At 32.8% G+C, this 72,089-nt stretch overlaps 3 protein-coding genes and 1 long non-coding RNA gene across 10 annotated transcripts in view; 3 read left to right on the forward strand and 1 right to left on the reverse strand.

The window, feature by feature from the left end:
• Positions 1-14,445: 14,445 nt before the first annotated feature.
• On the forward strand, positions 14,446-15,268 carry LOC121231824 (uncharacterized). Its single transcript, XR_005929911.1, has 3 exons — positions 14,446-14,638; positions 14,727-14,791; positions 14,941-15,268. It is a non-coding gene; the product is annotated as an uncharacterized lncRNA (long non-coding RNA).
• An 8,355-nt stretch (positions 15,269-23,623) lies between these two features.
• Positions 23,624-26,386, forward strand: LOC107955375 (UDP-glycosyltransferase 74G1). The gene is made up of 2 exons (XM_016891153.2): positions 23,624-24,405; positions 25,535-26,386. Exons 1-2 carry the CDS (start codon positions 23,755-23,757, stop codon positions 26,255-26,257), a joined length of 1,374 nt encoding a protein of 457 aa, XP_016746642.2. The 5' UTR covers positions 23,624-23,754; the 3' UTR covers positions 26,258-26,386.
• Positions 26,358-29,411, reverse strand: LOC107955374 (probably inactive leucine-rich repeat receptor-like protein kinase At5g48380). 3 transcript variants are annotated; one of them, XM_016891149.2, is made up of 3 exons: positions 28,935-29,411; positions 27,714-28,684; positions 26,358-27,628 (listed from the first exon to the last, which is right to left on the reverse strand). In XM_016891149.2, the coding sequence occupies exons 2-3, from the start codon at positions 28,557-28,559 to the stop codon at positions 26,630-26,632; spliced, it is 1,845 nt and encodes a 614-aa protein (XP_016746638.2). In that variant the 5' UTR covers positions 28,560-28,684; positions 28,935-29,411; the 3' UTR covers positions 26,358-26,629. The 3 variants fall into 3 exon arrangements, with proteins under 3 accessions (XP_016746638.2, XP_016746640.2, XP_016746641.2); XM_016891151.2 differs by having other exon boundaries at positions 28,824-29,394; XM_016891152.2 differs by lacking the exon at positions 28,935-29,411 and adding an exon at positions 28,824-28,927 and having other exon boundaries at positions 27,714-28,445.
• Positions 29,412-69,102: 39,691 nt separating this feature from the next.
• Positions 69,103-72,089, forward strand: part of LOC107955376 (FRIGIDA-like protein 3) — a 4,236-nt gene continuing 1,249 nt past the window's right edge. Inside the window, exons 1-3 of one of the 5 annotated variants that reach the window (XM_041116626.1) lie at positions 69,134-69,344; positions 69,599-69,682; positions 70,435-71,492. In XM_041116626.1, coding sequence (XP_040972560.1) covers positions 70,445-71,492 — 1,048 coding nt within the window. In that variant the 5' untranslated portion in view covers positions 69,134-69,344; positions 69,599-69,682; positions 70,435-70,444. Of the gene's footprint in view, positions 69,887-70,434; positions 71,493-72,089 lie in introns of all 5 variants that reach the window. The other 4 variants (XM_016891154.2, XM_016891155.2, XM_041116627.1 and 1 more) reach the window with 4 other exon arrangements.

The raw sequence follows: 72,089 nt of genomic DNA on the forward strand, positions 1-72,089 counted from the left end.
AAAAGAGGAGCTAAATGGAATCATGAAGGTGGCTATAGCCATTACTAGATTGGATGATAGGGTGGTTTGGATAGGACTCATTTACCAAGTGGAGTCTAAATTGGCTCATAACTTGCTGGGCTTGGTTTTGAGCTGCATAGAGTTATGGGATTGGACTCAATTGCCCGGTACAGCACTATATTTCATTGGCGCACTTGATGAAATTTGGGAAGTGAAAAAGGATACATTTTTTATTATTATCAAAGTTAACTACCATAAGATTAGTAGATATTTTGTATTAGAAAATTTCCTTTAAAGGATATTTTTTTTATATTAGGTGATTTAGTTAATTTAAGATTATTTTGTATTATTTTTATAGAAGAGAAGTCAAGATAAATCTTATTGAGGTAATTTTCAGTAATTTTTTTATTGTTTAATAATATTTTCGACATTATCTTAGTTATGAGTAGCTAGTTTTATTTTATTTTCTAACCAAGGGTAAATAGAAACTAGGTTTTATTAGAACTGTGAGATTTAAAGTGTTTCATTGATATTTGATCATTTTATGTTTTATGAAAATGGTAGGACCGTATTTTATTATTGTTTTTTAATACCATTTTAAGAAGGATCTCTTGTTTTTTTTTTAAGATAATAAATAAATAAATAGTATATTTAGATCCACAATTATCTCTTTATTTTAATAAATAGAACAAATTATATTGTAAGAATAAGTGATCTAATTTAAATGAATTGTACATTAAATTTGATTAATTAGAGTCAAGTCTTTATCCATAAGGGTAGTGGTGAATTAAATTTTAGGAGCAGTCACTTAGAGTTATTCGACTGACAAGAGTTAATGGTGGAGCTATTTTTGTAATTAATTTACAAATTAAGAAAAGATTGGTGGTTTGAATCCGTCCTATCATCGCTCTAACCATCTTATTTTTGAGTAAAGAAACATTTAGAATTTGTAATCAATTTTGATACCAAAGCTGACATCATACCTGAGGCTAGAAATCTTAATGTATTGATTTATTCTTTATTATTTCGGATTACTGTTAATTACATTTAATTTTCCCTTTTATTTATATTTATTTTATTATTTTTACAAGATCTAAAACCATTCTTTTATTGTAGATTTTTTTCAAGTTGTGGGCACCACTTAACCCTAATCACAACATATTTGAATTTTATTTATCTATGTATGAATTTATTCTATTTTTAAGCATAGGGATTTGAAATTGATAGATTCAAAAAGGTTTAAATATGTTGTAATCTTTTAAAATTTAAAATTTAGTTTCTATAATTTAATTTTGAAACATTGAGTCTTTTTACTTTTTTATTTAAAATCTTGATTCTTTCATCCCATTTTATAGATATGAAGAAGCTAAATTAACTTTTTTAGCCTTATTGATAGTAAGAATCAACAAGGAGAAGAAGGAAATGTGACAGTTCACCCTGGTAGGGCAGAAAGCCGTTGTACCTTGATGGCTAGAATGGTGGTGAGAATGGCTAGGAGGAAGAAGGAAAAATGAGATGGTTATGGTCCTTTTTTTTGTATTCTCTGTATGTGTGAGGGTTTATATACATGAAAAGGAGGGCGCGCCATGTATTGAGTTCTCAATGGAGGGAAAGTCATATCTTGTCTTTTTGCAGAGAAGACGATGTGATCTTATTGGTCAATGATGTGACACATTAGGATGACTTAGCAATCAATGGGCGCAATGTTCTATGCATTCATAACAATGATAGTCTAGGTTCATTAGACATGGGTCTAATCGAGGTAATTCGATGTTGGAGGTCCACTCAGTGTGAGGTTCGGACAATGGTGACACATGTAGTTGCCAGCGGAGGTGGTATAACAGGTCCTCAACAATTACAATTTTTGTCAACTTAGTCCTTACTTTTAAAAGTATATAAAAACAAAATGTTTTTTTTTTATAATTTTTTTATATTTTTAATAAGAAATCCTAAAAAATATATTTTTTAATTTTAAAAAATAAATTTGAAATTTAAAAAAATATAAAAATATAAAAAAGTTTCAAAATTTTAAAAAATGTTATTTACTTATTGAATGATAATAAGTTCTCTTCAAAATTTGAGTTTTTTGTTCAATTAATATTAAATTGGATTTTAATATAATTGATTGAAATTAAATTAAATTAAATTAAATTAAAAAACTTGTTCAGATCATATTTTAATATAAATTAAATGAATAACTCAAAATTTGGAAACATTATATTGCTATTCAAAAAGTACATAACAATTTTTAAAATTATTTTAGAATTTTTGAATGATTTTAAAAAAAAATATTTTTTTTAAATTTGAACAGTTTTATCTTCCATAATTTTTGAAAATTTATTTTAATTTTAATTTTATTAGGGTATTTTTATTAAAAGATATAAAAAATTTATTTTTTTTTCTATAAATTTCATTCCACTTTTAAAGAATAAAGGTTAAATTGACAAAAAAACAAATGTTGAGGGCTAAAAAATTATTCTACTCTTTTTATAATTACAAAAAATAAAAAGGTAGACCCAATATCTTAAAATTAAAATAAAATGAATAAATTTAAATATAAAAAAAAACAACCTCTAACATATTTAAACCTATCAAAATTAAAAAATAATGGGATAGACCTCTCGATTTTAGAGATATCTATTGTAGAAGCATATGAACATAAAAAGAACAGTTTTCGCAAGAGTATTTTGCTCAAGGTATAGAATAAAGTACTTTATTGTCTAGCGGGTTTCTGTTTTGATTATAATTATTGATATACGAAATATCACACAAATTAAGAAAATGTCATTGCAATAAAATTGATCACTGAAGAATGACACCTTAAAAATTTTTATCCTCATTTAATTATATATTTTTTATTTTTCATTCAACTACTAAAAGTTATAAAATGATTACTTAATTATTAGTAAATTACTTTTTTGATCACCCAAATATAAAAATTTATAAAATGATCACTCAACTATTTAATTTTGTCTTTTTTGGTCACCAGCTGACTAACTTAAAAATCGAAACTCAAAAATTTAAGATATTTAAGTGACCAAAAAAATAATTTACTTATAATTAGATGATCATTTTGTAACTCTTTATAATTGAATAATTAAAAAAAATAACATAATTGAATAAATATTAACATAATTTACTTAAAATTTTATCTCCCAACTTTGAAAAAAAGACCCTGGACCAAACTGACTGCTAAACTAAATATGACGCCACTTAGCTAGCTAGCTCAAATGCTATAGCGTGAATGTGTTGCATGTCCACTTTCATATTGTATCTCTATTAATTTCAGCCAACTACCAACAATTTATTTCATTTCCATAAGGTTGGTGGAACACGATAATATATCATCATAATTGATTGATTAAATCACAAGTGATGCAAATTTTATGTTGAGTCGGCACCAATACAAATTGGGTCCCTAAGTCTGGCTATTTTAAAAATGAAAAAAAAACATAAAAAATTACTAAAACAGGATTCAATACATGTTCCACATGATGTAATCAAGCTTCGTATACATCGATTTGTACCATACAAATTCTGGCCATTATTTATTTACCTTCCACCATCGAAGCTTTTATTATAAATAGAAAAGACATGTCGTAAGACCTTTACTTGGTTGCCCACACAAATTGGGGTGTTGATGATGGGAATGGATTGAGTTTGGACTATGTTTACGTATAATGTTATATATAATTGTTGAAGATTGATTTAGTTTAAAATACAAGTTAAAATTCTATTTAAATTTATTATTATTTGTAAATGATTAACTAAACTCGTTTAATTTAATTCATTAAAATTTTTTAAAATATACCAATCACTATCTAGTAGTTTTTACAAGTTATATGTTGTTAGTGGTTTTTCTTTTTTTTTTTGCTCTACAAATATTAACTTTTGTGTTTAGTCTTTAGTGATTAAGTTTTTATTTTGAATAGTAATTAAGAAGTTTATTGATCAACATTTTATGTTTAAACTTTTTTATTTCATTTATTTGATATTTATATCTATTTTTCATATACATTATTAAATATATTTTTAAAATATTGATAAATTTGGAACAGTAGACTAAAACATATTAATACACTTTTCAAGTTTTTGTTTTTGTCTAATGACGGTGTTAGCCTCTGGGCTAGCTACCGTCCTGTTCATCAACCATTTTTTTTTAAAAAACAAATAAAGTTTTCGTGATACGTCGCAGTTTCAAAATCCATAAACAGTAGTTCAAAATCCCGAATTTAAACCAAATAGTATCAGTTCAGAAATTACATAAATACTACCAATCATAGCAGTTAAAATAATAAAAGCATTAAAACAATAAAAACCAGAGTATATGTAGCAGTGGTCACCGTCGAGCCCTCTGTTGCACCAATCCATCTACTGCTGGATATTACCTGACAGATAAAACAATAAAGGGGTGAGTTTTCGCAAACTCGGTGTGTAACCCTCACAGGCAGCATGCATACAAATAGATAATAGAGTACAGATAATTCGGGCCTGAGCCCTTTTCAGAATCAGTGTAGACCTTAGCCCACTCAGATACAGAATTAGAACAACCGAGCCTTAGCCCATACAGATATCGCATGCATAACAGATCAAATTATCAGAGAAACATGCCCACCAACCCTGCACACCATCTCCGTCCAACCCAACACACCATGTGAGGATAAGATCGACCCACCCAGCCCTACACAAAAAAGTGTGGGGATAAAATCAATCCATCCAACCCTACACACCACATGGTACCGTGAAACAACACATAACAGGAATATACAGCTGAGCTGCCAGATAACAAGCAAAAAGCCTTTCAGATACTTCTTTCACTTCATCAATCATCCCACCCCAATGCAATGCATCATACAATTATGGCATGCTATTAAGCAGATAAATAGATCATACATATATTTCCAGAACAAAACAGCTAGATATTACATGTCAAACATACATCAGTATCATATCATCATATGGGGGTCTAATTAACACTTACCGACCCCACAATAGGTCACAGTCGACTTGGGCGACCCGTGCAACCTTACAGAACATTTCAAACAAATTGGGCTCACAAGCCCATGTGCCTTGCCCATGTGGGCCCACATGCTCGTGTGGCCCACATAGCCCAAATTGGCCCTGGCTGTGTAACTCACACAACCTGGCCTAGAATTCCACACTCCCGTGTGGTGCATCTATGTGGCCCACACGCCGGTGTCTGTCACGCCCGTGTGGCGCGCGCATGGTCTGGCTCGTCGATCACATGGCTGTGTCTCGCCATACGGCCTCCACACGGGCAGTCCATACGCCCGTGTAGCGTCGACAGTTAACTTTTTTACTTTTACCGAATCGCAATTTCTGTGCAATCGAGGTACACACCTGGTATCGATTCGAAGCTAACGCAATCCGGAGCACTTCAAAACCTATTATTGAACAATATTTCACCCTTTTAATCACTTAATCCGAGTTACTAAGAAACAAGTAAATCTCGAAAGTTAATGACAACGTTACATTAAACGAAAAACGGCGATTCCTCGCTGTTTAGAATATTGATTAGAGATCTACAAAACCCTGATTGTCTCCTAAACAGAAAACAATCTCTTAATAACCCAACATTTATCAAAACAAAACAAAACGCATCTCTACACTTACCGAAAGCGCGTCTCTAAAGACGAAAGCAAAACTATCGAAATGAGAGAAAATGGAGAGGAAATAGTGTAATAAAATTTTGGCAGTACAAGAGGGGGATTTTCGGTAAAAAGAAAACAAAGAGAAATGTGGATAGGGGAGTTGTAGAGAATTTCGACAGGAGAGGATTTTTGGAAAGAATCAGAAACTAACCAGACAACTCTGAAATCTACTACTACTCCCCTACTCAGTAGTTTACTAAAACTCAAACTCCTAACCAAAATTTGAAGTAAAATACTTCTCCTATTTCCCACGCAGAGAGTCGAACCCTAGACCCAATCATACCAACACATCACTTAGCCACCAAACCAGTAGGCTTATTCTGTCATATTGTTACAAATAAATTCTTATAAGCCCATTAACCAAAAGCTAGGCTTTATTCATATAAAAACCAAAATTTAGCCCAAGCCTAGACTTGAACTTGGGACCTCCCTAACACACCTCAAAGCACTTAATCACATAAGCAGGCATATATTTATGTCAAAAATAGGGTAGAAATAGAACAAATATTCCAAAAACTGAAATTATGAAATCTGGGGCGTTACAACTCTACCTCCTAAAAGAAAATTCATCATCGAATTTTTACATGATTAGAAAAGGTGAGGATACTGCTGTCGTATCAAATCCTCTAACTTCCAAATAGCCTCCTCAATACTATGATTCCGCCACAGCACCTTCACCAAGGGAATAGACTTCCTACGCAAGACCTTCATGTCGCGGTCTAAAATCTGAACAGGCTCCTCCTCGAACATCAGATCTGTTTTAAACTCAATCTCCTCCACAGGCATAATGAGCGTGGGATCAGAGTGGTAATGTCTCAACATCGAGACCTGGAATACATCATGTATGCGATCTAACTCTGGAGGTTGCTCCGCTTGATATGCAACTGGCCCAACTCGCTTTAGAATCCGGTACAGCCTAATAAACTGACGTCTTAGCTTGCCTTTGCGACCGAACCTCAGTATCTTCTTCCATAGTGAGACTTTAAGAAAAACCAAGTCCCCCATACAATACTCGATATCTTTCCTCTTCAAATTAGCATAGGACTTCTGTCTGTCAGAAGCCGCTTTCAGTCGATCTCGAATTAGACGGACTTTATCCTCAGTCTCTGATACCAACTTCAGACCCAGAACACGTCACTTATCTAACTCAGTCCAGCATAAGGGAGTGCGATACTTATGACCATACAGTGTCTCATACGATGCCATTTGTATACTAGACTGATAGTTGTTATTGTAAGCAAACTCTGCTAACGGCAAGTACTCCTCCCAATTACCTCGAAAATCTATAATGTAACCCTTCAACATGTCTTCCAGTATCTGATCACCCTCTCCGACTGACCATCTGTCTGAGGATGGAAAGCAGTACTAACGTCTAATCTCAAACCCAAAGCCTCGTGAAGCTTTTTCGAGAACCGAGACATAAATCAAGGATCCCTATCAGAAATGATCGAAACAGGAACCTCATGAAGTCTCACTATCTCTGAGATGTAAAGCTTAGCCAACTTCTATAGGGAGAAGTCTGTCCCGACTGGAATGAAATATGTAGTCTTGGTCAGTCGATCCATGATGACCCAAACAGAATTCTTCTTAGTTGGTGTTAGAGGTAACCCACTAACGAAGTCCATCGTTACTCGTTCCCATTTCCACATCAGTATCTTAATTGGCTGCAGCAAACCCAAAGGTAACTGATGCTCGGCCTTAACCTGCTGATAAGTCAAACAACAAGCAATAAAGTCGGTTACCTCACGTTTCAACCCTGACCACCAATACAACTCTCGCAAGTCCCGGTACATTTTGTTTTCACTAGGGTGCATAGCATAAGGGCTACTATGCGCCTCTTTCAGAATCGACTGTCTTAACTCTTCATCATTCAGCACACAGATCCGTCCTCGGAAACACAATACCCCATCATCATTAATCCTTAAATCTGAAGTGATCCCACTCTCCACCTGACAGAACCTCAACTTAAGAGACTTATCTCTCTTCTATTTATCCCTGATCTTAACAATCCATGTCGGTCTTACTTGTAGCTCGGTCAATAAACTCTCATCATCAAATAAACTGAGTCGAGCAAACATCACTCTTAAGTCAGTTATAACCCTACGACTTAACGTATTGGCTACCACATTGGCCTTACCAGGGTGATACTCGATACAGCAGTCATAATCCTTAAGAAGGTGAATAAGGTTTAACTCCTTCTGAGTGAGGAGATACTTAAGGCTCTTGTGGTCAGTGTATATGGTACACTTCTCACCGTACAGATAGTGCCTCCAGATCTTAAGAGCAAAGGCTACTGCTGCCAACTTTAAATCGTGTGTCGGATAATTAACCTCATGATTCTTGAGCTACCGAGATGCATAAGCAACAACTTTACCGTCTTGCATCAAAACACAACCCAAACCCACATGAGACGCATCGCTGAAAACCATGAAATCCTTACCAGATTCAGGCTAAATCAGAATAGGAGCCTGAGTTAACACCATCTTGAGCTTATCAAAGCTTTCTCGCTGTGCATCAGTCCAAACGAAAGGAACTCCCTAAAATATCCTGTCAGCCCTAGAAAACTGCGAAACTCAGACATATTCTTCAGCTATTTCCAATCCAACACAGCCTCAACCTTACAAGGGTCCGCTCTAATCCCCTCTGCAGAAACTATATGTATCAGAAATGTCACTTCTCGAAGCCAGAATTCACACTTACTGAACTTCGCAAATAGCTACTTCTCACGAAGAATCTGCAGTACCATTCACAGATGCATATCGCGCTCATCCTCAGTCTTAGAATATACCAAGATTCATCAATGAAAACTACCACAAACTGATCTAAGTAGGGCTGGAACACTCGATTTATCAAGTTCATAAATGCCGCTGGTGCATTAGTTAACCCAAAGGGAATAACATGGAACTCATAATGTCCATACCGAGTCCTAAATGCCGTCTTATGCACATGGCCTCATTTACTCTCAACTGATGGTAACGTGACCGCAGATCGATCTTAGAGAACACTGAAGCCCCTCTAAACAGATCGAATAAGTCGTCTATCCTCGAAAGTCTGTCTTTTTTCTTTACGAATAGAACAGATACTCCCCACGTAGATACACTAAGCCAAATAAATCCACGATCCAACAACTCCTATATTTAAGCCTTAAGTTCAGCCAGCTCCCTCAGTGCCATACGATAAGGGGTGATAGACACCGGAGCTGTACCAAGAATCAACTCGACACCAAATTCTACCTCCCAACTCAAAGACAATCCTAGTAGTTCCTCTGGAAATACATTTAGAAAGTCTCTCACGGTTTTAATATCCTTAACCGAAGAATCCATAGAATCAGAAACACTGATGTAGGCCAAATATGCCTCACATCCTTTCTTTACTAACTTTTCTGCTGCCAACACAGAAATCACATTAGTTAGATAACCTCATCGCTCTCCAATTACAACTATTTCGTTATCCTCCTCAGTCCTCAGAACCACCCTTTTTGTCGCACAGTCCAGACACACTTGGTATTTAACTAACCAGTCCAAGTCCAGAATTATGTCGAACTCCCCAAACGAAAGCTCCATCAGATCAGCTAGAAATACCGCCCCTTGAACTTCCAATGGAACATCCTTAAACAAATTACTAACTTCAATAGACTACCCCAACAGACTCACCATAGTTATCTCACTCGAAGTGATCTTAAACGGTAACCCCAAAGTCTCAGACACGATACTAGCTACATAAGAGTGTGTAGAACCTATGTCTATCAATGCAAAGTAAGGTACATTAAAAATTAAAAACTACCCGTAATGACGTTCGGAGCATCTCCATCCTCACGGCGACGAGCAACATAAACCAAAGCAGGTTGCCTCACCTCAGTTGACCCAACACCTCTGCCCGGTGCTCTTTGCCCTCGGCCCATGCCATTACCACCCCTGACCTGTCCTCGACCCTTAGGTGGCTACTGAACCACTCCCGGCGGCTGTGCAGTCTTATTTAATCAGAGCTTGCATCTGATTAGCTCTCAATGGATAGACCTTAACTCGATGCTCAGTAGACCCACATCTAAGACAAGCCTTAGTAGTCTTCTAACACTCGCCCCCTATTACAAAACTGGCAGATCTCCACCCTCATCGGTGCACAGTAGGCCCAACTCTCACGAGCTTATCAGACCTGACCTTTTAGGCCTTTATCCCTGAATTTAAAGGCTCAACATCTCTCTTAGCCTCCCCTCTATCTCGTTTTTGGCGCTCAGTGTGCTTAACCTCTTCAGCAATATTAGCTTTCTCCACCAGTGTAGAGAAATCCCGTTCTCTTTGATGAGCTATCAGAACCCGAAAACTGTCTCGAAAACTATCCTCAAACCGGACATAGCACTCATACTCGGTTGCCACCATGCCTCGCGTATAGCAGCTCAACCTCCATAACTCGGCCTCATACTCGGCCACTGAACGATCTCCCTGAGTGGGATTTAGGAACTCACGTCGTCTTGCATCAGTATAATTGGCTACCATATACTTACTCTGAAAAGCCGTCTTAAATAGATCCCATGTCAGTCTATCGGGCTGAGTGCCTTCCTTAACCGTCAACCACCACTGATACACTTCATCGCGAAGTAGAGATACAACCCCCTTAAGCTTTTACTCGGCAGTGAAATCCAAATCATCCATAATATATTTTGTGGCCTCCATCCAGTACTCGGTCACGTTAGGAGCAACTCCAGTAATGCTCCTAAATACCTCAGCCCCATTAGACTGGAGTCATTCTGTAACCGATCCACAGCCCCTAGAACCAGTGTTGGGCCCAGTGACCCTCTCTAAAATCCGTAACATGGCTTGGGACAGTGCGTCGTCCCTAACCGCACGATCATAAGACCCAGTCTCAGACCTAGTCTCAATAACAGGGGACACCAGTGTCTCGCTAGTATCCAGATTTAGAATCGTATCAGATGCGAATGACTCAGCTCAAGCCCCTCTACCGCCTCTACCACGGCCTCTAGCACCCTGTCCACGAGTACCACGTGTATTCATTGTATTTTCAGATTAATCTGATATTAACAATTTTATACAAATCAGTTTACAGTTCTGATAATTATTAACAAATATTTTATGCAGAACAGTATCAGCGTATCAGAGTCAGTTATCGCGAGAAGCAGTCTCACTACAGTTTTAGTCCACATTAACTAAAGTGTTATAGTAAAGTACTACCTACAGTAGTCTCATAACACATATACAGTATTTTCAGACAAATACAGATAGAATTTCAGTATAAGCATGCTTTCAGACAGTACATATCAGAGTTTTAGAGAACTTACAGGATCAGTGCTGAAGGCTCGGTGTACCACATACTCGTTATAAAAAATATTTCAAATCGCTTTACAAATCATTTCTTAAAACCAAATTTTGAAACCCAAATCCGTAGTCAATTTTTGTAAACCTGACTCTGATACCACTAAATGTAACACCCCAAATCCGATCTAGACGTTATGGCCAAATCTGGCGATGTCACATGAGAATGTATTTAAAACTGCATTCACCCTAAACCGTTCCAGTTATTATCTTTTACTTAGTTTAGAAAACGTGTAATGATTGGTTTGCTTGAAAACATTTCTTTATACGCGGAAGCTTAAAAAATAAATAAAGTTATCGTGATACATTTCAGTTTCAAAATCCATAAACAGTAGTTCAAAATCCCGAATTTAAACTAAATAGTCTGAGTCCAGAAATTACATAAATACACCCAACCATAGTAGTTAAAATATTAAAAGCATTAAAACCATAAAAACTAGAGTATATGTTGCAGTTGTCATCGTTGAGCCCTCCACTGCACCAATCCATCTACTGCTGGAGATTACCTGACAGATAAAACAATAAAGGGGGGAGTTTTCGCAAACTCAGTGTGTACACCCTCAAAGGCAGCATGCACACAAACAGATAATAGAGTATAAACAATTCAGGCCTAAGCCCTTTTCAGAATCGGTGTGGACCTTAGCCCACTCAGATACAGAATCAAAATAACTGGACTTTAGCCTATACAGATATCGCATGCATAACAGATCAGATTATCAGAAAAACATGCCCACCAACCCTACACACCATTTCCGTCCAACCCAACACACCATGTGGGGATAAGATCGACCCACCCAGCCCTACACCAAGTATGGGGATAAAATCAACCCATCCAACCCTACACACCACATGGTACTGTGAAACAGCACATAACAGGAATATGCAACTGAGCTGCCAGATAAAAGGCTAAAAGCCTTTCAGATACTTCCTTCACTTCATCAATCATCCTACCCCAATGCAATGCATCATACAATTGTGGCATGCTATTAAGTAGATAAACAGATCATACATATATTTCCAGAACATATATACATGTTAGATATTACATGTCAAACATACATCAGTATTATATCATCATATGGGGTTCTAATTAACACTTACCGACCCTACAATAGGTCACAGTCGACTTGGGCGACCTGCGCAACCTTACAAAACATTTTAAACAAATTGGGTTCACACGCCGGTATGCCCTTCCCGTATGGGCCCACACACCAGTGTGGCTTACACAGTCCAAATTGACCCTGACTGTGTAACTCACACAGCCTGGTCCAGAATTCCACATGCCCGTGTGGTGCACCCGTGTGGCCCACAAATCCGTATGGTGCGCGCATGGTCTAGCTCGTCGATCATATGGCCGTGTCTCGCCACACGGCCTCCACACGAGCAGTCCACATGCCAGTGTAGCGTCGACATTTTACTTTTGGACTTTCATTGAATCGCGATTTCTGTGCAATTGAGGTACACACCTGGTATCGATTCAAAGCTAACGCAACCCCGAGCACTCTAGAACCTATTATTGAACAGTATTTCACCCTTTTAATCACTTAATCTGAGTTACTAAGAAACATGAAAGTCTCAAAAGTTAATTACAATGTTACCTTAAACAAAAAACGGCGATTCATCACTGTTTAGAACGTCGATTAGTGATCCACAGAACCCTGATTGTCTCCTAAACAGAAAACAATCTCTTAATAACCCAACATTTATCAAAATGAAACAGAACGCATCTCCACACTTATCGAAAGCGCGTCTCCAAAGACGAAAGAAAAACTATCTAAAAGAGAGAAAATAGAGAGGAAATAGTGTAATGAAATTTTGGCAGCACAAGAGGGGGATTTTCGGCAAAAAAAAAACAAAGAGAAATGTGGATAGGGGGTTGCAGAGAATTTCAGCATGAGAGGATTTTTGGAAAGAATCAAAAACTAACCAGATAACCCTGAAATCTACTACTACTTCCCTACTCAGCAGTTTACTAAAACTCAAACTCCTAACCGAAATTTGAAGTAAAATACTTATCATTTTTCCCACGCAGAGAATCGAACCCCAGACCCCATCATACCAACACACCACTTAACCACCAGACCAGCAGGCCCATTCTTTCATATTCTTACAAATAAATTCTTATAAGCCCATTAACCAAAAGTCAGACTTTATTCATATAAAAACCAAAATTTAGCCCAAGCCTAGACTTGAACTTGGGACCTCCCTAACACACCCCAAAGCATTTAATCACATAAGCAGGCATACATTTATGTCAAAAATAGGGCAGAAATACAACAAATATTCCAAAAGCTGAAATTATGAAATTTAGGGCATTACAAAATCTGATAAAATTGGTGTCAACCATTAGTGTCCCAAAACCAAAAAAAATATTTTTAAATCTGATAAAATTGGTGCCGGCCATTAGTGTCCCAAAACTAAAAAAAAAAAAACTGGACCCAAAAAAGGTGGTACCGGCCATATATAGGCCAAAACCCAAAAAAATTATTTTTGGTGTTAATGTCGGACATCTATTGGCTAGAACCAAAATTTTTCTTTTACAATGTACTTGGTGTCGGCCATTAGATGGCCAGAACTCAATTTTTTGACCAAATACTGGTATTTGAGTATACCAGAATGATACAGTGTAAAAAAAAATACCCCTGATGCCGGCCATTGATGTCCCAAAATAATAAAAAAATTAAAGCCTGACATAATCATCAAGCAATCATTGGGTCAAAATACAAGGGGGTGTCTACCATTGGGTTCCCATAACCCAAATTTACTGTTCATTTCAAGTCATTTGGGTGAATGTTTTTGAGCCAAGGTAATTTTTGTAAATATTAATTTTTTGGGGGTTAGATAAGTAAAATAGTCGTGTTATACAAACTCCAGCTCACTCTCTCACTTAATCATGCTATGCTAGTTCTAGCTTCATCCTTTGAATAGGACTTTTCTTTTTAACCAGTTCAATGTTTTGCAGTTCTACTGCTTTTGGTGCTGTAACCTTGCTTCGATTTATGTAATAGAATATTTTCACCTTTCAAAAATAGTATATAAGTGGCCTTAGAATAGGATAAAACGGGATTTTCGTAACACCCTGACTTATTACAATTTTGTTTTTATAAATTTTATCATATATTTGCACTTGTTTTGGTGGTTGAGCGGTGTCAATGTGGGTGGAGTTCCTTTGTACGAATCGTAGCCAAGGGTATGAGTGATTTTATTTTGTTTGTTTCAGCTCTGCTGTTAAGATGCTGGAGTTGGTGTGGATTTTAAACCCTTAGAAAGTGGTATGAGTGATTTTATTTTGTTTGTTTCAGCTCTGCTGTTAAGATGGTAGAGTTGGTGTGGATTTTAAACCCTTAGAAAGTGGTTAGTTATGGGATTTTATTTTGTTTTATCCTATTTTATTATTTTTTAATAAATAATTAATTAGTGGTTATTTTGTTATTATTTTTAATTTTACTTTCTTTTCCCTAAAATTTCCTCCGTACATGTCACGTTCTTTTCTTTCTTTTTTTTTTGTTCCCTCTTCTCTCAACTTTCACAGACTTTATTTTCTTTCTTTTTGGTTCAAACGGCAATTCTTGCCATTTTCTTTGTTTTCGATCAACGAGTGAGTTCTTGTGGCTAATTAATGGGCAATTGGACTGAATCGTAAGTAACATATTACCTCTTTTTTGTACGTTTAGTTTTGTTATCAAGCGAGTTCGAATTAATCGTCGAAATTTGTTGATTTGTTTAGGAGAAGAGCAAGAAGTGTTTAACTCTTTGGCGAGTTAGGATTTTGGAAGCGTTGTTTGTTAAAAAGTGAGCACTTCTGTGAATCTGGATACTGTTTTTCTTTTCGAATGTTGTTGGTAGAGGTTCGAGTAGTATTTTTGTTAAGGAAATCGGGGATTTTTTCTATAAATCATTTGATTTTATTTCTGATTTAGTGTTCCAATCGGTGCTTTTAGGTTCTGGTTATCTCGTGGGAGTGCTCGTATCGAATCTAAACCAAATGTGTAATGAGAAACCCAGAAAATAGCGAACGACGAAAGCCAAATGCAACTATGTGCCAGGCTATGTGTGACAAATGGTATATGACATATAGTAACTCTTTTTAGGTTAGTAAATGCATTTGGCAGTTGATTTGCAATATTTTGCAAATGTATTATCTTTTGAATTCTAGTTTACATGGATTTGTTCGAGGATCTAAATGAGGTGATAATGATGCAGCCCATATAATTTCCTTTACAATATGTTTTCTTTCTCCCCAAGTTGGGAATATTGTTTAATCAAAATGACAATTGGCACGCCGTGTCATAAATAGATTTTCTATCACTGGTTAAAAATATTTAATTAAAAAAGGGTATTCATACCCAACATATATCCCAAACCTCCTTTAAGGACCTAACTTTGTGCATTGTGGTAAAGTAATTGGAAGATATATCACACATCCAAAAATTCTAAGATGATAAATATTTGGCTCTTAATCAAAAATTAATTGCAATGAGGAGAATTTATGATAACTTGTTAGTGTAATGTGAGCAAGTGTTGCATAATGTAAAAAAACATATCCCCACGTTTAAAATAGAAAGCTTTATTCTCGTAAGTAATGGTCTAATATTTAACTGGAGACATTTAATAAATAATTTAGCTAGACCATTTTGTGTATGAATATGAGCAACAAGACTTTCGATTGTTATTCCAATAAACATACAATTGTTACTGAAAGCCTGAGAAGTGAACTCACCAGCACTATCAAGGCGAATTGTTTGGATTACATGATCTAGAAATTGTGATCTTGATTAATTATTTGTTCAAGTAATCTCACAAAGGCCAGGTTGTGAGTTGATAATAAACACCTATGTGACCATCTAACAGATGAATCTATGAAAACTATAAAATATCTAAATAGTCGACATGGTAGATGAATGAGAGCACATATACCACCATGAATACATTCCAAAAATGTAGGGGATTCTATCCTAATCTTAACCAGTGATGCTCTAGTAATTAATTTACCTTGAGAACAAGCAGCACACGGGAATTCATTGAATTTAAGAATCTTCTGGCTCTTCAATGGATGATCATGTGAATTCTCAATTATTTTTTGCATCATTGATAATCCGAGATGGCCTAATCGTTAATGTCAAATAATAAATATATTTCACTTAGTAAACTTTTGGTTTACTATAACATGTGTTTCAATTGTGCTAATAGTGGTATAGTACAAGCCTGAAGATAAGGCAAGTAATTTCTCTAAAACGCATTTCTTTCCAGATATAACTATTATAATTTGCAAATAATCAATATTTTTTTACTTGTAGTTTCAATATGATATCCATTTCGGTGTATATATTTGAAACTTAACAAATTTCTCTCGGACTTTGATGAAAATAGTGCAACATTTATGATAAACATTGTCCCTTGATTTTGCAGTATCAAATATAGTGTTGATATTTTCATTGCTTGCAACTAAATAAGAAAATTATTTTCTATCTTTAAGTATAGCATGTGTTGTAATATTATCTGTAAGACATGTGTTTTTATTGCTGATCTTGGTTTCAACCAAAAAATTCATATTCTTCATTAAAATAAAATACATCATAAGAGATATTGTAAACACTTAAAAGTTATAATAAAACATACTAAAACCATACTAAATTCACACAAACATGAATAACAAGAATTTTAAAATCATCATAGAAATATAAAATATTATTTATATATATATATTAAAATTCTTAATTTCTAACCTAAAAAAATCCTTTACATCAATATGGGTAATATTAGCAAAGCTTTTAAAACCATCATCGTTGTAAGCAAAATTAGCCTCTACATTATCATTTTGATAAGTCAAGTTTATTTCAATATTCTTTTCTATCTCTTGTTGAAGGCTTGATAAAACTTTATAAGATGTTCAGGCATACAATTAATACCTACTCAAATTTTCAACGCCTTTTGAAGGAATGCTTAAGCCATTATCTTTCTCTTTTTTTTCTCTTTTATTTTTCTTTTGGTGGTCATAATAATTGTCAACACCTTGATAACGATAACTATAGCATCCTCGACCATGTTTATGGCCATGACCACAATCGTGATCACGAATGCAATGTTTTTCATTTCTACAATTATTGTGTTGTCGAAACCATTTTTTAAAAGGATGTTTGAAAAATGGGGATCGACTTTTGAAAAACGAAAACAGGAGTCGCCACCAACCTTTTTAGGTGTGATTGGATCACCTTATAAAACGTTTTGGTCTACGAAAATTAAGAAAACAGGTTCGGGAGTCGGTTACATACGAGGAAGGATTAGCACCCTCGCAACGCCTAAAATTGGTACCAAATTGAATAGTTTTCTGTCTTAATGTCAAAAATTTGAAGGGATTTAAAAATAGGATCCTTTTTTTAAAACCGGAATTATTTAAGTTGAAAAAATCGAGATTCCTTAACTCCGAAAGAATACAAACATCACATCCAGCATGATAGGACACGATATTCTTAAACTCTCGTAACTGAAATCATCTCGTGATTTACAAAATCTATTTAGAAGGATACTTTAGGCATTTAGACAAGCAAGAAATCGCAACCCAGCATGTTAGAGCATTATTTCACGAATTCCTAAATACGAAAAATATTGCCTCATTTTAGAAAAACTTTTGGATAAAATATGAAAATTAAATGAAATATATTTTTTTAAATAATGATTTGAGTAAAATTTAAAAAATAATTTACTAAGAGTAATACTAAAAAAAATTATTAAAAAAAATGAAAGAGTTTGATATGATACTAAAATTATTAAAAAATTAAAATATATAAAAAAATTAGGGAAACATGGATTAAATCAAAATAAAAAGGGTTGAAAAACGAAGATGAACAAAGAATAAAATAAGAACAAACCGTAGAAAATAAGAACGTAAGAGGGAGAGAATTTTGAGTGAAAGCTCTCAAAATTTTTTTATTGTTTTTCAAAACTCCAGTGTGTTTACAATGAAGGGAGAGGCCTCTATTTATAGTTGAACCTCCTCAAATCCAACGGTACAGATCAATTACATCAACGGTTAAGATTAAAAGGTATCTACAAATTAAATCTCTAAGATTATAAAATCATATCTTCTAAAATTGCATATCATATCTAAGATTGTATCATATCTAAGATTACATATCATATCTAAGATTGCATATCATTGAAGATTATATTTCTATATGAGTCAAGCTTGTAAATGGACCTTAAATTTTTTCAAGTAATGGGCCATTCCAATCGGGCCAAATTATACTTGTAAGTCTGGACTGAACTTGGACTATGTTTTTTTTCTTTTTTCCTTTTTTTTGGGTTTATTATTTTTGTTTTTGGACTTATTTCTGGGCCCGGGCAAAATTGAGTGTCTACATGTGTATTGTTGCATTCACTTCTGGAATGGGGCAAAACTAGTAGGACGACTTCCATGATTTTTTATTGGTAACTCATTATTTTGCTTGGGCACCAAAAGTCATGAGATTAAGTCAGAGTATTTATTAAAACCTTTTTCATGGTATTTCTGCCGCAAGAACACATTAAATGCGTAAAAAGTTGAGAAAGGTTTGTCCAATAAGTCTTCACTAATTATTTTCACTCCACATAATTATAATTAAGAATTTATCTTAAATATTGCAGAATTATACTCACTTGTTTTATAATTTTGCAACCTCAAGTACATCAAACCATAACGAGCTTTTGGTATAATTACCCTTTTTTATGGTCTTATCTTTATTTTAAACTATTCCACAGTTCAAGTGGATCTTTTATAGTCAAATATTTTGCTTTCAATCCTTCATGAAGATGATGACGAAAGAAAATCATAGCTTGGGCTTTATCCTCTTTAGATGCCTTAGTACCTTGGATAGTTGTATTCTTAAGACCTTTAGCGTCTAAGTCAATTTCAGCATCTAACACTCATGACAAATAGTTGTTGTCTGAAATGTCAAGAGTCACAAATTCGAGTTTTGCAATATTTGACATTATACAAACTAGTATAAAACAATGATAATTAGAAAATAAAACACCATATAATCAGTAGAACCTTTATAAAATTAATTGCATGCATATTTAAATAACTATGCAATATTAGGGCTTTGTTTCTCGTTGCTTTTCAAAAATTCTTTTTGGAGCCATAAGCAATTAGAAACATACAACTTTTGAAACTATAAGTGCTTTGAATCGAAAAGCAAGAACAGTTTTTTTAGCTTTTGCTTTTGGAGAAGCACTTGTGGAGCCAAAATGACATTTTTAACCATTATTTATGTAATATATTTTATGTAATATTTATATTTGGTATAAATATTTTCATATTGAAATTTATTTCAAATATATAACATTATATGTTTAAATTTATAATAGTTATATTATATAGACTATATTTTTCAAATAATATTAATTACGTACAAATATTTAAAATTAATATTTTATAAATTAAAATATTAATAATGAGTTTTTTATATTCTTTCTAAAATATTATAATATTGATGAATTTGAACATTATTTGAATGTATATTTTTACTTCTTAACATCGTGTCTAAAATAAATATTTTATTTCTCAAAAACACTTTTTAACAACAATATTAAACACTTAAATTTTAAACCACACTTTTCAAAAGTACATTTTTACAATATTTTTCAAAAGCATTAAAAAGCTAACCCTAAAAATATTAGAGTATATAGAATTTTATTTAGTGAATTTTTATAATTCACAATTAAATATGTATATAAAAACAGTTCATGAATAATGAAATACATATCAAATACACTATATGTATACAAATTTGGCATTTAAAAACATAAACCTAATAGTAATAATTAACGAGATTGCCAAATATAATATAGCAATTTAAAATATTCAATCAATTTATTTATGAAAAAGATTCAATTATTTGTGTTTGTCATATTTTAGAAAATTAATATTTTTACTTATATTATCCTAAAGTACATATTTGAAATAAAAATACGAGACAGATGAAAAGGGGTATTTTACTAAAAACGGCCCATTTCTAACATTATTTATGGAAATGGGCCATTGGAAAGATTATTTATCGGAATAGACTAAAAAACTCAAAACGCACCTACATGGAAGCATTTTAAGGGAAATTTCAAAAAAAGTCTTCTCGTGGGAGCGCTTTTGTCATGTCAGCAAAAACACGCTAACGTAGAAGCGCTTTTGCTGACATGACAAAAGCGCACTTATGTGGGCACGTTTTAGCCCATGTTTTTGCCCCAACGGTTATCTCAAATAGTCATTTAAAAATTTGACTGATGGGGCCAACGGTCATGAAAAAGGAATTATAAACCCCCCTCCCCATTTTTTTCACACAAAATTTCCTCTAAATTACATTTCTTTCAAATTTCTTTCTAAATTTCTCAAAAAAGCTCTTAGAGTTCTCTAAGTTTTTAATTTTGTCTAAATTAGTATTATTTTTTTATAATTTCTAAGAAATTTGATCGTGTTAGCAATGGCCTGACAATTAATTCATCTCGATAATAAACATATCACCGTCGGCCAAGTGAAAACGGTAAGGGTTAATTTTAATTTTTTAATATTATTTAAATTTTTTTCATTTATGTAATTTAATTAACATTTTTTATATTTTTTTATAACAGTCGGTAGATCGAGTGTTGCAATGTTATATTCATAATATAATTGATAGAAAATTACTTGAGGGAAGCGGGTTTTTAGCATGTGGGCAACATAGATCGAGGGTGCAAGTTGGACCCCAAACTCATCAGCGCGTTCATAGAGAGTTGGAGACCCGAGATGCACACATTCTATCTTCCATGCGGAGAGCGTACCGTCACTTTGAAGGATGTGTAGTTACAATTGGGTTTACCAGTGCATTCCATCTTTTGGAACAGTCTTACCAATTAAAAAAAATCTAAACCCTAATTTATTTTTTCAAAAACCGTAATCCTAAACCCTAAAATCCTACCCATAAACCCTAAGCTATAACATACAAATAACCCAAAAAACTTAGAAAAAAACAAGGGTTAAAGCGTGCCCACGTCAACGCACTTTTACCATGTCAGCAAAAGCACACCTACATCAGTGCGTTTTTTATTGACATGGCAAAAGCGCTCATACAAGAAGACATTTTCTGAAATTTCTACTTAAAAAGCTTCCACGTAAGTACATTTTAAAGATTTTAGCTCATTTAGATAAATAATATTTTAAATGGCCGCCCATATTCGTAAATAATATTGAAAATGATTCTTTTTTTTTTTAAATCCACCAATGAGACGTGCACGGCTCTTTCTTCCATTTTTGTTAGAATTATTTACCGACCCAAAAGAGACAAAGACAACCTGGGTCAAGTTTTTTAAATTACAAATAGTAAAATAAATTATTACTCATCACTATCTACTTTATATTTTTTTAAAATTTAATCCTGACTTGTTATATTATTATTATTAATTATTAACGAAATCTATGTTTCGATGATACTTCAAATATTATTTTTTATGAAATAATTAATATTTGTTTATAATTTTTTAACTATTTTTTTATTTCACCTATAATAAAATATAATATTATTATTTATTAACTGGAAATTCATACACTATAATAATGATAATGCCTTAACTTAAATGAAATAATAATTAATATTTTTGTCCCATGAATTTAAATTGTGTTATCGCTTTCCCTTCCCTAAAATAATAATAATGTATTATGTGGGTTTTTTATTAAAATAGGACAAAAAAATAAAAAATATATCAAAATAATACAAAGTAAAAATTATGTACTAAAATGGTACATTTAGGGTGGTGCCGCCTATGGCAGAGGCATGACCACCCCATGTCAAATCAGAAATTACTGTAGCTGCTGGTCAAATCGCGGTGCAGGACCAAAATGTAATAATATAAAGTATTTAGGGACTTGTTATGCAATTGTTCCATTTAAAATGGCTACTGAAAAAAAAAAAGGGGGAAAGGGTGCCGCCTGATAGTGTGGCGGCACCAAACTTTAAATAGGGCTAATTGCCTTGTAAGCCCTCCTTATTTATTATTTTCTTTTTATTCCCCTTCAAATTACTATATTGTTTTTAAACAAGCCCTTAACCTATTTTTGTAGTTAAAAATAAGCCATTAACTTATGGTTTTTACTCATAAAAGCCCTTCATTTTAATATTAAAGTAAATATATTTTACCCAAAGTAAAGCTATTTAAAAAAATATAAACTAATTCACATTTTAGGTTGATGTGAATAGTTTATTAAATAAAAAATAAAATTTTAAAATTTCTTGAGAGTGCTTATATACATGATATTCTTAACTACTCTTTCGAAAATTTTGATTACTTTTTGAGATTTTATGTTGATGTTAAAGTGTATATAATTTTTATTGCATCAACAAAAAATTTAAGATAAAAGCTTGAAATTCAAAATATATTTACTTTAACATTAAAATAAAGAGCTTTTATGAGTAAAAACTATAAGTTAAGGGCTTATTTAACTAAAAAATAGGTTAGGGGATTGTTTAAAAACAATATAGTGAGTTGAAGGGGGAATAAAAAGAAAATAATAAATAAGGAGGGCTTACAAGAAAATTAGCCCTATTTAAAGTTTGGTGCCGCCACTGTCAGGCGGCACCCTTTCCCCTTTTTTTTTTCAGCAGCCATTATAAATGGAACAATTACATAACAGGTCCCTAAATACTTTATATTATTATATTTTAGTCCTACGCCGCAATTTGACCGGCAGCTACAGTAATTTCTGATTTGACATGGGGTGGTCATGCCTCTGCCATAAGCGGCACCACCCCAAATATACCATTTTGGTACATAGTTTTTACTTTGTATTATTTTGATAATTTTTTTATTTTTTTGTCCTATTTTAGTAAAAAACTCGTATTATGTTCTTGCACGAAGAGCTAATTTGGTAATGCTTTTGAAAAGTGCTTTTGGAAAGTGCTATGAAAAAGTGCTTTTGAGAAGTACTTTTGAAAATTTAGTTTAAAATTTGAGTGTTTAACATTACTGTCAAAAAGTACTTTTAAAAAATAAAATGTTCATTTTAAATATATTATTATCAAATAACAAATATGCATTTAAATAATATTTAAATTAGTTAATATTATTATATTTTAGTAAGAATATAAAAATATTATTATAACTTCTTGTTAATATTAAATATATTTAAGTAATAAATATTAATTATTTGTAAAATTTAATTAGAATATATAAACTATATTTTAAATATTTAAATATAATTATTAAATATTTGTAATTAGTATTTTAAAAATATTTTTTAAATATTTGTAATTAGTATTTTAAAAATATTTTTTTATTTTTAATTAATGATTTTAATACATTTGTAATTAAATACTAAGAAAAAAAGGAAAAATATTATATTATTGAAGGAGTAAAAAAGTAATTAAGCACTAAAAGTACTTTTGTAGAAGAAAAACTACAAATTTTAGTTTCTCTTTTTCAAAAGTACTTTTCAAAAGTACTTCTGAAAAGTTAAAAATTTCAACTAAAAATAACTTATTCTACATAATTTTTTTTCCAAAAATACTTTTAGAGTCAAAAATACTTTTAAAAAGCAATACAGAACTGTCCGAAGGCTTCTTATTAGAAAATACAAATAGAAAGTATTTTTATATATATTCACACAGCATCACACAGCGAAGAAGACAAAAGAAGAAAATAATAATAACTGACAAGTGCCGAATACCAAGGCAAATCTTAATATTTTATAGCAGGGCAAGCAGGGAGTGGTGAAGGGATAAGCGAGCAATCTGATACTGAAACATTGAGATCTAATGGGGGACGAAAACAATCCCAAAAAGCCTCATGTTTTAATCTTCCCTTACCCAGCTCAGGGTCACATCAACCCCATACTCCAGTTCGCTAAACGCTTGCTATCCAAAGGCGTCAAAGCCGCCCTTGTTACCACTGTCTTCCTCTCCAACTCCTCATTTTCCGACCCATCTTCCACCTCTATTGATATCCACACCATCTCCGACGGCTTCGACCAAGGAGGTTATGAACAGGCTGGTAGCTCCGACGCCTACCTGGCAACTTTCTGGTCCGTTGGCCCCAACAGTTTAGCAGCATTAATCAAGAAACTTACTGAAATTCACCCTGTTGATGCCCTTGTCTATGATGGGTTCTTGCCTTGGGCACTCGATGTCGCAAAGCAGTTTGGGATACCCTCGGCGGTGTTTTTCACTCAATCTTGTGCCGTCAACAGCGTGTATTACCATGTAAGCAAGGGACTTCTTCAGTTGCCACTCCCAGAGCCTCATCTTTCTCTTCCAGGATTGCCCCCGCTTCAAGTTTCAGAGTTACCATCTTTTGTTGCTCTTTATGGATCGTATCCGGCTTGGTTTGATGTGGTTGTTAATCAGTTTTCCAACGTCGATGGAGCTGATTGGGTGTTTTTCAACATCTTTTACGATTTGGAGAAAGAGGTAAACTTTTACATTCTTTCTTTTTAAACACGGTTTTCGGATTGTATTTTTTCTCAAGCTAAATTAGTTTTATAGAAGAAGAGAGGAATCCTTGAAAATCTTAACTATTCTTATCATCATATCGCAGAATCTCATTGCTAGTACTCAAACAAGCATGAAACGAATGCTCGCATATTTTTCTATAGTTAAATCAAAAAATAATTTAAAAATTTTATTAATTTTTAGGTGATTAGCGAAATAATTAAATAGGTACACGTGATGTACCGTTTGTGTTTGTATCTTATGTTAGCATATATACTTGTTTATGAGTTAAGCCATCTTGCTCAATTAGAAAGTCCGTTAAAAAAGTGAGGGGGTTTTCGCATACATAAATTTAAAAAATGGGCTTGAACAAAAAAACAAGATCTGTTTTCTAAACAATCTAAGCCTTGGGTAAAATCTTTGGGCTTGGGCCCAGCTCGAATTTGTAAAAAAATTGATGCTGTTTTTTTTGCTATTTTACTAACATTTCGCTATTATATTACTATTATTTTATTTTATTGGTTGAATATTGTATAACTTTTATTTTATTATTAATTTTACTACTATTTTAGAGATATTTGTTGGCTAAATTGCACTTATATTAGTGTTATTTAAGTTTTTTTTTCATTTGTTGAGAAGTATTTATTTTAATGTTTTTATTTTATTTAATGTATTATAGTTTTTAAATTTATTTTGTATAAAAATAATATAAAAAATTTTAATACAAGCGAGCCGAGCCAGACTCGAGTTTTAGCACTTTTATCCGGGCTAAGTTTGGACAAAATTTTATGCCCATTTTTCAGCCAGGTCCGAACCTAGAAAATGGGCTTAATGTTCGTACTTGGCCTGACCTGGCCCATAAACAACTCTACTGGCATATAAAGACCAATTTTTAACCGTAAAAATAGTTGGAATTGTAAACATAAGGACCGGTTTCCTTTTTGATCTAATATAAAAAAATTAATTTACTTATTTTTTGAGAAAAATAAGCAAGATGCAATTCTACTCCGAGTACAAATACCTCCATATTTCTTTTACCCACAGTGTTTACTATGATAGCTGTATAAGCAGGTCAATTAACTTTGGCCATATGAATTTGTTCCATCAGGTAGTGGACTGGATGTCAAGATTCTGGAACGTGATGACAGTAGGGCCAACGATTCCATCTATGTACTTAGACAAAAGAATCGAGAATGACAAAGACTACGGTATGAATCTCTTCAAGCCAAATGTTGATGCTTGCATGAGTTGGCTAGGTGGAAAGCCAAAGGACTCAGTGTTGTATATATCATTTGGAAGCTTTGCATCACTAGGAATTGAGCAAACGACAGAGCTGGCATGCGCATTGAAATCGAGCAACGTGTGCTTCTTGTGGGTCGTCAGGGAAACTGAGATGGCCAAACTGCCATACAATTTCATAGAAGAGACCTCAGAGAAGGGTTTGGTGGTGGCATGGTGCCCTCAATTGGAAGTGCTGTCAAATGAGGCAGTTGGTTGCTTTCTCACCCACTGTGGCTTTAATTCGACTCTAGAAGCACTGAGTCTCGGAGTTCCGATGCTGGCAATGCCCCAATGGACCGACCAACCCACTAATGCAAAGCATGTGGAGGATGTGTGGAGAATCGGAATAAGGGCTCACCCCAATGAGAAAGGGGTTGTGAGAAGAGAGACCATTGAGCGGTGCATAAAGGAATTACTAACGGAAGTTGGAGAAAAAGGCAAAGAGATTAGGAAGAATTCAATCAGGTGGAAGGACTTGGCTAAGAAGGGAATTGATGAAGGTGGAAATTCAGATAAAAACATTGACGAATTTATAGCTAAATTACTCTGAGACTAGTACGTAGGTTGCTTTTGTTTTGTATGGAATAAGTTAGGGTCTAAAGGCAGATGCTGAGTAAGAGCAAATTTCTTGAAAATATCACACTTATGAATAATAAGAACAAGAATCCATAATTATAAATTGATCTTACTTTACAATGTAGCATTTCCTTGGTGTAACTAAGGGTGAAAGCCTAATTAAGGAGATAAGAATATCTTAGTAATGAATCTAAAGTGTTTCCTCCATGAAACTAATCAAGTATTCTACTATGAAACAAAAGACACAGACCTAATTAGAAAGTGCATGTAATCTCAACCCTTTATTAAACGTAAACAACAAGAAATACTCACCGTATCCCATATCTTTGCACTTATTCTTGTTGATTTATCGAGCAACTATAAGTTCCTCTAAATAACCGACATCATTGGTATCTGAAGGCATCGAAATTTCATCTTCTGTAGTGAAATTGTATTGTTCACCGATAGCTCTTAAGAGCTGGTATACTTCAAACATGGCAGGCCTCTCCTTGGGAGTTGGCAATACACAATTACAAGCAACTTTAAGAAATTGGAAAAGTTCATTATCAACACCGTTCCCAACCAAGGATGTGTCAATAGCATCATGAAGTTTCCCATCATCTGATAGCTGCGAAATCCATTCCACAAGACTTCCCTTGAAGGTCTCAGGAGCTTTGGTTATATGGGTAGGTCTTTCACCAGTGACCAACTCAAGAAGGACGACTCCAAAGCTGTAGACATCTCCTTTTGGAGTGGCCACAAGAGTTCTTGCATATTCAGGGGCAACATAACCTAAATCCCCAAACTCACCATTGACAAAGGTGCTCAGATGGGTATCAACTGGGTTCATGAGCCTGGCAAGACCAAAATCAGATATTTTGGGCTCAAAATCTGCATCTAGTAAGATACACTTAGAGCTTATATTTCGATGAAGAATACGGGGATTGCAGTTGTGGTGGAGCCATGCAAATCCTCTGGCAGCCCCTATACTAATTTTAAGTCTCAAGGACCACTCCATAGCCTGCTTAGCATCATCTACAGGATGCAAGTTATCATTTAGAGTACCATTTGCCATGTATCTGTAAACTAACAGCCTCTCTGTCTTCGCCACACAGAAACCTAAAAGGGGAACTAAGTTACGATGTTTCACATTTCCCAGGGTAGCCATCTCAGACGAAAATTCTTTGTCAGAGTGTTGAGAATTCTGCAACCTCTTAATCAGTAGTGAGGTGCCATCTTCAAGGACTCCTATGTACATGGTCCCTGTTCTTCCTGAACCGATGATATTATTTTTGTGGAAACTGTTTGTGGCCTTCATAAGATCATTTAATCTCATTCTGGAAACCACCTTTTCAAACATGGAAACCTGAAATAACATTAGCTTATAAGTATATCACATATCAAACCATAATCAAAGAACAATTTTATATGGATGTATTAAATTAGCTTGCCTTAATGCCTTTAGCTCCCTTTAAGCTCTTGGTCCATTTGTTTCCATCTGGATCATCATCCTTCTTCCTCATGACAGATACTTTGCGGTAATAGAAGAAGAGAACAATGGCCGTACCTATTGCAGCAAATGTCACCCCACCAACAGCGGCCCCAGCAATCACTCCAGTCTTCGTGCCCTTGGTAGTCTCCCGACATGGATCCAAAGGCTTCCCACACAGTGCACGATTACTAGTAAAACTGTCAACCGAATACGTGGTCCTAAAAACCGGAATTGGCCCTGTCAAGAGATTATAAGCTACAGTAAACGTTTTCATCCTGTTGAGCAAAGTGAGTTCTGGAGGAATCGGCCCCGTCAAATTGTTATGGTCAAGGTTCAAAATGTTCAAGAAGCTACAATTTGCAAGGTTTTTTGGGATTTCTCCAGAGAAATGATTAGATGAGAGATCAAGGGAAGTGACATATGGGATAAGTGTAGCGATATCAGATGGAATTTTTCCATAAAGCTTATTGCTTGAAAGATCTAAGCCTGTCATACTTTTGCATTTTTTAACGTCTCGAGGGAACACACCCTTGAGTCCCATATCAGAAAGCCTGATATTGAGAACCCTGTTCTCATCCGGGTGCCAGCAATCAATCCCTGTAAACCTACAAATGAATCCTTCAGTATCGTTGTTGAAATTCCATGAAGAATTCAAGTAGCCAAAAGGGTCCTCAAACGAAGCTTTGATGCTCTGCAAACAATCAATATCTTCCTTAGTAGCAGAGCTCAAAGTACAGCCGAGTAATAACAAAACCATAACGCTGACAAGAAGAACAAAAACTCGGCTATGCAACACCATGATCATGAAGAAACCCCTCAAATGGAAACTTAAAATGGTGGATTAAAAGCAACCCACTTGTATAGCTACTAAAAGCTTAACAGATATTAAATGCCAAATCCACTAAACCATACTTCTTTTGACATTTAAACCTGAAACAAGTTAACAGAAGGGAAAAAATGGAACCAAGTTCAAAATTCACACCAAAACAAGATAAAGGAAAGTATAAAGAACAATAATTCAGCCAAATTCAGAAAGACTAACACAAAAAGGAGAAAAAGAAAGTTTTACCACGGAGAAACTTAAGCAAACCAGTTGGAGTTGACTACTTGACTTAGACTTTGATGAATATAAGAGCATATAAACAAAACCCAGAAAAAATATAAATATTAAAAGACGCACCTTAGATTTCTCAAGTTTTAACAGAAGAAGACCAAAGGACAGGCAAAAGGGTAATGGAAACTACAAGGAAACATCCTTCTTTTCCACAGAGAAACTCAGAGGGAAGACCCCAATAGGCAAAGTCTACGTCGTGTTTGAATATTCAAAAGCATAATTGGAATTTTGGTAACACAAAATTAAAAGTTCCAAAGGAAAAAGAAAAAAAAAAAAGGGGACAAATGAAGTGAGATATGTGTTAAAAGAGTGTGAACTAAAGATTGAAAATCTGTCTCCTTTTTTTGTTGGTTTGGGGGGTATTTGATCGGGTCAAACAAGGAATCGGTAATTTAAGTTGTTTGGTTGTTGCTTTTTCCAAGCTATGGAGGGGACGACTGGACTGACCTTAAAAAACGACAAAGACTTTTTAGTATCTGTGCTCGACTCCTGAGGGTGAGTGATAACCGTAGAGCTCGCTATTCGTGATTTTCCGTCGTGCTCACATATTTCATTCAATATTAGTTTATATAAATTTAATATTTTAATAATTAATTTGAGATGCATATAAATTTTTTTACATATGCAAAATATTACGTCAAAAATACATTTATTAAAAATTTATATAAAAATAAATAGATGTTAATAAGGCATATTAATTTATTTAAAGAAATACGTTAATTTGAATTTTAATAATGATATTATTGGAACCATAAACATGAAGAATACAAAAGAAATTGATATAAATGATAAAAGTTAAATGTTTTATCAAAGATAAATATATTTATATTTATAACGGATAAAGTGTTGGGATTGTTTAGAATTTCAACTTGAAGTATTAAATATTAAGACTTACCATGACTTAATTCACATGAAAGTGATATATATCCTTTTAGTTTAAAAATTTATTTAAAATTAATTTCTTAAAAAACTTATTCAATCTCAATTTTTCGTTTTTGTCAATAAATAAATAAACAACTTTCCATTGTCGTCCTTTATAAGTAAAGTAATTTGCATCTCTTTGTACTTGCATAAATTACATTTTGCATCCCTTTGTACTTGTGAGTTTTCCTTTCCGAGATGATCATTTAGACAAGTATAGGTCATCCGTTGTCCAAGTCTCAAAGTCTTTATCAGGAACATGAAGTTGTTAGTCACCAATCACCACGTTGGCTTAATTACCCTATTCCTTTAAGTTAGAATGAATGACAGGATCTGTCCGTCACAGACATCATTGTCCCATCAAAGATATCCCCCCACGCGTTTCGTAATGATGACTGAATGGCAAGTTCGACACGTTAATATCATCTTTGTAACACCCCCAACTCGTATCCCTCGCCAGAACCGGGTTACAGAGCATTACTAGAGTTTACAGATCAAACAGACAGAAATTTCAAACATTTCATATCATCAAAACAATCATCAAAGCATCATTTTAATCCAAATTATAAACATACCAAATCCAAATCAATTTGTCTAGTTCATGAGCACTTAAACATAAAATTAAATTCATATGCACCTATCTAGATTTAGTTCAATTTACCATGCCATAATATGGCTTCAAAAACAAACACATATTTATATGAATGAAACCAACCAAAAATAAACTTATAAACTCATTTTACAATTAAACCACAAAATAACTATTATTTAGACACCCTAGGTACATGTCGACACAAAGGATAAACATCACCACATTTGAGTTCGGGATTGTTGTTGAATGCTGAATCGGCGATCAAATTTAAGTACCTAACCTGCGCACGGAAAACAAAACTGTACACTGAGTATAAAGTCAGTGGTATTTCTATAATTCGAATATTTAAAGATAAGAAATTACAAATATACAATTTAAATATAAACACATATTAATATTTAATTATTACAACAACCATGTCATATTTCATTTGTTTCACAAATATCTCAATTCTCATACTTGCTATATAAATAGCTTTTCACAATTTATTTCAGTTTTCATTATACAATTGCAATATCCATTCCATAGTCATTTCATGAGTATATAACTCATATATTCCATATATTTGCAACATATTTCACATTCTATTTTCAATTCACTATTTCACTTCCATTTCTCATACCGTACCATTTCAATATTAATTATAAAACTTTGTTATTCATTTACCCCTATTAACACGACTTGGACTCAGACGGATACACGGATTCAACCAAAACACACTAGTTTGGCACCCAGTGTCTCATCGGATAATTCGAAGTAATAATTTGACACCCAGTGTCTCATCGGCTAAACCGAAGTAAATTGGCACCCAGTGCCTCATCGAATTAATCTAAAGTAGTAAATTGACACACAGTGTCTCATCGACTCGAAGTCAAAAAAATCCCTGAACTCTTCTAATCCTATGGCATGGCATCTATATACGACTCAGCCCAATACAGTTAATAGGGTTTAATTTCGCATTTCAAATATAATTAATATCCAATACTAATTTTTCATATAATCACATAATTACACATATAATCATTTCAATTCAAAAATAAATCCATTCAATATATATATATATCTACCAATTCAATTCATTCAATAAATATAAATTCAATAAATTTATCACATACTAAATCAATCCATTTCAATTGCAAAACACAATAATTCTCACCTCAACACTTACCATGTATATTAAATTAAATTATAACATTAACAACTAAATTCGGATTATAGAAATACAAACTAGAAATTTCGAGCTATTCGATGTCGACTTTATCTTTCCCCTTTTTAGGATGAGTTTGGATGGTCGATGAGTTTACCTGCGGTTAGTGTAAAAACAGCGGTGACGGTGAGATTAGATACTGTAGCGATATTGTAGCGTGAGACAAAAAGTAAGCTAAACGTACCGCACCACACCGCACCGCACTGCTACACCAAACGAAGCCTTAGTCGAGGATTCCGGTAAGATGTTAGCTACGGAATTAAAACAATTAAAATTCATTATTATAACATAATTTAATTTCATATTAAAAATTTCAATTTCTACTCAATATTTTCTTAATTTCCAATTTAGTCCCTAAACCAAAACTAATTTCATTTCTTCACAATTTAATTCTTTATTTTCATGCAAATTCCAATTTAGACCAAATTCAACTCCCTATTTTCACATAAATTCCTAAATTTTGAATTTTTCACTATTTATTCCCTATTACACAAAATTTACTATTTGTTTTACAATTCAATCCTTTTTCATTTCTAGCTTAAAAATCTATCAATTTAGTCCCTAATACTAAAATTATTCAACATTAACAACATTTAAAAACTCAATAATTTCTAAAATTTTGACATGGGTCGGGTATTACTTAATACCGGAATTCCAAAAACATAAAAATTAAAAGAAAAATGGACTAAATAAACTAACCAATTGAGTTTTGAACAATTGAAAACCCTAAGCCTTGCTTTCTCCTTTCTTTCTTTCTCTTTTTCTTTTCTCGTTTTGCTTCTTTGTTTCTTTCTTTCTATTTCTATTTCTTTTATTTAACTATTATAATATAATATATAATATACAAGGCAACATTTATGACCATTGGCATAATTTCTTCTTTAGTCCCTTTAATTTTTCTTTATTCTAGAATTCAACTTTCACCCTATATGCAATTTAGTCCTTATACCTAATTACTTTTAATTCAAGCAAATTCATTTAATCGAAACCTAATTAACTACACAACTAGCTTCATAAATATTTATTAAAAATATTTACGAGTCTGATTTATGGGAACAGAGTCCCGGGAATACACTTTTTTATTTGATTATTTTTAATTAATTAACCACCGAAACGTTAAAATTTCTCAATGAAATTTTAATACCACCTTAATGACACTCCGTAAATATTTATAAAAATATTTACGGCTCAATTTATAAAAACAAGGTCCCGATACCTTATTTTCTATAATCACTTGAACTTAATAAATCACTTATATAACATAAATTATCAAATCAAAAACCTTTTTAAAAATCACATTTGACTTGTAAATATTAAATAATAATATTTACGAACTTACTCGTCAAATTTGGTGGCCCCGAAACCACCGTTTCATACACCATTGAAAAACGGGCTGTTACAATCTTACACGGGACCTTTGCCTATAAATACATCTAGGAATGATGAAGAAAATACCGGCTCTCCAAGAATATGAAGCCTACGTTCTGTTAACCAAGCTTCAACTCTCAACTTGAATACTATCTTCACCTCCACTCTCCATAACCTTTGGCTCTTCACCCCGACTGGGTGAATCGATATCCATAACAACCACCACTCCATGTTGTATCACTGTATCAACAATTTGTGTTGTGAGCATATTCAATATGGCTTCACAATCTCAAAGTGGCGCCCCTGCTAACCAAACTAACCAAGCCAACGAACTAGCCAATCAGATCAACTCCTTTACTCCATCTAGCACCCCTCATCCCACCTGCCTTAGAAACTTCCCACCTAGCATAGGCAACAACTCTACCCAGACTCATTCTCCATCTACTCCCACAAGAACCCCTGTACAGTACACGAGTATTCTTTTTCCCACCTTAGAATAGTTGATGAAAACTCTAAGGCATCCTCTAGTTTCCAACCATGTCACCCTTGTTGCACCAACAGGAACCATTCCCCTCTACCCTGACTCCATTAGTTATCACCATGCCTCAATTACAACCTGATGTGTCCCCTTATGCACCCTTAGACCAAATAAACTCGTTGTTTGTAAGAGGACATAACTAGCTTCACAACCACGCCTACTCCACCAACTGTGACTTTCATTCCTTTAAACTAGGGTTTTCACCAACAGACGTAACATCTTCAACCTCATCCTTGTTGCACCAATAAGAACCATTCCCCACAGTTACTCTGTAACACCCCTTACCCATATCCGAAGCTGAAACAGGATTCGAGGCATTACCGGACTTACATCATAACATTTAAACACATTCGAATCATACATTTTGCATACAATTTAAAACCTTTATCATTCACAATCATATTGTCCCTTACTATGCTCATCACAGCCTTAAAACATACTCGAAAGAGGTTCGAGACTAAACAGATGACATTTGAAACCTTTTGGAAACTTAGAAAATTTTCATCTCTGCGGGGTCACACGCCCTTGTACCCCGGCCGTGTGGAAACAGGGCATGCATATTGACTTGGGTCATACGACCGGCCACACGCCCATGTACCAGTTCGTGTACCTTACATGGCCATAAGACACTCTCGTGTGTCTAGGCCGTGTCAAGTCTGTAAGGTATATTGACTTAATTCGAGAAGCTACCTAGGGGACACACGGTCGTGTACTAAGGCTATGTATCACACACGGTCAAGCCACACGCCCGTGTGCTTAGCCGTGTTGAGTGAAAATAGGCTTGGTTAAAGCCACATTTCTCACTCCCCCACAAGCATACCTAAATACCACACTTCATGCCATTTTAATACACACATAGGCAATTACAACATGCCAAATTCATATACAAATCAAGACATTATATCACAAACCAAATCACTATTCAAAACTCAATCTTTCATCACCTAAATCATGCCTCTCAAACATATCAATTCATTATCTATACTTCATACTAAAATATGCCAACACAAAAGCATTATAAACATCACATATGTCATTTATCAAACACATACTTTAGGCCAACTTAAATGGCCAATACACACCAACATTTATAAGCCAAATCACTTGGCTAAAATCACAACAAAATACACCATCTTAACACTAGCCTATACATGCCATAAACCAAGCCTCAAAGTGTAAAAATATCTTAAATCAATAACCGGATAGTGTGATACGATCTCCGTTGACTTTCAACCGGAGCAAACATCCGAAACACTACAAAACATAGAAAATAACACAAAGTAAGCTTCACAGCTTAGTAAGTTTGTATATGAGCCTAAAATGATCATAACATTTATATAACAGTTTCAAATTAGATAAATCTTTAACAATTAAAGCATCAATTCATGAACTAATTCCAAATTATTCATGTCCTCATTCATAAGTTCTCAACTTCATATAACTCGACACTCATATACACAAGTTCAAAAATCGTATTATAACATCACGTACATGAAATATCCATATGGCCGAATATACATGGTCTTGTATACACATATTCACAAACCAAATTCTATAATATTCATATCATTTGATCATAAAACCGAATACACATTTCATAATCACATATATACTTCATTTGCATTACACATTATTTGTAATAAATCATCATGTTACTTACTTACCTTATATCAAATAGATAATAAGTTTATTCATACCTAGCCATTTAGCTCGTTTAATGAATTCAAATACCACATTAGCATGAATTCTTCTAAGCATAAACTTTTAATAATTCACCGGCATAAAGCTTGCTGGGCATAAGCCTGTATTACACACCGGCTCAAGGCCTGCTAGACTTAAAGTCTAATTTTATATTCACCGGCAATAAGCCTGCTAGGCATAAAGCCCAATTACATTCACCAGCACAATGCTTGCTAGGCTTAAAGCCTGAATATCACTATTATAAAGTTGTTTCGTACACAATTCATATAACAAAAACTTCATATATTCCATATCGACCATTCAAACTTTCAATGATATAACTTAGTCAAATTAAACTCAAATACAGTATTTCTATTTTTAAACACATTTAGCTAGCTCTTTTATCAGTCTAGAATTTCCAAAACAGCATATTAAACTAAGTTATATTCAAGATAAATGATATTTAATTGCTTAAAAACTTAAACTTTCTTTCTCGACTTAACTTTGCCCGTTGAACCATTCGGAATTGTTAAGGATAAACGATAATCACATATAGCTCGAACAATGCCATATCCTAGATATAGTCTTACATGTTATCACATTTCGATGTCACTGTCCCACACAGGGTCTTACACGAAGTCGATTAACGATGCCGATGTCCTATACAAGGTCTTACACGTAATCGCAATACAATGTCACTGTCCCATACAGGGTCTTACATGTAATCACATCTCGGTAACCTAATATCATGACATTTGGATCCTATACTATTCCTAAGGTTTGTAGGGCTTTCGGATGTCACAACTTTGTCAATTCTTGCTCGTATTAAATCATTCGATATTCACGAAAATTCAATGATAATAAACAAGTATTTATAACACAATTTAAGTACGTTTATTAGCATACGAACTTACCTCGATCGTCAAAATGTTGAAATGGATCGATTAGTTCGAAATTTTGTTTTTCCCTCGATATAAACTCGTAAAAGGCTTGATCTAATCAATCAAATTCAGCTATTTCAATTCATATTTTATTCATTTTCACTCAATTTCATATTTTGATAAAATTATTATTTTACCCCTGAAGTTTCACACTTTTACAATTTAGTCCTTATCACATAAAATCACAATTTCATGAAATTAAACACAAACCCAAGCTAGCCGAATTTTCCATATATTACTATCAGCCCATATTTTCAATTTATTTCACATAATAACCACTAAATTTCCACATTTCACAATTTAATCCAAAATTGACATTTTTACCAAAATTCACTTTACAAAACTTGTACATTTAAGAACAATGATTTATTTTCCAGCATCAACTAACAAAATACTCATGCATTCAACAATGGCAACATTCAAGTACTTTAACAGTTTTGAAATCGGAGATACGGACTCGCTAGAACACAAAGCAACAATCCTAAAAACGTAAAAGTTATTAAAAACCGAGCTCAAAAGAACTTACATGCATGAACATCAATGGCCAAACCATTCCAAGCTTACAAACTCTCTTTTTCTTTCTTACAATCGGTTATGGAGAAATATGATAGCATAAAATAGCTTTTGTTTTATTTAATTTAAATATTATTTAACATTTTACCATTTTGCCATTAAAATAAATTCATATTTACACAAATGCCAAACCATGACAATCCACTATCTCTTTAATGGTTTAATTACCATTCAAGGCCATCATATTAAAAATCCAAAGCAATTTGACACCTTTAACTAATAGAATGTAACTTTTGTATTTTACGCGATTTAGTCCTTTTTGCCGAATTAACCACTTAAACGATAAAATTTCTTTACGAAAATTTCACACAACTCTAATATCATGCTAAAAATATTAAAATAATAATAAAATAAATTTTTTATGTCAGATTTTGGTCCCGAAACCACTGTTTTGATTAACCCTAAAAACGGGTTGTTACATACTCTGACTCCACTAGTTATCGCAGTGCCTCAAATGCAACTTGGTGTGTCCCCTCCTAAACCCTTAGACCAAATTAATCGTTGTTTGTAAGAGGACATAACTTGTCTCACAACCATGCCTGCTCTACCAACTGTGACTTGCACTCCCTTAAACCAAGGTTTTCACCAACAGATGTAATGTATTCAACCTTACAGCTTAAAAGCCAAGGAGAAACTGTAACATTTGGAAGAGCATTTTTCTCAACAAGAACATCGATTCAAGGACCAGTAGCGTATCCTTGACCAAAGAAATGCCTAGAATGAATAGCTCATCACTGAGTTAAGGGTTGCACGGGAATTCCCAAGACGAGAGAATCCAACTCGTTGAGAAGATGAAGTTCAATCTGCCTTCTGCAGAGAGTACGAGTGTAATAATTTAGAGGACCTTTGTAGGAATAGTGTCGACCTTCTAGAAATATCTCAACATTCCTAGAGTAACAATAATATCTCCATGGAAGAACAGCTCAAGGCCTTCAAAAAAGAGCTGATGCAAGAAGTAAAGGGGTAAAAACAAACGATTCTGTCAGGAACTACTCCAATGAATTGTTGGCACCCGAGGTTTTAGAAAACCATATCTCAACATTCTTCAAAATTTCAAAGTTTGTGTACAATAGACCGAGGGATTTGAAGGACCATTTAGCTTGGTATAATAATTATACGACCATGCTAGAGCATTTGATAAAGTTAAATGTAGAGCCTTCTCCATGACTCTTTCGCAAACAGCTCGACAGTGGTATACGTGATTGTCTCAAGAATCTATTCACTCCTTCAAGTAATTAGCTGGATAATTCATAAGCCACTTTCTGGCCAACAAGCTGCTCCAACAGTCCTCGACTTATTTGATAACCATCCATCAAGGGGCAAATGAGTCCCTTTATGATTATGTCAAAAGATTTAGTGCGAGCAATATGATCACGAAATGAGTCACCGACGAATGAGCGATCCAAGCATTCATTGTCAGAACAACCCATTAGCATATCAGATACATTATCATTGGAAATATCCCAAGAAAACTCTCTCATCTCTATAAAATAGTTCAACAAAATTTGCTCTAAAAAAGATCTAAAGGCACTATATATATGATAAAAAGTGTCATGTTTATACAGATCATAAGAGTTTTAAATACCTCATCTTCCAAAAAAATTAAATCTGAGACATCGTCGTCAGATCAGTTTGCTAAAATATTATAATTGCACAATTGATTACCATATTAGGAAAAATAAATGTAGTGATTGATAACTTTAAGAAAAAAGTCAACTTTTGAGCTGAAAGCACTGTTTGCCTAGTTAAATATTGGTAATGATGTCATCTTGTTAGCTAAATTAAAAATAAAACCTGTGATGATTGATCAAATAATAAAAGCACAATCCGCAAATGCTAAGCTGGTAGAGGAATTAAGCTTGCCAGTGAGTAAAGGTTGAACATCATGTTCCCACTGGGTTGTTTCAACCTATTCCGGTTCCTGAATGGAAATGAGACTATTATTTGCCTCTAGTTGAATTTGTTCATAATAATAGTTTCAAATCAAGCATTTGAATTGATCTCTATGAAGCTCTATATGGTCAACAGTGGAAAACAACTTTATGTTGGTCAGAGTTGAGCAAGAGAAAGATGATTGAACCTAAATTGATGCGAGAAGTGGAAAATGTAGTAAAGATAATTAGAGGCAGATTGAAAGCGGCCTTAAATTAGTAAAAAAATATTTTATGCTAATCTGAAAAAAGAAAGATGTTCAATATGTCGTGAGTGATAAAATATTTTTGAAAGCCTCTCTGTGCAAAAGATCTTGCACTGGGGCCACAATGGGAAGCTAAGCCCTAAAAGTATAGGATCATATGAGATTATTAAGGAATTTAGATCAATTGATTAGTGTTTAGCTCTACCATTGGAGTTTTTAAATATTCACAATGTGTTTCATGTATCTATGCTCCAACAATATCGATCTAGCCCTTCTCATATTATATTGACAGAAACAATTGAAGTTCAACTCGATTTACCATATGTAGAAGAACGGATAAAGATCTTAGCTCGAGAGGTAAATAGCCAATGGCGCAATCATAGTGCAAAAGAACTACCTAGGGTTTAACAGAGAAAATGAGATCTCAGTATCCCCACCTCTTTCTATGTAAAAATTTCAGGGACAAAATTTCTTAAAGGGTAGATCTGTAATGACCCAAAATTCAAGGGTGTCAAAAAATACGATTTTGAAACCCTATTTTCATAAATTGAATCCATAAATATTAAATAAAAATATTTACAAAGTTATTATAAAAATATATTGAAGAATGGTAGAGTAACTTGGTTGATTAATTAGCTAATTAAAGCTCGGGGACTAAATTGTAAAAGTCCAATCACTATAGAGTTTTAATTAACAAAAGGCTTGAGAACCTAAATAGCAATTAACCAATGTCCCAAAATGGAAATTAAACCATTCCTAAATGAGAGTTGGTGGATGATGATGTAATATTTCATTATGAATAAATAATTGTTAATTTAAGTTAATTAAACCAAGCTTGAGGTAATAAAGTTAGATTAATTAAGTTAATTCAATGTATAAATAGAAAGTATGTGGGAAAATATGGAAAGCATTGCCATCATCTTCTTCCCACTGTCTATTTTGTTGAAGAAAACCTAAACCTTTAGCTTGATATTCAATCATCCATAAGGTAAGAAAAATCAAGTCTCTTTCTTGTAATTTTTATAAATTTGTGATCATGGGAGTTTGATTTAGCTAGCCGATGAACTAATTTGATAAACTGTTAAAGTTTTAAAAAAATTTCATTGTTGATTAATTGATGAATTAGGCTTAAAATTGATAGATCTTAAGCTTAGATTATGAAAAGGACTATATTGTAAATTATTTTAACTTGTTTGTTAACTTTGTTACATTAGGGACCAAATTGTATAAATGTAAAACTTAAAATTAAAATTATGTTATAAATAGAAATTATAAGGTCCCTAATGAAAGTATATGAAATCGGATTTTAATTCGAACTTAAGAATTAAAAGTTATGTTTATCCCGAGTTCGAGGACTAAATTAAATAAAAATGAAAAATATGTAAGACTTTGTATTTGGATGTGGATTGAATGAAATTTGATATTGCTTTATTGATTAAATTAATGATCGTAGTGAATGACAACGTCAAGCCGTCGAGAGGGAAACAAAAAGCGAGAGTTGTCAATGAGTGACGTGATATATCAATTTTGTGCTTTTATGATTCGAGATCAATTTAAATCTCTGCATTTTCATGTCATTGTGTATGATTGAATTTATTATATAGTATAAATTAATTGTGTGTTGATGATGTAACGACCCAATTTCTAGTGGAGTCGACAAATACAGTTCTAAGACCCCGTTTTTGTAAATCGAGTCTATAAATATTTAATAGAGATATTTAAGGAGTTATTGTATTGATGAATTGAAATTTTTTTAAGTGACTTAGCCAAAAGTGTGAGTAGTTAAGGCATAGGGAATAAATTTTAAAAGTTTAATCACTATACATTTTTAATTCAATTAAGGCTTGGGGACTCAAATAGCAATTATCTAAAGAACTCAAATGGCTAATAAGCCTATTTTAAATGGATGTTAGTGGATGATGATGTAAAAGGGTCATTATTTTATTAATTAAAGGTTTATGCTTAATTAATCGAGCTTAATTAAAATTAATCTTAGTATGTATATAGAATGTTAGTGGAAAAAGACAATAAGTATCATTTTCTTCAACTCTTCATTTCATCCTCCATGGGAGAAAAACTTTAAAACCTTTTTTGATATTCGACCATCAAGTACAAGTTCCTAGCCATTTTCTTTGATTTTTATGGAAATTGAATCATGGGAGCCTGATTTAGCTAGGCCATGTACCAAATTGTAAAAATTCTAAAGTTTTTTAAAAGTTTCAGTTGTTGAGAATTGAATGAAATTCATGTGAACTTGTTAGAAATTAAGCTCAGTATGTGAAAAGGACTAAATTGTAAAGCTTAATTTTACTTTCATACATTAGGGTCCAACTTGAATAAAATGAAAAATGGTCATGACTTTTTTATAGGAACATAAAATTTAGGGTCCCTAATGAGTTTTAATGAAATTGAATTTCAATTCGAAGCCCTAAATTGAAAGTTATGTTTGTCCTAGTTTTAGAGACTAAATTGAATAAAGTGAAAAATATGTAAAATTTAGTATTTGGTTATGTTTAACTTGGAAATTGATAATATGGTACGTTTTATGATTATTCGTAGCTATCAACAACACTGAATCGTCAAGAGGGAAAGGAAAAGCAAAAATCATTGACAAGTGACACTTAAAAATTTGGTTTGTACTTTTATTTTTCGGGATAGAATTATTTTATTTTGTATGTATGTTTATTAACTGATGAGTTATTGAGATGATTCCAATTGCAATAATATGAAATGTTTTGATTGAATTGTTATGTTTGAGATTGTATATCGAAACATATACTAAATTGAATAGAATAGAAAGTGGAATAATTAATATGTGATAATTGGTATGAAATTGAGTTGAAATATGCTATGTTACATGACAGATTGATGACGAATTGTGAATATGGAATATGAATTGAACGTTAATAACCTATGAACTAGTTGGGCTGAGTCAGATATAATTAGCATTCCATAAGATTGGATTATGTACAAGTTTATGCGCTTATGGGCCAAGATGCACTTTGTGTTCTAGTATGTGATTTGTGCAGTAGGATGCGCTTCGAGCATCAGTATACACGTTTGGTGCCAGTTTTTCTTGGTCAATTATTCTGTTGATGCACTTTGGTGCTAGTTGGTGTGTTGGTTGGATGATCCATGTATCCGTCTGAGTTAGGTTAATAGGGAGGTCATTAATAATAAGTTTGATAACTTATGCTGAAATGAATTAATACTATGTTTGAAAGTTGAGTATATTTGCATATGAATTGAACTGAAAGGTATATATCTTATTATGCAAAGCAAGTGGAATCGAGCCTTAGGGGCCAAAATGAATGTGAACAAGTCGGTAGAGTCCAAAAACGAATTGAATGGTAAGTATAAGTAATGGAATTAATCATGATAAATGGATTGAAGTAATGCCCTTTTCGTGTATGAAATATAAAGATGAGTAGCAAAAGTATAACTTTGAAGATAATGTTGAAACGTTATGGAAATTGGCTTACTTAATAGGATATGTACACTTTTTTTGTATATATATGAATTTATGTAAGTTACAATTTGAGTTCACGTGCTTTATGCCATGGTTTTATACTAATTATTAATCTCTTGAATCATGAAAGTGCCACTAAGCCCTATTGCTTAGTGTACGATTTGTTTTCTCCGTGGGCAGTTTTAGGTACCTTTTGAAGGCCCAGGAATTGAAGCTAGCATCCAGACCTCCGTTTTTTACTCAACTGAGTTTGTTGAACTTATCTCAATTTGGTCAAATGGCATGTACCTAGGTCCTATTTGTTTCAAATGTTTCAATGGTCATGTTGAGAACTACTATTGCAAATAGTTGAAATAGTCAGTAATTATACATGAAAGATATATTGATGTTTTGATATATAGTTGTTAATAGGTTAAATTTATAGTAAATGAGAAATTTTAGGCTTAAGGGCATCCATGTATTTAATATAGGCTTGTTGAATAATGTCTGAAGTTAGACCTTGTGAAGTACAGGGGTTATGTTGCGACGTAGGTTCTTCAACGTCATGACGAGGGTTGGATAGAGAGTCACGTTGTGACAAAGGACTCCCCATATCATGACGAGTCAAAATAGTATGTTGCATCATGAGAAGGAACCCCCAACATCGAGACGTCAACTCGAAACTTGAAAACTTTACAATTTGGTCATAATCTGACCTTGGTTTAGTCAAAAAGCTTTTGTAGGCTCAATTGAGCATGAAAATAATTCAATATCTATTTATGCACATTTTATACTTGTGTTTAAATATTTTAATCCTCTCAAAATCAAATTTTAATGATTGTAGTTGCTCTAGCAATGTGTGTGATACCTTATAACTCAAATCTAGCGATTGGGTCGAGTATTAGGCTGTTACAGATGATGAATTGGAATGAAATTGTGAAATTGAATGTGAATTTATCTATATATGATATATATATATATGAAGTGGTTTGAATTGAAATCGATGAAATAAATGATTGTTGTGTAATAAGTACAATGTACAAGGTATGAAATACAAATGTGATCAAATACAATGTATGACAAGTAAATGTGAAAGCTTAAAGTATATGAAAACGTGAATATGGATGATCATAGGGTATAAATATGAGAAAACGATTGCTTATAGTGTTGGTTATTAAATATGTGTAATTGATGCCCATGTGAACTTAGTAAAAGGATAGGATACAAATAGCATGCCAATAGAGTCATATGCGCGCTTGTACGGGATATATGTCTCTACAGAGAACCCGGTATAAGTTTAGCTTGGACGAGTAACCTGACCTAGTAAAATTTTAGCTTGGATGAGCAACTTTGTATACTTTTTGCCTGAATTGGAAACCTTGTGAAATTTTTGCTCTAACGAGAAACCTAGTGTGGTGTAGTTTACCCGTGTATCTAAGTTCGTTTTACTAGGTTTCCACGGGCAAAACTTTACAATTGAAATTGAAAACTGGAAAATGTAAGAATATGGATTCAATATACCAATTTAACATAACATTGGAATGAATTATGTGAAATTGGTATAAAATTATGTTGGAAAAAATCCGGTTCTAAAACAATTTTCTTGTATAGCGGAAAAATAAAATTTTGAACATCGAGTTGGATTGTGAAATTTATACCAATAAATTTTTTCCCAAAATAATACTTGTGCTTTGAGCGAGATCCTAGACGTTCCCGACTTTCAACCGGACGACCTTCTCCACTATTCTCATACCACGAACTACTTTGAGTATGGGCTTGAACAATTCTGAATCAAACACAAAACTAGAAATAATTTTCTTAGTTTTAGTAAGAAATTAAATCTCTCTCTCTTAAAGTTGTGTGTAACTTATTATATTTTTAACCCAATCGGTGCCATCTATTTATAAAGAGAGGAAGTGAAACCGTAGTTGAATTAGTAGAATGAAATTAATGCCTACTTCATAATAAAAATAAAAATAAAAACTAATCCCCTTGCTGAACTAGGAAAGAGGGGCAGCTAATAGGGTGTGCCTCCCATCATAGGTATTATGATAGAGATTCGGGCCTCTTATGTATTGGGTCATATTATATGTGTTTTCTGAACTTTTAATCAGTACGTGTTTTTCTATTTACCAAAATATACATTATTTATTAAATTAATTTCAATAAATTAATTTTTTCAATTAAATAACTTCCTCAACCCGATTTTAATTTCGTTAAAATCATGGAAACTTTGCCATAAAAGAATCTATGATAAAATATATTTAATTTATACATTCAACGGATTCACAATGACCAATTAATTAAATTCTATTTTCAAACTTCATTTAATTAAATAATAATTAGAAAAACTTAAATTAATTCTCAGATTATTTCCATACTTAGTGAGAAACCACATTCATTTTTGAATGTAACACAATTCTCTAACTTTATCATTTCTATCTATTTCTATTCATTTGATTCAACATGGAATTTATTTATGATTTCTATGAGCTAGCGAAGGGACCAACTGGATATATGTAATTAGGACCCAAATGATTTATAATTAAATTCTAGATTTTCACATATTAATTATAAACTCATTTAGTCACGAAGTAATTCCACTAGTATTGTAACTGAGCTATTTCTAATAACATACCATTACAAAAGCTAATAAACCTAATTTAAATGGATGTTAGTGGATGATGATGTAAAAAGGTCATTAGTTTAGTTAATTAAAGGTTTATGCTTAATTAATCATAATTAATCAAATTAGTCAAGCTTAATTAAAATTAGTCTTAGGATATATATAATGTTAGTGGAAAAAGATGATAAGTATTATATTTTTCAACTCTTCACACCGTCCTCCATAGTAGAAAAACTTTAAAACCCTTTTTGATATTCGACCATCAATTATAAGTAAGTTCCTAGCCATTTCTCTTTGATTTTTAGGGAAATTGAATCATGGGAGCCTGATTTAGACAGCCTATGTACCAATTTGTAGAATTGTTAAGGTTTTTGAAAGTTTTCATTGTTGATAATTGAATGAAATTGGTGTGAAACTGTTAGTAATTAAGCTTAGTATATGAAAATGACTAAATTGTAAATCTTAATTGTCAATTTTGTACATTAGGGACCAAATTGAATAAAATGAAAATATGTCATAATTTCTTATAGGAATAGAAAATTGAGGGTCCCTAATGAATTTTAGTGAAATCGGGTTTTAATCCGAATACCTAAAATGAAAGTTATGTTTGTCCCGATTTGAAGGACTAAATTGAATAAATTGTAAAATATGTTAAATTTAGTATTTGATTCTGTTTAGACTAGAATTTGATAATGTGATGTGTCTTATGATTATTCGTAGCTATCGACAACATTGAACAGTCAAGAGTGAAAGGAAAAGCGAAAATCGTAGACGAGTGAAGCACGAAACTTCAGTTTGTACTTTAATGATTCAGGATAAAATTATTTGATTTTGTGTGTATGTTTATTGACCGATGAGTTATTGGGATGAGTCCATTGTAGTAATATGAAATGTTTTGATTGAATTATTATGTTTGAGATTGTATATCAAAGTAGGGACTAAATTGAATATAATAGAAAGTAGTACAATTAATTTATATATGATAATTGGTATAAAATTGAGATGAAATCTACTATTTTACATGATAGGTTGATGATGAATTGTGAATATGGAATACGAATTGAACGTTAATACTATATTAACTACTCAAGCTGAGTTTGATATAGTTGGCATGCCATAGGATTAGATTGTGTACGAGTTTATGAACTTACACGCCAGTATGTACTTCATGTGACAATATGCTGACCTACCACAAATCGTAGTGGTAGATTAAGTATTTTTTGGCGCTTAGTGAACTTGTTTTCTGGGAATTTTGATATATTTTATTGCATTTTTGCATTTCTTAGTTTAGGATTAAAATATTATAAAATAAGCATTTTTACACATTATTTCGAGTTAATTGACCTAACCGAGCCAACACCTGCTTTAAAGTGGTTTTGATGAGCTAATTGAGTGTGCATGATATCCCTTTGAAGGTGCAAAAGCATTAAGAATTATGGTTGGGTCGTAACACAAGCTTTTGGTGTTGCAACACAATTGAGCTGATCAAGAAATTCACATTTGAAGTTGTGTGTCACGATACACAAAAGGTTGTGTCACGACACAAGTGTGACATGGGGTTAAAAATATGGTAGGGTGTTTCTGTCTGCACAATACATCTTTTTATGTAATTAAGGTTTTAGGACCGCTAAACTCCTTTCTAAATAGTTAAGTTGTGGAAAGCTTTAGGAGCTTTTTTGCCAAAGTAGTTTGAGGATTTATTTTAGTAGATTTATGTTAGTTTAGGTTTTACTTTGTTTTTCTTTTATTCTTTTTTTGCAAACAACGAGAACTTGAGCATTGTCAAAGTATTTTGCTATTCTGAGCAGTCCAGGATATCCTACAGACAATTTCTATCTTTTATCTTTTATATTACTTTTTGTTCTTTGCATGATTGATTTAATTGTAGAAAATATGGTTTTTAAAACAATGAGTGGCTAGATCTTTAGGAAGATTAACGAGCGGATGAGGGAGTGATTAATGAAAGAGTAAGGATTTTTCCAATAGGATTAGTTGGTGTGAATGCATGTGTTTTTAAACCCTATGCTTGATGACCTTAGGAAGTAATATAGGTAAACGTATCGAGAGAAGAGATTACCGAGTAAATCATGTATTTATCCCAATTAGGAAAGTGAAGCCGAGAGGTAAGCGTGTACTAGTTGATTAGTTAGGTAGCCAAGAGGTAATACTGTCTAGGTAATAACTAATTCTCTAATAAAAACCCAAGGTCTGAAGTAAATTATAAACACGAAAACAAGTAATCTTCTGCCTGTTATTCAAGAGATTTTCGTTTCTTAATTTTGTTTCCGTAGTTTTGATTTTAATTTTTTTTTCTCACATTAATTTTTAAAATTGATTGTCATAATATGATTTTTACTAAATACTGTTTAGAACTGCTTCTGTAGATAATAATATTTTTAGATTTTATTCAACCTCATTTGGGTACGATCCTTGAAATACTTCCTTATATTTCGTTGTAACACTAACTATATTACAATTTGCCATGTTCACTTGTAGATATTGTACTAATTTGATATATTTTTATTTGAATGATTTTAACTCTAAACATTCGCACGTTTCGAGGCGGTCAAGTTATTGGCGCCGTTGCCGAGGAGGTTTCAGCATTGAATCTAAATTTATTTTTCTGCAGTCAGTAAGATAAATAAGAACATTAAAAATTATAGATACGATTCTTGTTTTATTTATTAATTTTAAATTACTAAAAATACAAAAAAATATTTTTCTCTGATTTCAATTTATGACCCGAAGTGGTGGAAGCACTCCAATCGAGCCATACCCTGAGATGCAACCATCAATTTATGCAAAACGATCCACCTATGGTAACTGATTTGCCTCAGGATAATCCTTTATTTGATGATCCGCTCAAACCGCAAGTCTAGATCTGTAGAGAGCCACTGATGGCTCAAAGAACATTGCGTGAGTATGAATTACCACACTCAATGTTGTACGAGGAAGAATTGAACGACTAGTTATCAATGCCAATAATTTTGAGAATAAGATTACAATGATCCAAACGATCCAAAACACCTTGCAGTTCCGCGGGAGTATGATGGAAGATCCAAACAAGCACCTGACATGATTCCATTAGTTATGTGACACTTTCAAATACAACGGGGTAATCAATGAAGCGGTATGTCTTTGATTATTTCCCTTTTCTTTATGTGACCATGCTGTTGATTTGTTAAACTCATTGGAACCAGGTTTCATCATTACATGGGATGAATTAGCGGGAAAATTTTTACATAATTTTTTCCTAACTAGTAGATCAATTTAGCTTCGCCGGGAGATCGTCAACTTAAAGCAATTCAAAAGAGAAAATTTATATGAAGCTCGAGATCGATTCAAATCACTGTTGAGGAAGTGGCCCTCCCTATCACAGAATGCAAAAGTGACTCCAAATACAAATATTCTATAACAATTTAAACAACAATCTGAGACCCGCTTTGGATGGTGCATTTGGAGGAGCTTTAATTAACCATAGATATGAGCAAGGCTGTCAAATTATTGACGACATAGATATGAACTCGTATATGTGGCCCAATGAGAGGTTCACTTACAACCCAAAACCATAAGTGACTAAAGCCACCCAAAAAGTGGATGTTTATTAAATAATTTTGGAAAAGTTAAACCAATTGGAAGTGGTAGCTAAACCGACAATTACGAAGTCGGGCCAACACTACGAGAAAAATTTGAATCATCAACCAAATGATGTTAACTACATGGGTAATAGGGGTGGAAATCTCTATTTGAATATATACAACCCCGGTTCAAAGGATCAACCAAACCTAAACTTGGGAGGAAATCAATGAGCAGAAAATCAACTGCAAACCTGAGCAACTCCTCCTTACCAACCTCCACACATACAAAGATGTCAAGGTAGATCCATGGGAAATGACTTTATTGTATGTGGTCAATGATTCGATCGAATAGAGGGAAAGATTCAATTATCGAAAATGGACATCTCACAAATGAACCAAATGATGGAGATAATTAGCAACATGCAAAGGAAAATTGGTACTAGAATCCCGAGCAATATGGAGAACAATCCTCAGAAGGATGGAAAGGAGCATGTAAATGCTATCGTCTTGCGGTTTGGTAAGACTCTTAAAGATATTAAAGCTCCTATTCAAACAGGCGAGGATTTGCAAGAATTCGTTGATGAACCCATGGACAAAAATAAGCTTGACAAGTCGATCGAACAAGTGATTGAATTAGTGGCTGAGTTGGTAATCATGAACTTCGCAACCAAAAATATACTGTAACACCCTACACCCAGTTCGGTCACCAAACCCGAGCTATAATATGTTACTTCACTGGTTGACAATAATCACCTATGAGTTCAACATAATTATTCAGTCAAACAAGCATTCAATAATGTAAGTATAGTATGTTTTACAACCAAAATTGAGTCTCAATTAAGATTACGAAGCTCTTAAAGCAACTTAGAATCAATTTAGGACTAGTTTGAAGCTTTTACAAATAGATAGGTAAAAAGGAAAAATAGGGGCCACATAGCCTTGTGGCCAGGCCATGTGATAGGCTGATTCTGTGTAGAGCTAGATAACATGATCATGTACCTAAACCGTGCAACAAATTGAAGTCATGTATAAAAGGGTCACACGGCCGTGTCGCTAGGCCATGTAACAGACTGAAGCTATGTGGACCTAAATGCAAAATTACTAACAAAAGTCACATAACCATGTCCTGGATCGTGTAACAGGTTAAGGCCGTGTAAGCTGGAGTCGCACGACCGTGCATCCTGATCGTGTAACTCATTGAAGCTGTGTACATCAATAACCTCTCAAAACATAAAAACTGCACGTTTGTGCCACATGGAAATATGTATCACATGGTTGTGCCACATGGCCATGTGTGTCACACGATCGTGTGTCAAACCATGTGTACAAAAAAGATACCTTACAAGGCAAGTTACAACTCTAAACACTCAAATACATTATGACCATGCAACTTGCCATTCATTAACCTATTCAAATACACCAAAAACATGCCAAAATACAACTTAAATCATTCATCCTAAGTGCCTAACCAATATGCCACAATTGGCACCTTAGTTCAACAATTAATCATTTATCATTCATTTGTAAACATACCAAAGTTTCATACCTATTTATTCACCAAGAACAACATCAATCCAAAGTGTCAAATTCAAAAAGTAAAGCATAAAACTAACAAATGCAAATGTGCATCTTCTTGATGCCAACCAACACAACAACATCACATTTATACCAAACCTTATAATCACATTAAAATTATCAACTTAAAAAGGTTCAACCACATATATGTATAATTTCATAACACCTATTTACACCCCGCTTATTACCGGGCCAAAATGAACAAAAGTCTAACAAAAGAGTTGGTGGGTAGTGTGAGCTCCAAAGATGACCCAATCGACGACACAATTTTCGACAATCTACAAGGAAGAAAAATGAAACATGGTAAACTTACTTAAAGCTTAGTAAGTTTGTATAAACTTAAACACAACATACCTATCATTTCAAAAACTTACTAATTGAAATTTACATAGTAACATAGTATACCTTGACATCTTACACATTTCCTATCATGCCAAAATGGTTAGTCATGATCATTTAAGGAACATCAACACCTTTAGGTAACATAACACATATAACATTCATATTTACCTCATGATTAACAACTTCTATCATTGGCTTTCATTTCAATTCATTTCCATATCTTGTATTGCCCAGAGAACTATAGTAAATTAACTTTAGATACTCAGGATAAGTTCATATGACAATCTAATAACATTGTAAATATTAAATAAATAATATTTATAGACTCACACATCAGAATTAGGGTCCCGAAACTATTGTTTCCAACACCACTGAAATTGAATTGTTACAAATACCATGCTCATCGAGGATTGAGGACAAACAGAAGAGGGATTGAGCTGATTTTGTAAGTTTTCTGAACTTATTTAAATCCCTTAATGTTAATTTGCCCTTGTTAGAATTAATCGATAAAATACTGAAATATGTCTAGTACTTAAAAGAAATTATGTATAGGCATAAAAAGATTAAACAGAGAGAACAAATTGACATCGAAACCTCATGTAGTGCTATTAATGCCAAAAAGATACCCCCTAAATTGAAAGATTCAGGCAATTTTACAATTCTCATAGAAATGAGTGACATTTATTTTAGTAAGGCCTTTTGTGATTTAGGGGCTAGTACTAGTTTAATGTCCCTATTGATTTATAGAAAACTCGTATTAGGGAGTTAAAGAACACTTTAATAACATTAAAATTAGTCAATAGGTTTTTGGTATGCCCAAAAGGTGTACTTGGTGATGTATAGATTAAAGTGAGGAATTTTATCGTCCCGATCGATTTTGTCGTCCTTGAATTCGAGGAAGATCAAGAGATCCCTATACTACTAAGTAGGTCGTTTTTGGCAAATTTTAGATCAGCCATTGATCTCGAGAAAAACAAATTAACAATGAAAATTGATGGTGAACTAGAAGTGTTTAAATGAAACAAATATTCCCAAGATGAATGATTAGAAAAATAATTAGGGAATGAATGTTTTGCATTATTCTATGTAACCCCTAATTGCCTTCACCAAAGGTATGTTTCGAGTGTTCCGTGTGTAGGAAAAAATGGTACGAGGGAACAAGACAAGTGAAAGGATCTGGACATATAGAACTCCCATGGACAGGGTGCGATGATTGACAAAGGAACAAAAAGTCAACGTAGGATAATAACAGGTTACCAAACGTGTCTAGTAGCCATAATTGATTTCAACATCACATTTGATAATTTTTGTAAATATTGTAATTTTGGATTTCTAAAGATTTTTTATTACGAATTTTTAATTTTACTAGGTTAGGGATTAGGATAGTTAGGCGTTGACGTGAGCTTAGATGTGTTTCGAAGTGATTAGACACGACCTGAGTAGTCTGAAACGTCTAAAAACAACGATTTTACAAAACCCAATGCGTGTTGTGAGACAATACCCCCTGTGTTACGACACGTTACTTCAAACCTAAAAATGTTGAAAAACCCTGTGCATATTGTGACTTAGCACCCCTTGTGTTGCGACACACTAATTCAAAACAAAAGACATGGAAATCCCCAGGTCGTGTTGCAACACCACACTATTTTGAATCAAAATTGTTGAAAATTTCAAGCTCGTGTTGCGATATGCATAGGCTCGTGACGCGACACACCACTAACCAAAATCTTGAGAAATTAGGGCGGCGTATTACAACACGTATACCCTTGTGTCGTGACACGACATCATTTTTCTGTAATTTTTGACCCATTTCCACTCGCAACCCATTGGATTTCCTATATAAGCCATACAGTTTCAAACCTAAAACACCATATTCCAAACATTCTAAACTTTATTCTTAGCCTTGGTAGCCACCACATGCCTCTTCGATCACACCTACTTCGGTTTTGTGCATCCAAACTACATTTTCATCAATAAACTTCTTCTTTATCTTCCTCTTTGAATTTGTTTGCTGGTATTTTCTATTTTCGTTTAGAAGAACAATGAATTCAAAAACAACTCCAAAGCTACAAAATCGTGAATTAAAGTTAGGGCGTTCCATTCTTGTCTGCTATTACGCGATTTTGTGTTATTTCGTTATTATTGTTAAATCTAATTGCACCACGTAAGACATGTCGTATTCAAGCAGTGTCAGTCGATTTTGATGCTACTTGGTTCCATAACCCAGAAGTGGAACGTTATTACTTGCAAATGAACGACCGTGCGTTCATTCAGGAATGAAGATTTGATCCATCATTAACCGATTGTGATACAATTTGGTATTTGTTGAACTTCCACCATTAGCACAATTTCTACTTGACCCCAATCAAGCCAGCAGTCGACGCTATCGTTTATGAATTTTACACATCCTTTAAGGAAAAAAAATCCATAGACATCTAGGCAATAATTGTAGCCATGTAACAACCTGAGGTAAGGATGCACTAGTAACACCCTAGGAAATTTGTGACTATTACGACACACCATATTATACATATGAATTTTTAGATTCTGTTGACTTAAACTTTTATCGAGGTATCGATATGGATGCTATTTTACAATATCTCACCCTCGCCAAACCAATTTTAATTTACTGTTAAGTTTAATCAAGCCATTATGTTTCCAATGGCCAAGATGTGGATGCAATTTATTTGCATTTGCATCTCCTCGACTCAAAATGTCTCTTACGTCACCTTGGGATTAGTGTTATCATCATTACTAGAAGAGTTAGAAGTATCCTCACTAGCAGCACTATTAGTAGTTTTCTTCCTGGATGGTCTTGCTTGAGTAATGACATCCTCATGATGAAGAAATGGATTCCTATGAAAGCATCCATAATACAGTAGCCTCCTGAAATAAGTCTGGAACTTCTCTCATTCAGACCCATGGGGGGCAGTATACATCAAAACCGAGATAATGACCCTTTTGGAGCATGTCAAAAAAAGGTTGAAAGTTTAGTCCAACAAGGTTTAATGGCCGCCCAAAAGCTACTTGCATGGCAACAAGTACCCTTTGCACAATAATAATAAGGACAATTGCTTCCACTGTATACATAACCTTTTAAGTTTCCACTCATTTCTCCATTTCCTCACTCCAACGCGCCATTTCTTCCCCCAAAGGTTGAGCCCGCTTATGTAACCTCTTAATGGCAGTATTTAAATTGAGCTCCTAGTGACAAATCTTTCTATCCCACTCGTAGATTCGTGCAAATTTCTCCTTTTTTTCCACTGCTCCCTCTCGCTTTAAAATACACCTCTCGTTCGAGGAAGAATTTGTGTAACCTCTAAACTAAGTAGTAACAACTCCTGAAGTTTGAGCTGGAACCTGCATCAAAGATCTAGAAAGAACAACCTTAGGCAAAATTTTAGAAGAGGCTTGAAGCTGCTGACTCACAAAAGTAAGATGTTAGGAGGAAGGATCGAGACCTGTGAGATATTGAATGATCACTCCTACAGCAAAAACTTCCTTTCGGGATGATTTTCCCTAAGACGCTTTCTTTCAAAAGCCTCAGTACTCTCCCTAGACCTCTTGGAGCCTGATAAAGGAATAATACCTACACAATACACCCAACAAAAGGTTAGCCCCAAAACGTAACAACAACAAAAATAATTACTTGATAGAATCAAAAGGTTCTGACGCATTCAAATGATTATCATTGAAAAGTTGAGGAATAATTTGGCTAGTACCTAGAGGTACCTCATATTCACGACTGGGTAGGTGACAAAACTTACTAATGTAGCAAATAGGTTTCAAAGTCACCCCCAGAAGACACCTAGCTATCCTAGATTTAACATGAAAGGGGAAAGCATATGATGTCAGGGGTACGGTTCCATCGTTTTGGAAACCATTCAATATATCCTGGACAATGTACTCGCTAACACCTTTCTCCCCAAGATAATATTTGAAGACACTTCTCAAATTAATATCAAAAGGAACCACCAATATCCCCTTTTGATTTTTCATCTTGAAATGGCAAGATCTTCTAAGGATATCTTGAGGTATAGACGGTAATAGCATTTCCCAATGGAAGGACGTGTCTACTCAATGAGAAAGCCAAATCTCCTACCAAACTTCAACCCCACAAGGATGTATTTACTAAAGTCAACATTGATCATTACTTTCTTTCTGTAAACAAGTTCTTCGTTTGGGGAGAAGTTTTTTTAGGGGTGAACTCGAACAATCGAGGAAATCTATCCTCATTCAATTCCCACAAGAAATACATATATCGAAACAACTGATTAAAAGGGTATACTCCCTTCTTGCAGAATGAGATAAAAAATCCAACAAGTAACAACCAAGAGAAACCTATTAACTTCCTTGGTGCTACATTAAAGCCATACAAGACATCTCAAATGAAATCTAGGAGGGGAAGAGTGAAACTTGCTTCTAGAAGAAACAATGAAAGGAAGCATTCAGGCCTCCCATCAGTAGAATCTACGCCAGACACTTCGCTGATGTGATGTAACCCTTCTAGGATGTTGATTTCATACTTATGATGTTTCATAAGTAAGCCACGACACTGTAGCAAATTTCATCTCCCAATAGGTTGTGAAATAGAGATAGATAAGAATAATAGTGGGCTTATCATTACCTCTTTCGGACTTCGTCACAGTAGTCCTTTCAAACTTTGTCGAAGTTGTTTTTCGACTCTTCACCGCCTTTTTAGTGAAGCATGCCTGTGAAAATAAAATAATAAAATAAAAAATAAAAATAAAAATAAAGAACACATAAATTTTACGTGGAAAACCCTTTCAGGAAAAAACCACGGGCAGAGGAGAAGAAAATTCTCTATGTCAAAAATTTGAATCAATACAAGAGAAATCGACTATGTCTATTAATAGGCTTGTAAAGCCATATTCTAGTAGGATTGAAACACCTTATCCTAATCAAAATAATATAGATGGAGTTTAATAAGGTTTAAAAAACCTTATTCTAAAATAAAATAAAAGAAGTCTAGTTCTATATGGATTTTACTTTTATTTTATTTTCCATCGTATTTTATTTAAATAAGAATTCGGGTCACTTAGTTCTAACAATCTCCACCTTGATACAAATTCTCAAAGAACAAGTTCTTCATCGCGAACTTTTAATGAACAAGTTCTCCACCTCTTCCATAAAACCCCTTAAGGGTTTAACTTCAATAATGAACACCAACCAAGTCTAAGCAATGCTCAAACTTGGTTATAGGAAGTGACTTAGTCATCATATCTGTAGGATTTTCATGAGTACTAATTTTGCTCACAATAATATCACCACGAGCAATAATATCACGAACAAAATGATACCGAACATCAATGCGTTTTGTTCTCTCATGAAATATTTGATCTTTTGTAAGAAAGATGGCACTCTGATTGTCACAGAATACTGTGCTGATTTGAAGGTCTTTATTGAGTTCACTAAATAGTCCCTTTAACCAAATAGCTTCTTTACAAGCCTCAGTAATCGCCATGTACTCAGCTTCAGTGGTAGACAAAGCGACTGTAGTTTGCAAAGTGGCTTTCCAACTAATTGCACAACCTCCGATTGTAAAGACGTAACCTGTGAGAGATCTTCTTCTATCAAGGTCTCCAGCAAAATCAGTATCAACATACCCTATGACTCCATATTTAGTTCTTCCAAACTGTAAGCAAACATTAGTAGTTCCTCGTAAGTATCTTAAAATCTACTGAACTGCTTTCCAATTTTTTTTACCGGGATTTGCCATGTATCTGCTAACTGCACTGACTGCATATGATAAATCTAGATGTGAACAAACCATAGCATACATGAGAGATTCCACTGCACTAGAGTATAGAACGTATGACATGTACTCAATCTCATCATCTGATTGTGGAGACAAATCCGATGAAAGTCTGAAATGGGATGCTAAAGGAGTACTAACAGGATTAGCACTCTGCATATTGAACCTGCAAAGAACTTTCTCAATGTACCCCTTCTGATTTAGGTACAATTTACTTGTTTTTCTATCTCTGAGAATCTCCATACCAAGTATCTTCTTTGCTGGTCCTAAATCTTTCATCTCAAATTCTTCACTTAGTTGGGCTTTGACCTTTCTTATCTCTCATTTATCTTTTGCTGCTATCAACATGTCATCAACATAAAGAAGTAGATACACAAAAGAACCATCACTGTTTTTCTTAAAGTAAACACAACTGTCTAAACTACTTCTTTTGAAATCATAAGAAGTCATAAAGGAATCAAACCTCTTGTACCACTGTCTTGGTGACTGTTTCAAACCGTAAAAGGGACTTTCTCAGCAAGCAAACATAGTCTTCTTTTTTTCTGAGACTATAAAACCCTCGGGTTGTTGCATGTAAATATCCTCCTCAAGTTCTCCATGTAGAAATGCAGTTTTTACATCTAACTGCTCAAACTCCAAATCATGCATGGCCATAATACCAAGCAAAGCTCGAATCGAACTATGCTTAACAACTGGAGAGAACACATCTGTGAAGTCCACTCTTGGAATTTGACTGTAACCCTTTGCAACAAGTCTTACTTTATATATGGGTTCTTCAATTTTTGGAGTCCCTTCTTTCTTTTTAAACACCCATTTACAACGAACAGCCTTTTTACCTTTAGGAAGTTTCACAAGGTCTCATATTCTGTTTTTGTGGAGAGATTCCATCTCTTCTTGCATAGCAAACATCCACTTTTCTAAGTCTTCACAGCTAACCGCCTCAGAATAATTAGATGGCTCTTGATTCGCATCTATATCTTCAGCCACATTTAAAGCATAAGCAACTAGATCAGCCTCGGCATACTTCTTTGGAGGTTTAATTTCTCTTCTAGTTCTATTTTTGGTGATAGAGTATTGTGGTGAAGAAGCAACTTTATTCTTAATTTTTGTTCTGGCTTGAGGAGTTGACTCTGTATTAATCTGATGCTCTACCTGCTTTTGATTTTCTTTATTGGAAGAATCTTTAAGAGATAAGTTAGGTAGCATAGCAGTTTCATCAAAAACAACATCTCTGCTAATCAAAACTTTTCTATTTTTAGGACACCATAACTTATACCCTTTTACACCAACTTTATAACCAAGAAAAATGCATTTAATAGATCTCGGTTCCAATTTTCCATTATCAACATGAGCATACACAGGACACCCAAAAATCTTTAAATCAAAATAATTAGCAGGATTACTAGACCATACCTCTTGTGAAGTCTTTTTCTCAATGGTAATGGATGGAGATCTGTTGATCAAAAAACATGCAGTAGAGGCTGTTTCTGCCTAAAATGACTTCGGTAAATTGGCATTTGACAACATACATCGAACCTTCTCCATGATCGTTCTGTTCATTCGTCCTGCAATGCCGTTTTGCTGTGGAGTATGACGAACTGTCAAATGTCTCATGATCCCTTCTGACTTGTATAATCTATTAAACTCATCAGAACAGAACTCTAAGCCATTATCTGTGCGGAGGTATTTTATCTGTTTTCCCGTCTATTTTCCAATCATAATTTTCCAAGACTTAAATGTGAAAAACACATCGCTTTTCTGCTTTAGGAAGAATGCCCAAACTTTTCTGGAAAAATCATCAATAAAGGTTAGCATATAATTAACTCCACCTCTCGAAGGCACTCTAGATGGCCCCCACAGATCAGAATGAATATACTCCAATGTTCCTTTCATGTTATGGATTCCTCTAGTGAATCAAACTCTCTTTTGCTTCCCAAAAAAATAGTGCTCACAGAAATTCAGTTTACAAATTTCTTTCCCATTAAGAAGTCCTCTTTTTCTCAATTCTACCATGCCATTCTCACTCATATGCCCTAGGCGCATATGCCAAAGTTTCGTAATATCATCATCTGACAAAGAAGAGGAAGCGACAGCTGCATCACCAGTAACAGTAGAACCCTGCAAAACATATACTTGGCAATCTTTCTCTGCCCTTTCATCACAACAAGGGACCCTTTGGAAATCTTTAAAACCCCACTTTCAGCTATGTATCTGTACCCTTTTGAATCAAGAGTACTCAACGAAATTAAATTTCTTTTCAATTCTGGAACATGTCGTACGTCACTAAGTGTTCTGACAACTCCATCAAACATCTTAACCTTAATTGTTCCAACACCTTCGGTTTTACACGAAGCATTATTTCCCATCAAAACAACACCTTCAGACACTGTTTCGTAATTTGTAAACCAATCCCGATTGGGACTTATGTGAAAGGTGCTGCCTGAATCAAGTATCCGTTCCTCACTTACTTTAGAATCATTGACAGAATCAACTAGAAGTTCACCATCGCTGTAATATTCTACAACATCAGCTTCACCGGAATTTTCTGGTTGTTTTCCCTTTTGATTCGCAGCCTCCCTTTTAATCTTATTCTGCAGCTTATAACACTCAGATGTAATGTGCCCTTTCTTCTTACAGAGGTTACAAGTTTTACCTCTTTTTGAAGACTTCGATCTACCCTTAGATTTACCACGAGGATTTCGTTCTTGTGTCCTACCACGATCATCATCAGCATTCTGATCTTATCTCTTACGAACAATGAGACCCTCTCATTGAGAGTCAGGTTTAACCACAAGATGCTTCATCTTATCATACGGGTTAAAGAATCATAAACCTCATCAACTGTGAGAGACTCGCAGCTATATAAAATCATGTCTCTAAAGGTTGAATAAGACGGGGGCAACGAACAAAGTAAGATCAACCTTAAATCTTCCTTATCATACTGAACCTCCATGGCCTCCAAGTTTGAGAGAATTTCTTTAAACACTGTTAAGTGTTCATGTACAGACGCACCTTCCTCCAAACGATGAGCATAAAGACGCTGTTTCATATGCAACTTGCTTGCTAGAGTTTTCGACATACATAATTATTCTAGCCTCTTCCATAATGCAGCGGCGGTCTTCTCTTTCATCACATCCTGCAAAATTTCATTGGACAAATGCAGATGTAATTATATTAATGCCTTTCAATCCTTACGCTTCTTCTCTTCATCTGTTAATGTCGAAGGCATTTTATCTATCCCTAGCAGGGCATCCTCTAGATCCATCTGTGCAAGAACTGTTTGCATATTAATTTGCCACAACGCAAATCTGGTGTTGCGATCCAACAGCAGAATTTCATACTTCAAAGATGCCATTACCGTGATCGAGATGAACAACCCGAAAGCTCGGATGCCAATTTGTGAAAATAAAATAATAAAATAAAAATAAAAATAAAGAACACACAAATTTTACGTGGAAAACCCTTTCGGGAAAAAACCACGGGTAGAGGAGAAGAAAATTCACTATGTCGAAAATTTGAATCAATACAAGAGGAATAGACTATGTCTATTTATAGGCTTGTAAAGCCATATTCTAGTAGGATTGAAACACCTTATCCTAATCAATATAAAATAGATGGAGTTTAATAAGGTTTAAAAAACCTTATTCTAAAATAAAATAAAAGAAGTCTAGTTCTATATGGATTTTACTTTTATTTTATTTTCCATTGTATTTTATTTAAATAAGAATTCGAGTCACTTAATTCTAACAATGGCCAATGCTGCCACCACCCCTACCCTGAGTTTTACCAAACTATTCATCTCCCTTAGCCATTTTCTAGAAAAAAAATGTCAAAAATAAATTTAACCAACGGAAAAAAAAAAGCAATACAAGGCGAATCGAAGCAAACAAACACTTGAAATGCCAAAACTATTGTAGAAAACCAACAAAGACAATAAAACTGCCAGAAACAGTTGCAGAAATTTCAAAAAGAAAAAGAGGCAAAACAACTTCGAAAAAAACCAAAATATATAGACCTATTTCCCAAAATACATTATTTCAAAGGACAAGCATTATTTCAAAGGACAAGCATCATTCAATAGCACCTCACCACTTGTTCCAAAAAGTTGTTGCTCATCATTATCACGACTCCTTAGAAATGCAGTCCTCAGAGTGAATTTATGACATAATCTTAAAGGTTTTAATATAACATTTCACCAACAAACAACCATTATCTAAATCAATCTATAGAAGAATCGAATTAACAAATCAAAACGTCTTGAAGAAGGTCACTTTATAACCCCCTGACTCGAATAAGGGGATCTTTTTATGCCCTCCTCTACGTAAAGACACATGGCAAGCTAGAATGGTGCCCAAATAATAAGCCTGACACTAGCGAACCGGGAGATCACTTGTGAGTTTTCCCTTCTGGGGTGACCATTCAGACAAATGCAAAGCACCCATTGTTTGAGTCTTAAAGTCTTCACCAGGAATGTGAAGTCGCTGGTTACCAAACCCCACATGGGCTCAACTACCCTATTTTATCAAGTCAAGATGAATGGCAAGATTTGTCCCATCATAGACATCCTTGTCCCGTCATAAACATCCTCACACATTCCGTAATTATGACTAAATGACAAGTTCGACACATTAAAATCATCTTACACGTGACCCTTACTTATAAATACTTCTAGGAACAATGAAGAAAAGATTGACTCTCCAAGAATACCAAGCCTACGTTTTGTCAACCTAGCTGTAACTCTTAGCCTGAATACTCTCTTAACCTCCACTCTCCATAACCTTCAGCTCTCTGTCTCGATTGGGTGAACTGACCTCTATCACAACCACCACTCTCTTCTATACCACCTCTCTATTGTATCACTGTATCAACATGGATATAAAAAAACTTTTAAATTATTGTAATATATAATATATATAATACAAATTTAAAGAAACTTTTAAATTAACAAAAATACCTTTTATTGTTCATATATTACTAAATTGACATTAAAATAATTTATTAACATATTACTAATGATAATAAAAAAATAATATTAATTAACTATTAAATCATTAAATGTAATTGGATAAATTTCAAACAATTAAAACATTTAAATAATTAGTATATGATAATAACAAAAGTGATCTAATCTTACATATGGTATTTTATTTAATTTTTCTTTTTAAATAAATATGATAAAAATATTGTAAATAAAAATAATTATAATTAGTTTATTAATAGAGTTTTTATAAAAAATTGTATAATTTTAATTATATTTATTTTATTAAAAATTTTCATTATTAGTCTTATATTTATTAACCCTTAATTAGATTTTGGATACTAGTATATCATACTTATTATTTTAAATTGATTATCATAAGATCTTGTATTAGCACTATAAATAGATGCATTAACAAGGTAGTTTCATTCTAGTAGCATTTAGAGAAATCACCGAAGAAATGTTAAAATAAGTTCTAAGTCCCTATATCTCCTTACTTTTATGTTCAAAAATTTAATCCCTTTACTTTTCAGATTTAAAAATGTAAGTCAAATTGTTAACACTACTAGTATTCTTCTGTTAAATTTAGGTCCAAGTGAGTATTTTTTTTAATTTTGAAATATCACATCAACAAATTTAATAAAGGAATCTTAACGGTGTTAACATTGGACCATAGATTTTAAAGGGTAAACTTCATTAGTAGACACTCAACGATGGTTTTTTTTTTGTTACCCAACTATGAAAAGTTACAAAATAGTTACTTAACTATTCAATTTTGTCTTCTTTTTTTTTATCGTCAACTAGCTAATGTAAAAGTGAAAACACCAAAAAATCCAATATAGTTGGGTGACCAAACAAGATAAAATTGAATAATTAGGTGACCATTTTGTCACTTTTCATAGTTGGGTGGCAAAAAAAAAACCATAGTTGGGTGTCACTCTATTGTAGTTTAGCCAATTTTAATTCTAAAAAGTAGATGGACTAAATTCTTGGTAATAAAAGCAGGGGACTAAATTTCAAATGTACAAAGAGTACAATGGCTTGGAGCATATTTTATCCAAAAATTTAACTTTTTAGTATTATTTAGACACAATGATAAATTTAGCCCTAAATGTTTACATCTTTTGTCAATTTGGTCATTTATTCCTTTTTTGAGTTGAACTTGGCCCTCAACTTTGTAAAAAAGAGTCAAATTAGACTACCAACATTTCAGAAAGAGTAGAATTATTTTTTTAATGGAAATACCGACTAAAACATTAAATTTTTAAATATGGTAGCCTAGATGTCAATCCACGTACACTTCATGCTTTTTTTTTGAATTTTTATAAACTTTGTTTTTGAATTTTTGATTTTTAAATATTTTTCTAATTTTAAATTATTTGTTGATGTGACATATAAGATAAATAGTGTTACGTCAATATGAACATGGGCTGCTATGCAGGTTGTCACACCAACATCGTTAAAAATAATAATGTTTTAGTTAGTTTTTATGTTAAAAAAGTGATGTAACTCTTTTTATAAGATTAACAGTCAAATTTAACTAAAAAGAAAAAAAATATATAGGCCAAACTAATAAAAAAATAATAAGCATTAAGAGCTAAATTTATCACATCATGCATATTTTTGAGGTTTTGTTTTCATTAAAAAAATATTTTTATTATTATTTGACATGTTTGATTTTTATTACTCTATTTTTTTATTAAATATTTAATAATTTTATTATAATTTGATATTAGCAATATCTTTTCCTTGTGAAGTTTAATAATTGCATTAAAAATTAAAGAGGTTTGACAAGTAAAGAATATTTGTTGATTGAAGATGATAAGAAGAATGGTACATTAAAGAGGAAGAAGATTATTAAGTTGAGATATTATAATGTTTTTGTAATATTTTTACTTTTTTTTTTGAATTAATTTTTTTTACTGCTTTAAGCGTTGAATGTTTTAATTTGTTTTAATATAATTTTATTTAATTGTTTTCAAGGACTTGAGTTTTTAAATTTATATTTGTTTTTTGTTTTTTAAACTTAATTATAGTTTTTTTATCAATAATTTATTAGAATTAATTAAATGATAATATTTTGACATTAAATATAAAAAAGTTTATTATGTATTAGAATGTATTGAATGGTTAAAATCTATAATTTTATTTTTAATATTATTTTAATATAATATAGTAATTAATTTTTATCAAAATTTATAAGTGATTAAATGAGAATTAAGTTTTTTGTTATCTTAAATACTATTTTATTAATAATATTAATTAACAGTATATACAAAATTACTTTAGATAGTCGATTGAGTCTTAGTTAGATTGACATAGATATTATTGTTAATGCAGGAGGGCATGGGTTTGAGTGCGCTAAAACGTATTATCCTCTTATTTATGGGTTAGGAATAGATTATGAGTAGTTTTAGTCATTATCTTAAAAAAAATTATAATGAGATTGTTCAAAAAATAAAAAATAAAAATTTAGATATGACTCAATCAAACTAACAATATTACTCTGCACTTACAATATACAAATTATTTATTTTAGAACTCAAAATAAAATTATTATTTAATTAATTTATAATATAACTAATTTATTTACATTAATTTTGTAGAACCAATAGAAGTCACTCGGTTGTCTAGTGTTATGGTTTAAGGAATTTGGTTAACGTCTTTGGACAACACAACAACAATCCAAAGGCCCTAACAACTTTATTGACTTTTGTTTCGAACTGAACAATAGAACTTGGGAGACATGCGAAGAAACGATAAAACCTTAAGCGACTTCCAAGCCTCAGATTCTCTGCTTCATGCATCTTGATTCCAAGATGCAACAAGGTGACTTCCAAGCGTTGAATGTGAACAAGAAGGGCATGGAATCTAGACTAGGGTTGCTTCGCTTCAGAATTCAGATTTGAGATGTTGTTCGCAAATAAGGCTGGTTTCATGGTGATTTGGTGCTTTAAGGGTTTTAGCCTCTCTTATTTTTTGTTGTGTTTTAGTTTACTAGGTATACTTGGTTGTTTCAACTTCTCGTTAAGTATATCTATGCAATATCAATGGTTAAAATAACTGGGAGGTCCCTGTATTATAGGGGGAAGACCAAATTAGTCATCTTATTATTAAATAGATCAATTTAATCCCTATACTATAAAAAAGAATTAAATAAGTTCAACTTGTAATTGGGTTAACATTTACTATAAAAAAACATTTCGAAAATCCCTTAAATTTTGGAATAAGATTACGGTGTTTGGATTTTTACATTTCTCTCATCCCATAATCTCACATTACGGCCTCTTTCTTAGGCAATCTAAGATTATAGGTGGAATCTGAATTTTAAAACAAAATTACTCTCTATTTTTATTATATTTATCAATATAATCCTTTTTATTATATTTTAAGACAAAAAACCAACATATCTCTTTTTTTCTTCTTTTTTTTCTCTCATGAGTTTGAAAACCAAAATCCCTAACATTCTCCTCCAAATTTTAATTCCACACCCTCTTAGACATTCACCCTCGTCTCCAGTTAGGTAAGTTTAATATTTTTAATTTTAAATTGAATCTTCATATTGCTTTGTGGTGTATTGCATTGAGAGATTATTTATTTATTTATTTATTTTCAATATCTATTGTAGGCTTCATGTTTGTTGATTGTTATAGATTTTTTTCAATTTATGTTTTAGGTTTCATGTTTGTTGAATTATTGTGTTTTTCTTATTATTGTTATGGGTTTTCTCTTTTATTTTAGAAAAGTTCTCTCTATTGCTATGAATCCTTATTTAATTAATTAAGAAAAGTATATAGAGAGATAGGTAGCAATAGGAGACCTTGTACCATGACCACCATTGCCATCTCTTTCTTTGTGTTCTATTTTTTGTAAGTTCAATTAACTTTCTTAAATTTCTTTTTGCTATGAGTTTAATTTCTTTTATCAAGAGCAGTTGCTAATACTTATCCAATTAATCTAATATTATTGTTATAGATTAAAGTCCGGAGGTTATTTGCTTTGTTGTTTGTAATTTAAATTATTGTTCCGATAGAAATTTTCACTAAAGTCATAGCTTTCACTCAAGTTCTTTTTTTCTCTACGGGATTTTAGGTTTTTTTTCCAATTATCACGATTATATCAATTTGATGGGTACTAACTTGCTTTTTAGCACCTGCTTAGTAGTTGACTTAATTATTTGCTTAATTGATCTATATTTTATAATAAGGACGATAGTAAAATTTATTTTTAAGTAATCTTATATTTGTCTACCAAACATTTGAATCTTATATTCTAGTCAAATGAACTAAATAAGGTAATTTCACATTCCACTCATAACCTTATTTTTTTTATAATTTTATTATGGAACGTAACCTAAAATTCAATGAACCAAATACCTCCTAAATATTAACATCTTTCTTTTAATTTTTTTCCAAAAGCTAGATGGAAATGCTATTAACCTCCTAATTGGAAAAAGAAAACACTACAAATAAAAATACAAAATTTTGGCCAACGGTAAATAAATTTGAAGTTTTCTAGTAAATTCTTTTAAAATCCTTTTAATATTTTTTGGTGAAAAAAAATTAATTACAAAGGTCTACTCAAAACTAGATGAATCTCTTCAACTAATTGAAGATCCTTATTTCTGTCAAAGGCTCGCTTTGCAATAAAATCAACTTCTAGGTTCATTTCTTGAGAGATATATTCAAGCTTCCATTTACCAATATCCATCAAGTTCTGTTGAATACACCGAGTAAGTATAAAGGGAGATGCCAATGAGAAGGATTCATGAATAGCTTGAATAGCTTCCTTGCTGACTGTTTTGATAGACATTCTATCATAATTTTTTATCTTTTACTATCTTCAAGTCATCCAGGATATTCCATAATTTCACATTTAATATAGAACACTAACCTAAATTTCTATTGTACCCTATTATCCAACCCCCATATCAATCTCTCAATACCCTTCTTGCAGAAGCCAACTCAGAGTCTAACTTCATAGCATCATTCGTATTCAGACAAACCCAATTACCTTCTTTATTATCTGATATCCTTATGCTCGGTCTTACAAAACACAAAGACTTTTGTGAATAATTACACTATATGGCCCAACCGTAGGAATTTTTAATTATCTCATCAACGCTCCATTAACTTTCTTGGAAATGAGGAGATTTCGATTCTTCCAAATACACACACCATCAGTCTAAAGAAATACTGCCAATCAACATCTCTTAATAAAAGCCTGTATCGATTCTCCAAATTATTTTAATACTATGAATAAGTGGTAGGTATAATGATAAAATACACTGCACCTCAACGAGAGAACACTACAATAGTATTAAAAAAAAAAGACTGAAATTACACCAAAAGTCGAATTAGATGTTTTAATAAAAGAATATTATTGGGCCAAGCCCAGGTCGCTGAAAATATTCAGTCAAGACCTTTCAATCGTCGGTGCAAGAATCTAAATCCAGACATGTTTCAAATCTTTGTCTGAGTCGAATGTTGACTCAACTTTAAGAGCACTCCTCAACCTCACTAACACCCCACCATTTACACTTAACTTTACAACGAAGCGTATATTCCATTTTTTAAATTTCCAACAGAAAAAAAGAACAGAGTGCTCCAGGAATAAAAAGCAAGAGAGATGGCTTTACAGTGTGTCCATCAGATTCTTGTTGAACTGCGTCGGATTTATACTGAATTTATGTACTAAAACATTAAATTATTTTAATATTTTCTAAAATATTCATTAAGTCTTTAAATAAACATTTTTAAGCAGCAGAATATTCCTGGCCACATAAATCTCTCAAAATTTAGACCAATCATTGTAGGTTGAACAAACCGTTAGTGTATTAAATAAATTATATTGTTTTTAAAATATATTTAAATCTAATCAAAATTATGTAGTACTTTTATTTAACAAAAAGTTATATATTTTAGTTCTTTAATTATAATAATGTTGATTTTTTAGTATTTAATTCAACTTTTGCAGTTGATTTGATAAAAGTTTATTATTAACAATATTGAGTTTGAATTTTTATTAATAGAATAAATTTAATTTTAATTGTGAATTTATTTAAAATTTATGTTTAATTTATTAGATATAGTCTAGTAATGACGAAAATTTTATTTTTAAAATTTTAAAATTAAATTAAATTAATTTTTAATTATAAATTTTTATTAAATCAACTATAAAACTCTAATTAAATATTTAAAAAAGTTACCAACATAAGTGTCTTTTGCTAAATATGAATACTTACATTAAAAATAAATAAATTATTTAGTTGATCACCTAATTTTTAGTGCACTTTCATTTTGATCATTTAAAATTATTTTTTTATAATTTTGTCACTCAACTTTTAAGATACTTTCATTTTAGTCACCCAATAGTTGAATCTCTAACACCAATTAACTATACACGTCATATCATGTTCACACTTTCATTTTGATCACACAAAAAAAAATCTTTTTTTTAAAGTATTGATTGAGGTAAAAAAATTAAGGATTAAAATGAAAAAATGATAGAAACTAAAATAATGCATTAAAATATTGTCAAATTGTACTTGTTTATCACGTTTCTGAAAGTTCTATTTTTTTTAATATTAAAAATTTAAATTTGAAAACATAAAACTTAAATTAACTAATTTGTTACTTTAATATTAAAATCAATTAAATTAATCTCCTCGTAAATTTTAAAATTTTATTTTATATTTCTATATTATTCTTAATTAAATCAACTCGATATCTCATAGTTAATAATTGTCTATGAAACATAAATTTCTTTTAATTATATAATCTCTAATTTTTCACTAAAAGCAAAGAAAATCATTGTAATTAATTAAATTAATTGCTTGTTATTCGTTTGGGTAAAAAAGTAATGAAAAGATTATGAGTTTTGCTTGGCATGAAATATATAATTAATTAATTTAATTAGTTGTAAAGATTTTTCTTTACTTTTAGCTTAGTATGTAAAACTCGAGACCATATAATCAAAAAAAATTTGAGTTTCATGTACAATTATTAGAGATGATTTATTTGAGTTGATTTTAATTTAGAAACATAAAATAAGATTTTAAGATTTAAAAGGATACTAAATTAATTAATTATAGTATTATAGTAACAAATTGTTTTGCATTGTCAAGGAATACAAAATTTTCAATAACTTATTTAACAGATTTCGATGTTTTGAAATTTAAAATTTCAATATTGAAAAGAATTAAAACTTCTGGCAATGAGGTAAATAAGTACAATTTGACAATTTTTAAAGTATTATTTTAGTTTGTACCGCTTTTTCACTGTAATCCTTAATTTTTTTTACCTCGATTAATATTTTAAAAAATATATATTTGTTGAGTGACCAAAATAAAAGTGTGAACATGATGTGACGTGTACAAGTTAACAATTGTTAGAGATTTAATGATTAAATGACTAAAATGAAAGTGTCCTAAAAATAAAGTGACGGAATTGCAAGAATTTTATTTTGAGTAACAAAAATAAAAACATTCTAAAAAGAGTTGACCTTACCTTTAAAAAACACAAATTTCGGATTAAAAAAAAATTAAACTCAAATATTTAAGGGTATATTTTCCCCCAAAAATTTAACTTCACTAATATCAATTATATTCAAAGTTGAAATGACACCTCATTTATTTAATTCAATATATTTAAATGAAAAGTTTAAATAAATTTTATTTTAAGATTTTATTATAAGTTCTGATTATATTTATTTTTTGACACAATATTTAAACCTTTACTAACTCATAAATAAAATAATAAAATAATATATTTTAATGTACTTGAATCCATATCCTCATGTATTGATAATAATATCATGTGAATTGAACTAATATTAGATCCAGAATAATCAACAAATTTGAATTAAGTAAAGTTTTAATTTGATTAATTTAAAATATTGAGACGTAATAATTGTCTGAAATTGAATAAAGTGAATAATCCCATTCTCAATAAATGCTGAATAAAATAAGGATAAAGAAACAGGAGGAAAAAACAGTATCTTTTAGCTTTCGTTTCATTTCGTCTCTCTTTCTTTCTCTTTCTAGTGATTAAAGGATAGGTAGCAGCCACAAATATCCACTAGCCCAAAACACCAAACCTTCTTTGAGAAAAAAAGGAAACAAAAAATGGATTGATTAATTCGAATCTTTATCGAATTAGGACACTTTGTTACCCCATTTTCGTTTGAATCAATCAGGTAATTTTCTCTCTCCATCGCTATTTCTTTCTTTTCCCGTCGTTTTCACTCTCTTCTCCGGATCGGCACTTTCTTCCTTTTTTTTCTTTAACCCCTCATAAAAAAAATTAAAAATCCCTCCTTTTTCTCTTCAAATCTGTTTGATTTTCTTCACTTTGGGAAATACGTTTTTGAACTACCAAAATTCGTCTACTTTTGTTCCCTTTTGTCTGCAGCGAAAAATTCGCTGTTCTGATCATGTCCTTTATTTTTAGGTTAGGTGATCTGTGTTTGTTTTGGGTTTACGATCTTTGGGTCGTTGGTATCTTTCTGTGATTTCGGAGCTTGTAAAATCACTGGTGAGAGCGGCTACGTATTACTGGAAAACTGCACCTTTCTGATTAGGCTTTCTAGGGTTAAGTTGGAGCTCTCATTTTTGTTTATTGCCTTGATCGCTTAGTTATAATGTTGTTCTAAAGTTTAACTTGTGGGTTTTCTATTCAAGGAATAAAGGAATGTTTACTTTGAACTTAATGATGCTGAAGTTTTGAGTGATAACTATGGTAATTATATTTGGAAATTTGTTAATCTGTTTTATTATTATTGATGGAACTGAACTTCTTTTAGTGGTCCTTATTAAGTTAGGGTATTTTAGAATTGGGAAATAGATAAAGGTAGGAAAAGCTTTGATTTGCTGAAACTTATTATCTTCCAAAAGGGAGCTTAGATCATTGTGATCTGTTTATGGAAAGTATTTATTGCCGTGAGAGGATTACTAGAACTCTTTTTGTGGATTAACATTTATTGTTTGGGGATGAAATTTTGTTCTGATTCAAAGTAAATTTGTTGCTTTTGAATTTCTATTGCTTTATTTGTTTATTAACTTATTACTATTTTCGCAGACAATGTTGAATTCTTTGAAATGAAAAATGTGTTTACTTATATTGAACTTTATCTTCCCTGATATTTAATTAATATTTTTGTTTTCCGTTTACCTTTCCCTTTTGCTACAACAAGATTAGAGTACTCTAGAAAATCTGTTTGGTTCTATATTCTCTCTCTACTGCTGCAGTGGGGGGTTCCAATCCTGGCTGATGTCTTTCTCTTTCAGGTTTTTTGTCATGGAAGATAAGCAGTCGGTTGCAACACTCATAGACTCAACAACTACTAAGATACAGCAACTTCAGAAAGCATTTGCTGAACTTGAAAGTCATCGTGCTGTAACACTTAATCTGAAATGGAAAGAACTTGAAGAACATTTCCATGGGCTTGAGAAGTCCTTGAAGAGACGCTTCCATGAATTGGAAGACCAAGAAAAGGAGTTTGAGACAAAAACTAGGAAATCTCGAGAAATGTTGAAGAAGCGTGAAGCTGCTGTTGTTGCTAAAGAACAAGCTTCACTAGTGAGGTTACAAGAAAAGAGAGATGCTGCTGTTTTTGCCATTAGTAATGCTCTAGAGAAGCATAGGAAAGTATCACCTGAGGAGTCTGCTGATAGCTGTGATGGAGACAGCGGTGAACTGTCAGTTGAGGAGAAACCACCTGATTCTGTAGCTTCCGAAAGTAACTCAGAGGATATAAAATGTTCTTCTGAAAATGGAAATTTCAGTGTGAAATCTTATCCCCAATTGGTAAAAATTTGTGAAGAGATGGACTCTGAAGGACTACACAAGTTTATATCAGATAATCGCAAGAACCTTGCTGCCTTAAAGGAGGAAATTCCTTGGGCGTTGAAGGCTGCAGCAAGCCCAGCTTATTTGGTCCTGGAATCTTTGAAAGGCTTTTACCTTTTAGAAGCACCAAATGTGGATCGAAAGAAAGATTCAAATCTACTGGGTCTTAGGCGAACCTGTATTATGTTGATGGAATGTCTTAGCTTTTTGTTAAGGAATATGGATATGGTTTCTGTTTCTGCTTTAATCTCAGAAGATGTTAGGGGGCAGGCAAAGTTAATTGCTGAGGAATGGAAACCAAAGTTGGATGCTCTTGACATGGATGCTAGTAATGGTAATTCATTGGAAGCTCATGCATTCCTGCAACTTCTTGCCACTTTTGGTATTGCTTCTAACTTCAATGAGGAAGAACTCTCAAGGCTGATACCAATGGTCTCTCGTCGTCGTCAAACAGCTGATCTCTGCCGGTCCCTTGGTTTGTCTGAAAAAATGCCAGGTTTGTGTAGTATGAACTTACATAGTAACATTGCATAGAATACTTGTTTGTTTGAAAAAAAAAAACGGGTGATTCTGAGCAATGAGCTTGAATCTTTCTCCATTCACCATGGGTTTACCTTATACATCCATTATATTTCTTTCGTTCCTTTTTTGTAAGTCTGATATGACTAACTATTTCAAGTAGGCTTTCAGAATTATTAAAAAAAAAAAGGTCAGGTGAGACCTTGTAAATTAACTGACTTTTTCTATTCCCCCTAACTTAGGCAACTTCAAGCCATCAGAACCGGGGAAACTAATCTTTGCTCTTAAACTGATAAGCATCTTCAAGTTCCTAAATGCTTTTTATTTTACATATTTTTTAAACAATATTGTTGTTAAAATGCTATTTTGGAGTTCAGTGGACCATCCTTCATTTTGGATGACCGTTTTCTGGCACTTTCAGATATTTATCCAATTGTGTGGGATGAACACAAGCAATGTTAATCTATTATTTTTCCTCCCTAAATAGTACTTCTAAGTCTTAGAACAAGAACTGTGAATTACACATGGAATACTGTTGTAGAAAATCAATCATTTCTTTCATTTATACTGGTTC

The sequence above is a fragment of the Gossypium hirsutum genome, chromosome A07 (genome assembly GCF_007990345.1).
Source record: "Gossypium hirsutum isolate 1008001.06 chromosome A07, Gossypium_hirsutum_v2.1, whole genome shotgun sequence".
Taxonomy (NCBI): Eukaryota; Viridiplantae; Streptophyta; class Magnoliopsida; order Malvales; family Malvaceae; genus Gossypium; species Gossypium hirsutum.

Excerpts from the sequence above, each read along its gene's own strand:
- LOC107955374 (XM_016891149.2), bottom strand. The coding sequence starts at position 28,559 with ATGATCATGGTGTTGCATAGCCGAGTTTTTGTTCTTCTTGTCAGCGTT. Across the intron at positions 27,629-27,713 it reads AGGGAGCTAAAGGCATTAAG|GTTTCCATGTTTGAAAAGGT; the intron begins GCAAGCTAATTT and ends ATGTTATTTCAG.
- LOC107955375 (XM_016891153.2), top strand. The coding sequence starts at position 23,755 with ATGGGGGACGAAAACAATCCCAAAAAGCCTCATGTTTTAATCTTCCCT. Across the intron at positions 24,406-25,534 it reads TTTACGATTTGGAGAAAGAG|GTAGTGGACTGGATGTCAAG; the intron begins GTAAACTTTTAC and ends TTGTTCCATCAG.